This window comes from Periplaneta americana, chromosome 1, assembly GCF_040183065.1.
Source record: "Periplaneta americana isolate PAMFEO1 chromosome 1, P.americana_PAMFEO1_priV1, whole genome shotgun sequence".
NCBI lineage: Eukaryota > Metazoa > Arthropoda > Insecta > Blattodea > Blattidae > Periplaneta > Periplaneta americana.
Window position 1 is genome coordinate 211579761 of NC_091117.1, and position 60948 is coordinate 211640708.

At 34.9% G+C, this 60948-nt stretch overlaps 3 protein-coding genes and 1 long non-coding RNA gene across 8 annotated transcripts; 3 read left to right on the forward strand and 1 right to left on the reverse strand.

Moving 5' to 3' along the window:
• The first annotated feature begins 13989 nt into the window (after positions 1 to 13989).
• On the forward strand, positions 13990 to 27072 carry LOC138707662 (uncharacterized). The gene is made up of 6 exons (XM_069837396.1): positions 13990 to 14210; positions 17570 to 18226; positions 21339 to 21461; positions 24987 to 25123; positions 25410 to 25458; positions 26764 to 27072. Exons 1-6 carry the CDS (start codon positions 14178 to 14180, stop codon positions 26914 to 26916), a joined length of 1152 nt encoding a protein of 383 aa, XP_069693497.1. The 5' UTR covers positions 13990 to 14177; the 3' UTR covers positions 26917 to 27072.
• Positions 27073 to 30373: 3301 nt separating this feature from the next.
• Positions 30374 to 54724, forward strand: LOC138707646 (transmembrane 6 superfamily member 1-like). 5 transcript variants are annotated; one of them, XM_069837381.1, is made up of 7 exons: positions 32016 to 32151; positions 36939 to 37140; positions 38776 to 38893; positions 40240 to 40441; positions 44353 to 44626; positions 49833 to 50054; positions 52890 to 54724. In XM_069837381.1, exons 3-7 carry the CDS (start codon positions 38833 to 38835, stop codon positions 53151 to 53153), a joined length of 1023 nt encoding a protein of 340 aa, XP_069693482.1. In that variant the 5' UTR covers positions 32016 to 32151; positions 36939 to 37140; positions 38776 to 38832; the 3' UTR covers positions 53154 to 54724. The 5 variants fall into 5 exon arrangements, with proteins under 5 accessions (XP_069693446.1, XP_069693464.1, XP_069693472.1 ...); XM_069837345.1 differs by lacking the exons at positions 32016 to 32151; positions 38776 to 38893 and adding an exon at positions 30374 to 31175; XM_069837363.1 differs by lacking the exons at positions 32016 to 32151; positions 38776 to 38893 and adding an exon at positions 30377 to 30627.
• On the reverse strand, positions 38900 to 44293 carry LOC138707668 (uncharacterized). The gene is made up of 3 exons (XR_011334310.1): positions 44200 to 44293; positions 39766 to 39932; positions 38900 to 39088 (listed from the first exon to the last, which is right to left on the reverse strand). It is a non-coding gene; the product is annotated as an uncharacterized lncRNA (long non-coding RNA).
• Positions 54725 to 55889: 1165 nt separating the features above from the next.
• Mcm5 (Minichromosome maintenance 5) lies at positions 55890 to 60069 on the forward strand. Its single transcript, XM_069837331.1, has 2 exons — positions 55890 to 58417; positions 59300 to 60069. The coding sequence occupies exon 1, from the start codon at positions 56206 to 56208 to the stop codon at positions 58402 to 58404; it is 2199 nt and encodes a 732-aa protein (XP_069693432.1). The 5' UTR covers positions 55890 to 56205; the 3' UTR covers positions 58405 to 58417; positions 59300 to 60069.
• Positions 60070 to 60948: the final 879 nt, after the last annotated feature.

Genomic DNA, 60948 nt, shown 5'->3' on the forward strand with positions numbered 1-60948 from the left:
CAGTACTTCCAGCTCATAGCTGTTCAAAACGAAAAATAGGGCTACATTTTGTTTCAAACCTATTATTTTTAAAAACATCCACTGAAAGGGAAAGAACCGCAAATGAAGGTGTAGGCCTACATAAAAAATAAAGAACTTGCTTAAATATGAAGACGTGGTGGAAAAATAAATCGGACGTCGTTTAGGTTTCGGCAAAGAAGAAGAAATGACACGAAATTTAGTGCACAAAAAATATAAGTAATATTGATAATATTAATTTCATAATAATTGAATTAGAATTTTAAAAATATGTTCAATGAAGTGTATTAATATAAAATTAAAAGTCATTTTTATTCTAAGAAAAAAAAATCATAATCCACTGTAGATAATATTTTACAAATTCTACTATGTTATACAAATATTTACAGGTTAGCTATTTTAAAAAATCATATCTTTCTTCTTCTTTAATTTTCATGTGGAAACAATAATATGAGAAGCTTAACATATTCTTTATAGTTAGCCAATATGTCTTCGGAATAAACTAGAGATAAGATTGAGGTTATGATAACATGAACATAACTTGAGAATAAAGGAGCAAATAATATGTCACAGAACGCATAGTTCATGAATTCTTGGAAACTGCCATCTTCTAAACGTAACTTTATCGTAGTACACAATTGTGTCATTAGTTATTGTTCAGACAAATTATGGCGCTAAGTGGGGTATAAGTACAGTCTAGGTCACGAAGCTCAATACGTAGGAAATATGCATCCATAGATAGTTGCTAACTACTAGGATCGCTACTATCGCCTCATCACAGTACCGGCACAGTCAATTGTTCCTAGTACCCTCATAACTCAAGCTTCGTTACTGTATATACTAGACTGTGGTATAAGGTTGGTCTTCACGTATCTTAAATCTTACTAGCTTTTGACTAAGTTACGACTAAAGTATAAGTTAAGTTGTGATTCTGAATACAAATTCTGCGTTTTCTACACACTTAAATTGAATGTAAGTGAAAGTGAAGTTCAAGTGATGTTCCTGAATATGGTCCATAGACACTGGATATGAACGAACGCCTTCCATTAATGTAGGCAAAATTGCTATACACAGACGTGCATAATCCACTTCTCGATATCAAGAGCGAAAGAGGAAAATATTTACGAAAAGTTCTCAAAATAAATGTTTCACTAGACGCTGCTTCATCTTTGAATTTCATATAATAACAGATTTAAAAAATACTATTCAGGATATACAGTATACTGTTATATTTATTCCATGGAGAACTACATGGAGACCTTACCAATACGAACTGGTGTGAACCATCTGCGATACACATCAGAGTCACACTGTCTCCTTGAAGCCTAATTGCCTAACTTATATACTTCACTTCAGAAGGGATGTTGGTGTCACGTGATATACGGAAGAGGCCTTTAATGTCCACCTCTACTGAAATCTAAAAGCTATATTTGCCTACGACATTGGGACCTAACAGCTGTGAGACTAGGTTTAATGTATAAACATCATAAAAATCTGCTAAAATAAAATTATTTTATTACAGTTACCTAACCGCCTTCAGATCTAGGTTAATCACATTATGGTTGCCGCGGACTAATATTCCACACATGTTTTTGCGGCCAAATGTGTGTATTTTTACTGTTTTTACCAATGAACTGAAACGTGCAGCTGGGAGAAACATTATAGGCTATTACTAAACTAACAGAAAATAAAGATACAGTATCCGTAGTTTTCTTTAAATGTACAGAGTAGCCATCTCGAACTTCTGCGGTTTTTATTGTCTATGAAAGGAACACCAAAGGCGCGGAACTTTTTTTATCGTTTTTACTGGGAAGTCCAGCTTAAATATTTTCGTTAGTGAAGTGGATGGCACTGGTGACTGTTGTCTTTGGGTGCGAAAATTATGCAACTTAAGGCCGGCTTACCGCTATAAGGTGGAAATTGTTCAATAAATCAAGTCAACAGACACACCTCAACGACAGAAATTTGCATTTATTGAGATCCTAGAACCCATTAACAAAAACCAAGATTTTTTGAATCGTGTTAGGTTTTCTGACAAGGCAACTCTCCATCTGTCTGTCCGAATGTGGGGCTTTCAAACCCCCGTGTGGTCATAGCCTAATAATGCTTACTCGAGACAGCATTAAACTAAATATAAATATGATGTGGTCTTCTGCAGGATGTGATAATTGGACCTTCCTTTTTCATTCAACCTATCGTCACACTAGAAGAATAAGTATTTCCACATACAGCACAAAAACAGCACGACATAATCTTATAAGAAGGAGCGCAGCCTCACTGGAGCATCATTGTGCGTACAACACTGAACAACTTTCCCGAATCATTGGATCGGATGCGACAATACAGTAGCACGACCTTCTCGTTCTCCTGACATTATTCCTTTAGATTTTTTTTTCACAGTGTCTCTGGATATTGCTCGCGCTACAAAAGAGGTTCACGTAGAAATCCAATACTGATTAAGGCTGATTCACAATAAACCGGAAACGAGAATCGGAACGAAAACGGTAAAATTTTTAAAATGTGTACATTTAAATGTGAGCATTCACAATTAACGAAAAGCTTGCCGGAGTCCGGGATTGGGAACGGTGAGTTGGCCAAGTTTCAACTTTGGCGTTCACGTTTCCGATCACAGCCCACTAGATCCATTCTATTGCCATCTAAAAGCTATTTTGTCGTCGTATATTTTGCAGCAAGAAGACCGTGACATAACCTATGCATTATTTTGTTCTGTGCTATGCATCATGGAGCAAGTTTTATTTGATGAGATTTTAATATTGGGTGTTAAGGAAAATCCTCACGTTTACGATAAGCGGCGCGCCTCGTATAAAGATGAGAAAATGAAGGAGAATACGTGGCTTTCAATAGCTGCATCTTTGAAGACCGATCGGAAGCGAATCATATTTTATTACTGTATTGGTTGTATTACACACTACATATTCACGCTTCAATTCAATAACTACTGTTGTGTTCATTTTTGTTCTATTACAAATGTTTCTTCTCTAATTATTTTACGTTATGGTAGACTTAAAATAGGTTGCGATAATAAAGATGCATGGACATATTTATAGTACCGTACCTAATGAAATGTTTCAGTTGAAATTTCGAAGTTGGTTAACCTGTGTTTATGTTGGCTGCCTTGTACTCATGAGAGAACGCCATTGGTCAATTATACACAAATAACATCAGAATGCGTAATATCGACTTTACATATCGTTACTGACATACATATCGATATGCATAGTCGTCTACGTTCTCGGTTTATTGTGAAACAAAAATTTTCATATTCACGTCCTCTGCTTCTCGTTTTCATTCTGGTTCTCGTTCCCGGTTTATTGTGAACCAGCCTTTATTTTCGTGAAAATGTTTGAGTTGTAATTCCTAATAAAGGTGACAAGAGAAACTTATTTTTATGGCCCTCGTAATTGCGCTCGAGTGGCCACAATTTGTATAAGCACTTGTTTTGACATTATTAAACTTTTTTATCTGCCCCCATGAGAATGTTTACTTGTAAGTGATCTTCATCTTTTCCTACATCTGAATCGTATTTTTCCAGGGTATCATCTAATGTCGCTTCAATTTCTTTGTCACTTTTGGAAGGCTGTGACGAATCCTGTCCTTCTGCAAAGTTGTCTTTGACAAAATTCCCTCCCCTTTTAGGCATATTTACTAGACTTTACATGGAACGCAGTAGACTAATCATTTTTCATCAATACTAGGACTGCGAAACCGTTGAAAGTGAATAAAATTATGTTTTTTGCAACAATGCAATTGTTAGTCCATGTTGAATCTTTCGTACACTACTTTAACACTTGAATATAGCCTAAATAATTGATTAAATGGCGATCTTACTCGTGTTAATTGTGTAAGCATGTGCGGCTTACAGCTGTTTCGGTGTTTCTTCACACCATCCTCAGAGCCTACTAGATCGCGGCGTCAACTCGAACTTCACTGCCTGTTGTGTGGGTGCGTTCGATTGTCGAAAAGTGGTGTCAAATAGTGTGTGTGTTCTGAAATTTACATAGCATAAGAAAATGGTTACAACCGAAACATAATAGACAACATCATAAGGAAGACAAAACAAAAACTCAACAAACACAAAAACACACAAAACACAACACAAACATAAGAACACAAGAAATACATTACACTAACATACGAAAACAAAAACACACACAAGATCGCATCCTCATTCAGAAAACAGAAATACAACATAGCATACAGAACAGAAAACACACTACAAAGACATCTCAACACAAACAATACAAACAAATAAATACAACCACACAGGCGTATACAAACTCACATGTAATAGTTGCGACAATTTCTACATTGGACAGACAGGCAGATCATTCCAAACTCGATACAAAGAACACATTAAAGCAATAACCAGAGGACACAATGCATCTACATACGCCGAACACATAACTAATGCTAACCACACATACAATAACATAAATGCAGACATGGAAATCGTACACATACGACCCAAAAACCAAAAACTCAAGACACTAGAACAATATGAAATATACAGACACACTAAAACACACCCCGATCAAATTCTCAACACACAGATCAATTTCAGAACACACACACACACTATTTGACACCACATTTCAACACTTTTCAACAATCGAACGTACCCACACAACAGGCAGCGAAGTTCGAGATGACGCCGCGATCTAGTAGGCTCTGAGGATGGTGTGAAGAAACACCGAAACAGCTGTAAGCCGCACATGCTTACACAATTAACACGAGTAATATCGCCATTTAATCAATTATTTATGCAATTGTTAGCTTGAAGTTCAGAATAAGCTATGTTCGATTTTCCTGTCTTCCGTGGGACGGGACGGCGAACCCTGAGGCATCAATCAACAGGCTTGGAATTCACATGAATATTCCAATCAATCCCTAGTCACTTGCAGAAACACATGAAATTGCACATATCTTCCAGATTTTGTCTCTCCCAATTTCTTCTCCTGTCAATTCCAATAAGCTGTGAATGTACATAAGATTTAGTGTACGCCATATTTTATTACATTATAATTAAGAGGAAACGAGACCGTATAAACGACACCTATGAATGTGAAGCATGGCTGTCATTTTTGTAATTTGAGAAATCATAAATCGACTACGAGGCCAGTAGGTAACATTTTTGGTATCGCAATCCATCATACTCCTCAAATGAATGCACAAACAGGTGTGTTTATGGCTTTATCATCTTTCACTTTTAATTCAGCGGCACTAAATTTAAGAAACATGTCCTTGAAGCACCTGTCTGTGGAGTGTAATGAATGCTGTCACATGTGCTTCAACGCCCACACAGTATACGGAATGGAAACCATGTAATCTTTAACATCTTGTCTGGAAGTTAACATCAACTCTAGATTCCAAAAGCAAAACTGCCAGGTTCGTTTTGAAGCAGATATTATGCTTTTAAAATCTTGTCCTCGTCGTAATATAAATGTTTGAGCCCATAAAACTTAATAAAAAGCATGTATCTAATATACATGTAACCGCACAAAATAAAAATATACAAGGAAAGAGGAGAAATGTGCATACAGAATTTTTAGTTAAAAATAGAAACCACTAAAAATAATGTGTACACAGGAAGTTAGTAAATATATCTGAAGACCAGATGGATTTAGAGTGGACGGAGGAAGAAGCTACAAAGCTGGAGGATGCTAGCCGGGATATAAAATAACTATTTATAACTCGCACACGGTATAGTGTAGTCGAATACTTATACGCAATTATATGGAACAGAGACTGACTGTCAAACGGAGACATGATTGGTGATTAAGATTTGAAGACAAGAATGTATACAGATCTAACCACTCTTCCGAAGTTTACGAGAAGTGCCTCTTACTTCTTCTACATCAGAATTCAAATCTCGCCAATTAAGATGTTTTTAATAGAACAACAATTTCATAAACTACTTAAAATTTATCGAAAAAAATTATATTTGTTGTTTACAAGAACATAGGCCTAATTCAGCAATAGACGATATAGTGGGCTGAACATCAGCGCCAATGTTGCTAGATTTATGGCCGGTTTTTCCAAGTATTGTTAGAAAAATTATTGACTTTTAAACTCTAAACAGTTTGTTAATTAATAAAATTGTATGTTTTCAACACCAGTTTGGTTTAACAGATTGTTAACAGTTTGTTAATTTTAAATGTAGGATTGCGGGCAGTTAACTCGTTTAACAGTTAGTTAAATATGGCCGATGTCTCCACAGCTGTTCGAACAGAAGTTGCGAAATTAATATTTTGTGACTCTCTGTAGGGAATGTTTAGCATATGACTGGTAATATAACATTTAAAAAATACTTTGGACTGTTTAAATACATCAGTGTTATTTTATTTCTTTCGTATTTCGTATCCATAATAGCAATGAGGAAATATAACCTTACTTTGTAATTATTATTCAGCACGTCACCTACAACTTTCATTTGTCAACTGTTTGTTTATGGAGCGTGGCCTACTATAACAGGTTGTCATTTTATGCAAGTTTCATGGCTCACTCTATAATATAGAATTTAAAGATTAATTTTAGCCAATCAAAAATTGTCTTACATGTGTAGAATCATTACCAACTGCTGTTGAGTAGTTAAAATAGTGCTAACAGACGTTATAGTTAAGTGTTGGTTATCTTAAACAAAATTATGTTGAACAAATGGAAAATACATTAACAAAGCGTTAAAAATAAACAGACTGTTAATTTAACATTCGTTAAGCAAAATTAAACATTACTTGGACAAACTGGCCATTAGTATAATTACAATCGATTTAGCATATATAATCTCGATATTAGCATAATGGGAAAAACTAACCTAATTTCATTATCATCAGATTCAAAAAAATTCTCATGTTGTCCACAAATCCTTTCATTCTGAAAAATAATGGACCTTCCACGGTGAGCGGTATGTTTTGAGATCTACAAAATGTATTATACAGGTCGTGGATTCGTAGTTAAAGGATTATTTTCTCTCGTAGTTAATATTTTGTACTTTTCCAATAATTCCACAAGACTTGCTAAGACTGACGGTCTAGTCTAGACCACTAAGCCACTGCAGGGAGAATTAACGTTAAAAAACTCCAAAATGTAATTTAAAAACCTGATATATGCCTCATAAGAAACTGCCTTTATTTTTTATTTTGTAAAAGCTGACGGTTGGTTTATTTATTTATTTATTTATTTATTTATTTATTTATTTATTTATTTATTTATTTATTTATTTATTTATTTATTTATTTATTTATTTATTTATTTATTTATTTATTTATTTATTTGTTTATTTATTTATTTACTTATTTATTTATTTACTTATTTACATATTTATTTATTTATTCATTCATTGTTTATTTATTTATTTATCTATTTATTTATTTGTTTATTTATTTATTTATTTATTCATTCATTTATTTATTTATTTATTTATCCTGATAGAGATAAAACCATCAGGTCTTCTCTTCCTCTCTACCAGGGGATTACAACATACTGTAGTATTAAGAATGCAATTACAATTAATATTAAATTTACAAATACAATAAAAATCAAAGTACTAAAAAGATTAACTGATTAATAAATACTAGACAGTTTATTGTAGATTGTACATTTTACATATAAAAGTGTAAAAACATTCGTGTTTGTCCTCATTGAAGTGAGTTATTTTCTATCTAAAAAACATAGGCTATGATAATCTCATGGACGATTAACAACAGTCACAGCTATAAAATTACTTACTGCCGTTGCTAAAGTCTTCATGTCATGCAGAGTTGTGAATGAAGCGGCACTGGTGCCTTTGCCAACAAAATAATAGCTCAGAAGACACAGAGCTATAAATCTTACCGCTGCTGTTCCATTAGGTTGGTTGGCAATATGCGCAGAGAAGAGGAGCGCTTACATAATGATGCCAAGGTAAAGAAGGGGACGGAAAATGAATAGCCAGATATTGATGAAGGCAACTTGTTTTTATGCAACTTCCTACATGACAGTACAGAAAATAATTCTTCAGGAGGAAGAACAAATTAAATAAATATCAATAGGCCTACAGTGATCCTCGATGGTGTCATTTATGTTCATATTATTACCAACGTTTTCTACCGAAGTATTTCATATGTTTATGTAAGTCCATTGATTTTTAATTACTTTTTTCTTCCTCTTGAAAATTTATTTTCTGTGCTGTCGTATAACAGGTTTCATAAAAACAACGGCGATATTAATTTCAACATAAAAGAAAAGGTATCCTCATCTCATATTAGTGCGAAAGATTTGCTAACTGTAGAAACTTGAACGAAAATATATGATAATAATTAGGGCTAGGATTTTGATGACATATAAATCATGAAAAATGTCCTAAAAACAATGCATTTATGACCTAAAAATCTTTCAAAAATGCCCTTAAAATGCCCTAAAAATTGATCTTACATAATTGGCTTAGTAGGAAAAGAGGTTTCGTACTACTTCATATTTAGACTAGTAATTACATTAATTCTACGAGTAGTACCAACATTTAAGTTTATTTAATTTATGATAATTTTTTCTAAGTAGTACACTTTAATTAATTATTTTACCTGATGTACTTTCCATGTAGTCCACCACAAGGCCACTCTTATCAGGAATTAGCAGGTATAATGGAGTATATATTGAAGAGGTGGTTGGAGTGTACTACGTTATAATGGCAATATTTGTGTAGAAAAACGATTAAAATATTATTCAAAATAATGGGTATTAGCCACCGGCGTAACTTTGTCGGTTAAGGAGCTTGCCTGCCGATCCGAAGTTGCGCTCGGTCGCGGATTCGATTCCCGCTTGGGCTGATTATCTGGTTGGGTTTTTTCCGAGGTTTTTCTCAACAGTAAGACAAATGTCAGGTAATCTATGGCGAATCCTCGGCCTCATCTCGCCAAATATATCGCTATCACCAATTCCATCGACTCTAACCTCATAGTTGATACAGCGTCGTTAAATAGCCAAGTAAAAAAATAATTGGTATTAATGGACAAAATATGTAGACAAAATGTCATAGGAAATAAACATTATTTTATATTAATAATGGGGATTTATGGCCAAAATTAAATGAAAATGTCCCAAAAAACAAAAGATGCTCTTATGAGTTGAAACAGGCAAAAAATGCAAAAAAATATTCTAACAAATAAGTTATGTCTTAAAACATTCAGTTTATCATATAACATATAAATACTAAAGCAACAATGTTTCTGGCTTACTAGAAAAAAGAATCACCCTGTATTTTAATTCAGAAGATCGAAATAATACGAACTGATGGCAAAGTGTTATTGATTCCTAAGGCTTGTAATGTTAATAATGTAAAAGTTATTAATTATTACCGTTATTGTAATTTCCTGTCTAGATAAATTTAGTAGACCTTAGCAAAAGTTTCACTCCGACAGTAGGCCTAGGGTTCTGTTCGACATAAAGCTCTGTGATAAATATTGCTCCCCCAACACGTAGTGAACTGACATCTTAACAGTCTCCCTTGCTGGTTGAGTTTGCCGAAATATTCTGCGTCTAAAATGAACTACATAAATTTGCCGAGACAGGTGTACCGGCCTACTTCGGCATGTAAAGTTCCTTTCGGATGTTCGGGCACAAGTGACATATAGCACTCCACGCTACTTGCTGTCAGCAGTCATTAAGAATCTGAGAGAAATAAATAGAATTGTTGACTGTGTTGTTACGAATGGTAGGAGTTAATAAATCCTACTTTTATTCATTCATATAATTTGATCAACATCATTAACGCGGCAAAAAAACGTTAATGAATAATGACTGCAGAATAAACACTTTTGACAATCTAGGTTAAAATATTATTCTGCTGTTGACAACCTACGTTAAAATATTATTCCACTTTTGACAATCTATGTTAAAATATTATTCTGCTGTTGACAACCTACGTTAAAATATTATTCCGCTTTTGACAGTCTACGTTAAAATATTATTCTGCTTTTGACAATCTACGTTAAAATATTATTCCGCTTTTGACAATCTATGTTAAAATATTATTCTGCTTTTAACAACCTACGTTAAAATATTATTCCGCTTTTGACGACCTACGTTAAAATATTATTCTCCTTTTGACAATCTACGTTAAAATATTATTCTCCTTTTGACAATCTACGTTAAAATATTATTCCGCTTTTGACAATCTACGTTAAAATATTATTCCACTTTTGACAATTTATGTTAAAATATTATTCTGCTTTTAACAACCTACATTAAAATATTATTCTGCTTTTGACAACCTACGTTAAAATATTATTCTGCTTTTAACAACCTACGTTAAAATATTATTCTGCTTTTGACAACCTACGTTAAAATATTATTCTGCTTTTAACAACCTACGTTAAAATATTATTCTGCTTTTAACAACCTACGTTAAAACATTATTCTGCTTTTGACAATCTATGTTAAAATATTATTCTGCTTTTGACAATCTATGTTAAAATATTATTCTGCTTTTGACAACCTACGTTAAAATATTATTCTGCTTTTGACAACCTACGTTAAAATATTATTCTTCTTTTGACAATCTATGTTAAAATATTATTCTGCTTTTGACAACCTACGTTAAAATATTATTCTGTTTTTAACAACCTACGTTAAAATATTATTCTGCTTTTGACAATCTATGTTAAAATATTATTCTGCTTTTGACAAACTACGTTAAAATATTATTCTTCTTTTGACAATCTATGTTAAAATATTATTCTGCTTTTAACAACCTACGTTAAAATATTATTCTGCTTTTAACAACCTACGTTAAAATTTATTCTGCTTTTGACGACCTACGTTAAAATATTATTCTGCTTTTAACAACCTACGTTAAAATATTATTCTGCTTTTAACAACCTACGTTAAAATATTATTCTGCTTTTGACGACCTACGTTAAAATATTATTCTGCTTTTAACAACCTACGTTAAAATATTATTCTGCTTTTAACAACCTACGTTAAAATATTATTCTGCTTTTGACAATCTACGTTTCAATATTATTCCACTTTTGACAGTCTATGTTAAAATATGATTCTGCTTTTAACAACCTACGTTAAAATATTATTCCACTTTTGACAATCTATGTTAAAATATTATTCTGCTTTTAAAACCTACGTTAAAATATTATTCCACTTTTGACAATCTGTGTTAAAATATTATTCTGCTTTTGACAACCTACGTTAAAATATTATTCCGCTTTTGACAATCTACTTAAAAATATTGCGATTTCTTAAGATCGAATATAAATAATGCAACATTTTGAATTGACTCTACCAGATTACTGAAATCATTTACTCGGTAGGCCTGCCGCCTGTCCGTTGAAGTATCGCACCGGCAAAATGTGGTCTCTGTGGATATGATGGTGAACCGCGTCAATATGGAGAAAGCCGAAGAAAAGAGAGACTGTGATCCATAATCTGATTTCTGTATATAGCTAAACCTTAATGGCAATGGAATGTTACTAATCGATTTAGGAAAACAGTGACACAATGAAACTGCATTTCTTTATAGACACACAATATTGTTCGAGAACACTACAGTCTAGGAAATATTAGTTTCGACACCTTCATAATAAATTACATCCATGGTAACTGGATGCTTCCTATAAAGTCTTAAATTCAAGTTGTGCTAGTGAATAATTTTAAACTGATATGAGTGAAATTAAGCAGATATTACAACTCTTATTCTTATAAATGCACAAATAGATGTAATAGGTATATGAACAAATTAATAAATTAAGAAATACATAAATGAATCAGTCAAGAAATTAACTAAAAATAAAACAAACGTAGGCCTATATGTAACTTACTGTTCAAAATCTTTACTTAATGAATGAATGAATGAATGAATGAATAAATAAATACATAAATAAATAAATAAGTAAAGAAATAAATAAATAAACAAATAAATAAGTAAGTAAATAAATAAATAAATAATATATTTCCCATTTTACAATGTTACTACATTTTTTCGAAGCCCATGATTACAATAATTACAATTATTTTGAGTTCTTTAATAATTCTCCACCATTCTTGTCTCTCAGACAATAAATTTTCATCAAAATCCCCCCCCCCCATTGTTGTAAGTATTCTTTTTATCCAAATGTCCGCCTGATCTTCCCTTTTTTTCTTTGTCCTTCTGGTATCCATTCCACAACTCTCTGTGGCAACCGTTCTTCTCCCATTCTTTTTACATATCCGAATAATGAACAAAGAAATAAAATAGCGGAATAAAGAAATGAAAGATAAATCAATAAAACATTAATAAATTCATTAAAATGAAGAAGAAAATTGAATGAGCGTATGCAAATAGGTTGAAGAATGAAAACAATAAAAAATGAAAAAATTAATATCTATAATCAGTATAAGGTCATAAATAAATAATAATCGTTAAAATACTATAAGAGAATTCCTCACTCTACTAAATAATACTCATATAACAGTAGATCTCTCCAAATATTTATAAAAAATAAGAAAATGAAATGTGTACTTACTTATTATTTATCATATATAAACAGTAGATCTAATAGAAAGGCACCCAAGATAAAACAAATTATACCTGAGATAGTATTTATTAGTAGACGCCCACTTACCGGAACGGATCCGTACGGCCCGTTCCGGTTTTTATTCTTTGGATTATTTTAAATGTAGCATCGCCCACTTGCTCATATCACCTTTGTCCGCATGACCGGATTCCGATCTGGTAAGAGAATTTTAAATCGATTTCCGTACGATCCAAGATCAAAATAAAGAATGTAATGCCAAATATTCGATTACAAGGTCTCCAATCGCGGTATATACTGTATAATTATTACGGTATTATTATTGTTGTTGTTATTGTTATTATTATTATTATTATTATTATTATTATTATTATTATTATTATTATACTTACTGGCTTTTAAGGAACCCGGAGGTTCATTGCCGCCCTCATGTAAGCCCGCCATTGGTCCCTATCCTGAGCAAGATTAATCCAGTCTCTATCATCATATTCCACCTCTCTCAAATCCATTTTAATATTATCTTCCCATCTACGTCTCGGCCTCCCCAAAGGTCTTTTGCCCTCCGTCCTCCCAACTAACACTCTATATGCATTTCTGGATTCGCCCATACGTGCTACATGCCCTGCCCATCTCAAACGTCTGGATTTTATGGTCCTAATTACGAGTATGTCAGGTGAAGTATACAATGCGTGCAGTTCTGTGTTGTGTAACTTTCTCCAATCTCCTGTAACTTCATCCCTCTTAGCCCCAAATATTTTCCTAAGAACCTTATTCTCAAACACCCTTAATCTCTGTTCCTCTCTCAAAGTGAGAGTCCAAGTTTCACAGCCATACAGAACAACCGGTAATATAACTGTTTTATAAATTCTAACTTTCAGATTTTTTGACAGAAGACTAGATGACAAAAGCTTCTCAACCGAATAATAACAGGCATTTCCTTAATTTCCTCCCGAGTGTCATTTATGTTTGTTACTGTTGCTCCAAGATATTTGAATTTTTCCACCTCTTCGAAGGATAAATCTCCAATTTTTATAGTTCCATTTCGTACTATATTCTGGTCACGAGACATAATCATGTACTTAGTCTTTTCGGGATTTACTATTATTATTATTATTATTATTAGTATTATCATTTTAGTACTACTATTACTCATTGCTACTCTTGTTTCTATAATTATATTTAATCACACTATAATAAAATTGATTAATTCTCGTATAAATAGTAGGGTAACAGTTTTTAATGTCATTTGTGTTTCGCAAAGTACAGCTAACATAGAGGGGTTAATGCATAGTGAAGGACTACGTGTTTTTCTGTTTCAGATTCTGCCAAATTCACTCAACTTTTCGAAGGAAGCATTTTTATATATGTTGAAAGATGACACATACAACATTTATGTTTGGAAGACACGTTATGAAAGAGTAAGATGGAGGTATGGAGTGGGAGATTCAATGACACGACCAGTGGAGGGGTGAGAGAGGAAAAAGATGAAAACCACACCGTTTCCCCCAAAACTCTTGATTCCAGTATCATACCACATTACAGCCTCACTGCCTCACTAGGATCATGTCCAGCGCAGGCGTTTGAAGCCAGGATTCCAGTTGTGCAACTAATACATAATATACAGTTTTATTGTACATAGAAATGGCTGATCCTGCTCAACCACCCAAAGAGAAGGTAAGGGGCAGTCAGATACATTAGGCCTATTTGTTATTAATGTGTTAAATACAAGAACCGTCTCAATTAGAATCGACTGAAGTTAGATTAAATCGAACTTTGTCTCTTCTCTTAATTACTTAAAGTGTTGTAAACATAAACCACAAAACATTCTATTCTGGTCCTTTGTCGTTCTATTAAAATTTGATTTCCTCTTGATTAAAATTCCAGATCAGACTTAGTAACTATAAATATGTTTTTTTTTTTTTTTTTTTGTTTTACAAATAGGCTAATTGTCAAAGTCTGCTAATTTCTGAACATAGCTCGCTGATTAAGTCACTTCTCCATTGTTTTATGCATAGTTTTCTTATGAAATGTTAAATCCCTTCGTCCTACATCCAGAAAAACTCACAGTTTATTTATCCATCACATCGTAATGAAATAACCCATTGCTATGGTGATAGTATTTAGTATTTATTTATTTAACCTGGTAGAGATAAGGCCATCAGGCCTTCTCTGCCCCTCTACCAGGGGATTACAACTATAATATGAACAATAAAATTACAATTAATATTACATTTACAATTACAATAAAAATTAAAGTACGATAAGATTACCTGATTAATGAAAGCTAGACAATTTATCATAGAAGTTAAGAACAAAGAATATTTTTGTATTTACTGAATTACAAATTAAACCTAGAATAACAAAATTCTATAGTGATGAAATTACCATATACTGAGATATTTTGTGATTAAGGGAACTATTTACAAGAAACCATGTCTGTACGAGTCTCAATTACTGACCAACTGCCTAGTAAGTTTGCGTTTGAACTCAGTTTTATTTCGACAGTCCCTGATGCTAGCAGGTAACGAACTCCAGAGTCTTGGCAGGGCTATTGTGAAAGAGGATGAGTATGAGGAGGTGCGATGGGATGGTATTGTTAGTATTATTTCATGGCGAGAGCGTGTGTTCAGATTGCGGTGGGAAGAAAGGTAAGTGAAGCGAGACGACAGGTACGAAGGAATAGAAGAGTTCAAGATTTCGAAGAGAAGGAGAAGTGAATGTAAATTTCTCTTCTTATCTAGTTTAAGCCAACCTATTGTTTCCAGGGATGGAGTAATATGATCATATTTACGAACATTGCTTACAAAACGTACACACAAATTATGAGCACGTTGACGTTTCGTTTTGTTGTCGCTGGAAAGATCAGTCAGTAAAATGTCAGCATAGTCAAAATAGGGAAATACAAGAGTCTGCACAAGGGACTTTTTTAAGCAAGAGGGAGGATGAACATTTACCCTTTTTAGCATATGGATAATAGAATATATTTATTTATTGCATAAAGCTGTCATAGGTAATACTAGGAGAGGATAAGAGATAACTGATCAATTCTCGAACTACGTAGTATAGTGAATGAGTTTATCTAGGAAGCTCATTTTAGGACTGTTTTCCGAATGCGATAGGAACACTAGAATCTAGGTAAAATTCATAAAATGCTCATCTTAATGAAAATACTTACATTTTCTTATATTATGTAATTAAAATTCTAATTCTGTCTCACTATAGACTGGATAATAACACAATAATGACATTTGTTTTAGAACCAGTTTCGGCAACTTCTGAAAACTAAAAACTTTCAACGTTCGGATATGGTGACGATCGACACATTGTTACATAACTTTACATAACTATTCCAGCGAAGCAACGTGAAAAAAAAAATATCTGAAGAACCGCAGGAGTGTTTTAATCACACATAGGCTACTGTATCTATCATTGACTGATATTCACTTAACTTTATTGCTACAACTCTGACCTTTCTTTTTTGACGAATCTTCTGCATTTGTTTCCTTTTGGAGCCTCTTTCAGCTCTAGCACATTAAAATTATTGAACAACAAAGGGGTTGAAGTTCGTTGATATTCCTTAAAATATTTCTATTGCGTTATTTTTGCAGTCACATTTCACAAGGCTTTTACAACGTACTCTTTATATTCATCAACATTTGATTTTCTCATGTTAACATTCCAATCTTTTAAAATATTTTCAATCATTGAGTTGGGCTTTCTCTTTCAATTCGTAACCATGTACTTCACAGAACTGTTGGAACTGGTACCATACATATTTTCTATTTTTTCCCTGTGTTTTGGCTATGCATTCTGTAATTACTGAATCATTTCGTCAATTGACACTTGGCCAGAACGATTTGTAATGCCCGCCATTTTCACCATGTCTGTTCAATGCACAGGCAAATGTGGAGCTACTAGAGTCCAAAACGATAAACGTGAACCTGAGGTTTCGATATTGTTTTGAAGAATCATGGCTGTGATTGGTTCATATCTGAAGGAAACCGTCATCACTAGAAAGTATGATTACGTATTCAATGTATTCATGGTTTTTTTTTTTTTTTTTTTTTTTTTTTTTTTTTTTTTTTTTTTTTTACTTGGATGAAAAGTAGTAATGATTTTGAATAGGAACTACTTTTAAAATTAATTTTCATTCTTCCTAAACATTTCTCTCGCTTTGACCCCCATCTAAAGTGAAAAATGAAAAAGTTTCCCACTTCCCAACTTTTGAGGGTGTCAATATCTATTTTGAATAGGTCACTTTGAAGTTAGTATTCTTCTTCTCACTTTCGAAAAAATATTTTGATTTCGAATTTTTTCTATGCTTTACTTAGACATTTTTCTATGAATCGTAAAAATTACAGCACGATTGAGTTACAGCACTATCATAAGAGCTACGACATGATAATATTTAATAGTGTGGAAAATAGCGTCCTATACCTGGTAAGGTTTATCTTGTCTCAGTAGCAATAAAACCAAGTCCTTTCAAATGAGGGTGGAGATTATAGGAGCGTTGTAAATTTTCAGGATTCCTTTCAAAATCTTGTTATTGTACAGGCTGCCGGAACTCAATTTCTTGAAAGACAAGCTCAGTGACTGAACTGCACAGTACGAAGAGAGATATTTTGTTATTTTATTTTGCGCTACAGAATGTATCAATTAGTCCCTTCCGCCACTGGATGGATGGACGGCACCGCGCCACTCCCCCATCCCCATAACAACATAGACGAAGTAAGACATATCTCGTTTCTCTCTCTTTTCACAGTGAGACAAGATACATCACACAGCCTTTAGTCTATAGCTATTGATCGCCCGCACAACTACGGCTGCTTTCTTCCTCTCCCTTCTGCATAATTATTCCGATACATCCCTTACCTGATACTCATTTCAGCGAGTGCTGACGATCACTGGTCTATATCATCCATGTAGCTGTTGTTTTCATAAGCAAAGTAAATAATAAATCTCGCAATTGTATAATACAAAAATAAATAAAAATGTGATATTTAAATAAAATGCCATTTTCTTCATCTTTGCAGAAAAAGAGGAAAAGTGAAGTAAAGAAATCAGATCTACCTGGAGGTAAAAAGGCAACCGAATCAAACTCACTAGAAGCCAAAGAAAAAGCTGCCAGTCGGAAAGCGTCAGCCACTGCTGAAACAGCACCTGGACCAAAACCTGTAGTGAAGGCAGAAGTTGAGTCTGTGGAAGAAGTAAAACCAAAAGAAAAGAAGCCTAAACCGATCCTAAAACCGGTAGCTACTGTTGAAGTGGAATCTAGTCCGACACCACCGCCTACCTTGAAGCCAGTAGCCACGGTAGAAGTTAACGAAGAACCAACAGCGAAGCCATCACTCAAACCTGTCGCCACTGCGGAAGTTGAGGTTGAGGAGACCATTGCACTCGGGAAACCTAAGCCAAACTTGAAACCAGTTGCTACTGTTGAGGTTACAGAAGAAGAACCCGCGAAGAAGCCAGTTCTGAAACCTGTTGCCACAGTTGAAGTAGAAGACGACGAAGGCAATACACCACCAGCTAAACAGCCTCTGACGCCTGTTGTGTCAGTTGAAGTAGATGATGATGGATTGCCGTTTAAAAGTAGGAAAGCCAGTTATGTTCCACCTAAGGCTGCTACTAGGAGGGATATAGATTTACTTTATGACCTGGAGAATGAGAAGATAGCTGAACTCAGAGAGGTAAGGACAATTTAAATAGTTTCTGACATTTCTAAATTTGGTAATTTCCTGGAATGAGTCACTCCTATGTGCCGTTTTTACAATACAATTGAAATTTATTCGCTCGTTTTCATACTCTCTCTCGCTATCATAATATTAATACTCGATCACAACGCGATAACACGATAGAAATTCCACTTCACACATCATCTCTATATTCATCATCTTTCACTGTTGCTACCTCTCGTCACTGGAACTCTCTGCCGCCTGAAGTCAAGGGCTGCCGAACATTGAAATCTTTCAAATCCAAGTTAGAAAATTATCTTATGACGAGTTGCCAAACTAACTTACTATTATGACAAGTGTTGTATTCATGTTTCCACGTATTCAATTTTTATGTTCTAGTGATATTTAACTTATTTTATATTTTTGTTTTCATATTTTCCGATAATGGTATATCTCTAATGTGATAAGTTGAGCTATATATAATCATAATTTTCCTTACTGTGTGTACTTAAAAGTATTGTATTCATTGTATGCTTTGTACTGCAATATTTTATTACTACTATTAGTATTATTATTATTTATTATTATTATTATTATTATTATTATTATTGTCTTATTTTTTATACTTTGTATGTCTCATTTATTTTGGCCTGCTGTTCACATTTTATTATGCTTTTTTCTTTCTTTCTGTATGTTATATATTATGTCTGATTTCTACTTACTTGTTGTTTACATTTTATTATTATTATCTTATTCAGTTTTGTGTGTAAAATTGTAGTGTACTTTGTAAATTTGTAGTGTTTTTGTAACGTAGTTTTACTCCTGGTTGAGTGTTAGAGAAGGCCGTATGGCCTTAACTCTGCCAAGTTAAATAAATTATTATTATTATTATTATTATTATTATTATTATTATTATTATTATTATTATTATTATTATTATAATTTGTTGACAATATAGTGGCCGTAAGCATTGAAACTATTATTGCGGTGTTTATTCTATATTATGATTCACTACACCGTCAACATATCCTTCAGAAATACTAGAGAACTGTAACACTTATTTCCACTAACAAGTGAAGAGTTATTACTTAAGGGGTTAGGTACAGCTTACAGCAGTAAAATTTTTGGAAATATTCAACTTTCTTTTTAATCCTCGAAGTCTGTGACTAGTATTAGTATTTATTTATTTATTTAACCTGGTAGAGATAAAAAAAATTTCCTAGAATCAAGCCTACTTTCCCCATTTCCCTATATTGCGAATGTTTTCCCTAAATGTAGGGAAATTTCTCTAGGGTTGGCAACACTGAGTTAGTTTGATGTATAAGTGCAAGCGAGTTATTCTTATGACGCAAATGTAAGCAGTAACAAACTTCTGAACTGAGTATACTTTCTATGATTAGAATCAACTACTAAAATCATTCTGTTTGTGAGTCACACTTCGAGATGTTTATATTGTATAAGTGCATCTGTTAATCCATCCTTTCTGCACCCGCAACATTCGTGCAGCGTATATAAACCTATATAAACACAACACCAGCGTCAGAAGAACTCAGGTAATGGTCGACTTATATAAAGTGATATAATATTAAACCTTTAGGCCTACCATTTTAGCCACTTATAGCTTCCAAACAAAAACATCAAACTCATGAATTCACTTATAAATCATACAGTAATTATGAAGAATCGAGCCTATTTTGCTTCATGTCACAGCAAATATTGAAAGTGTCCTCCATTTTCATCTAAAGAGAATAATTGGATACTTTAAAGTAGAAGGATGCAAAGTGCCAAAATGAAACATTGGAGATAAGATAAAAAAATGTAGCTATAAGAATAATTATACACATATTTGTGTCATGTTTTTTTTACTGATAGAAAACAGCAATAGTACAGTGTTTACTCATTAATAATAGTGGTATGTAAAGGCATTATTTCTCCATATTTAATTATGTAACACAAATTGTGAAAAGGGTTAAGTAATGGGTACAGTTGCAGTAGAATGGTGCAAAGTCCAATACCTATTTTTTCCTATTCTGGAGCAATTTTTACTCACAGATCTGCCTGTAGAACTGCCTATGCTCCTCATTTGGAAGATAGGAAGTCATTGCTAGTAGATCCCCCCTTCTTTTCTTCAGTAATTTCCCTATTTTATGCTTTAACTTGAAACAATGTGACTGCACATCTTTCATGTTTTTTTTAAGCACTTTAATGGTATGTACTGTTTCACAGAAACACTACCTGCTTTACTAACATCATACTGAATGCAACATGCCTTAGAAATATTCAAGTTCTTGATGGAAATTAGTTGATCAGCAACATCTTGCATAATAAGGAAATATGACTCTAGCATTGAAACGGTTTGAAATGGTTTTACAACTTTAGAAGGCTTTTGTCACTTTCTGTCGTTTTTCAATCAAAGCGAAATCAGAATCGTATTGCAAGAAACTGTGGCCACTGAGAAGGAAACGTTGTTCTATGTGCTCAAATAAACCAATGGCAACTAAAAAGAGACACATGAAAACCATTACACGATTTTTGTTTTCAGCTGCACAGTTATCAGATTCTTCTTGTATGTTATGTCCATATTCATCAGTTTTAGTACACACGAGGCAATCTCATTGGCACCTCTACTCGCGATGCTTTCAGCCCACATACACATGTAAGACTGCATTGTATCACATACACAAACTCCAAAGTTATAACGTGAAAGCTGACTTCTGTAAAACATTTCGCTGTGTGTAAGTTTGGGCACAAACATGACCTGTTGAAGATCCATTGCATTCTATGATGCAGCTCAATAGGGCGCTTACCGTCTGAAACTGCATGGTGCTGGCAACGTAACATCTAAATATCTCTCTTAAGAAACACAAGTGGATGTAGCCTCTTTCATACATCATCCTCCTAGGCACATTGCACTTTTCTGCATAATAATTTCGTTTTCTATGATTTTGGCACTTTGCACCTTTCTACTTTAAAGTATCCAATTGCACTCTTCGCTTTTCAGGCATTTCACTTATTTGAGGCTACACTAAACTTCCTGTTTCAGGAATTTCACTTATGTGAGGCTACACTAAACTTCCTGTTTCAGGCATTTCACTTATTTGAGGCTACACTAAATTTCCTGTTTCAGGCATTTCACTTATTTGACCTTAACAATGATGGTTATATTGATAAAGAGGACTTGAAGAATACATACGTCACATTGGGAAAACCTGACATTCGTGATGATGAAATTCAACAAATGCTGTCTGAGGTAAAGTAAGAATTTCCTAGCATCTTTTCTGTAAAATAAATCTAGTGCATTATATCTGGAATATAAGTATTCAATTTCTCTCTTTCACTCAGGTAATTCTGAATTTGGAACATCACTTCATATGACAGGTGTGACCAGTTAATATTACAATTTTTAATCTGAAATTCTTTTGCAATATACTGAATGTGGCATAAGTCAGATAACCACTGCAAATTATTGTTGATGGTCGCATTTAAGCTAATTAAGTAATGATACAATCTGTGCTCTGTGAAATTTGTTTGGAGTAGTGGCAAGACTGACTTGTTTGTAATAAATGAAAAGCTGGTTTTCGGCTTCCGATTCCATTTATGTATTCACTGTTAGAGTGAGAAACTTTCATTACGAATACAAAATTGTCCACAGACCAGCGCGTGTTTGTTTTACAAAAGTGGTGGCAATTTGATCGAAATTATGAAGATGTAAGTCTGAAGTTACTGTTTGGGAAGGTATATGCAGCGGAGGAGTGATAGGTCCTTAATTTTTTCAACGAAACCGTGACTGCGAATAAGTACCATCATTTCCCATAACTATGGTCCTGGAATACAACTTTACTATGGTCCACGATACAACTATTCGAAGAACATTGTGGAAGTGACATAGACTGTTCGTAGATAGCTGCAATGACTTGACTTCAAACTACAGTACAGCAAAAATATAGATAAACGAGGTATTACGTTATGGAGTACAAAATTTGAATGGACTATAGTTATGTTCCAGAACCATAGTTATAGGAAATGACGGTACTTTCGAATGTTTAGAGAAGTTATGATAGAACTAGACAATAGACCAGTATTTGCAGCAGTGCGAAACAATCTTATTTGGCAGCAATATGGTGCTCCACCTCACTAAGGATTACAGGTCCGTGACTTTTTGAATGAACATTTTGAAGAGCGGATAGGAAGGCGAGAGAAAACTGATTGGCTACTGAGATCACCGGACTTCACGCCATGTGATTTGTAATGTGGGGGATATTGAAGGACAATGTTTATGCCTCACAGCCATTAAACTACAGCATTTAAAGGATTTGATTGAACAAGAATTTGAAAACATTGGTGAAAATGGGGACTTGTGTAACAAGATATGTATGTAAATCAATGTTTGAATGATCTCTTCAATGTTTAGATAACAATGGAGGCCACTTTGAACAATTTCTGTAGAACAACAACTGTTCTTGTATAGGTATTAATCAGTGGCGGCTCCTGCATATTTCTTAAGAGGAGGAAAGAAGTTAACAGCACGAAATGACACCTTCTTGAATGAAACATGCTACAAATTAGCCTACATGCATACATGTAAGACCACGTAGTGTTGGGGTTGGCCTTCCCTTCTGTATAGCAATAATCTGTTCTTGTAAACTGAGTTTCCTAAATTGTCCAAAATATATTATGTTTTCACTTCCATTCATTGTTGAATAATTGCACAAATTAACAATTACAAGGAAATTCACAACCTAGTAGCATTTTTCGAGCACACTACAGCATCACACGCGTTGGAAGAGACTAGCTACTAACTCGTAACCGGAACCGTTTTACGGAAATGGAAATGGGAATGGGAATGGGAAATAATCTGAGGAAAGCGAGAACACTGCACCCATCCACGTGGTCTGTGTTGCCACATGTACATTTTACAAGTTCAGTATCACATGCTTTTGAAGAATGTCAGTTCTTGTAAAGTCATACTATCATTATTGTTCAAAGTTGCCGGTGGCCGATTAATTTTTTATGTTAAAAATGATGTAGTTTGGAATACCTACTTTCAGTTTCAAATATATTTGTACAAAACTGACAACTTGGCTGTTGCCCTGTCTAGTAAACAATGAATAGAAGTGAATTTTAGGGGCCAACTACGTAGAACTACTTCCTATTTGTTTTACATAAATCCGACTTCAACTTTCAAATATCCACGAAAGTTTCAAACCATGAATAGTAGCCTAGCCTATATAAAGTGCAATAAATAATATTTTTGATTTATAATTTAAAAAAGTTTACATGGTGTCTTTCATAGCGTTGCGTTAAAACTGTTTTTGTTGTGTCTCCTCCTAGATGTGTTATACAGTAGTCCGGTTGAATGCAGCATCGTTAGATGGCAGCGGTAGCGAGCTTGCTGCACGACCAGTCGGTTTCTATATTTCCCGCCCATGCGCTGATTCAGAGGAGGATCTCCTCCCTCTCCGTTTATTTACTTGCTTTAAAACTCTGCTTCTTTCTCTGGCCGCTAGTGCGCTGTTGTCTATGTGTGTTAACTGCAGTAAAGGAGGAATGGAGTGCCTTTCCTCCACACAGACAATCTCGCATCTTTCTCACAGTTTTCTACAGCACATGAGCGCGCGTCGTTTCAAACTCGATCAACCGAGTTTTTCTTATAGCTGTGAACTTAAAAATTATCGAATCTTCCTCGAATTTCAAGGCACATATTTCATTTGGTATTTACTTTCAAAAGAAGAAAATGTGAGGAGGACGTTCCTCCCTTCTCTCCCCCGAGGAACTGCCACTGGTATTAATAATATATTAATATTACACTATCTATTTTCGGTTAACTGATTTATGCCCCATTCTGTATATAAATAGCTCCTACAGTTTAAAAGAATGCATATATCACTGGATGTCGTGCAGTAGTGTGTAGAATATAGAAAAATGGCGTCTTCCAAGACGTCGGTGAGGAGAATTTAGTTTATAAGAAACTCTGTAGTGATACCTATGGTGCGCGGTAAAACGGACTAAGTCAGAAATTGATGGTTTTGAATTATGATCTCCATATGAATACAAAAAATGTAATTCTTCAGATAGTATAAAGGGCATGTGTCTATCTTCTTTCATAATGACGTACAATGTCAGATTTCCAACCCATCACAATCCTATTGGCCCTTATTTCAAACTTTGCTTTTGCTCTACTGAAAATTTTTTTCAATTTATGAGATGTCTTTTTTACCCCTCACAATAGAAAGATATATAAACATTTTAATATGATGCAGTAGGCCTAGAATACTCCTTAGAATACTCCTTAGAATTCTCTCTCTAACAAGGACCAAACCAGAGAGCACCATAGATAAAATTTATCGACAATTTCTCGTCCACGTCATCTTCAATTTTTAATCGGTTGTTTAATGAACCTCTATCAACTACGTGGTTATCTATCATCCTTGCGATTTATGAGAACAAAATTACATTTTTAGAGATGAGCCAGAGGATTCTCCATGGGATTACCTGAGGTTCGCCTTACAGTTCGGGTAAACTTCGGAAAAAACTGTAATCAGCCCGAGTGTGACGCCAAGACTACGTCAGTGGCTGTCATTTTGTTAATGAATAATCATTTTACCGCCTCTCATCATTCTGTCTTCAAAGTAATTTCACTTTACTCAAGTCTTCTCATCAAAACTGAAAGGTCTTAGTTGACCATATACAGAGACCAAGCAACAATAGTACTAAAGCTAATGATGGTGGTGGTAATTGTGTTGGCAGTGCTGACGATGTTGATGTTCTATTTCAGGCTATGAATCCTCTAGATTTTGACGCATTTGTAATTTTACTCGGATACAAATCAATAGAATTAGATCCAGAAGAAGTTCTGCTGGAAGCTCTATCTCAGTGGGATTATGACAACTCAGGTTTGATCTCAGAAGACAGGTGAGTACATAAACAGTTTTGTTGGATAATTTAAGCGTTAATGAAATAATTATTCATATTCTCCAAGTATTCATATATTGAAGATTGTCATCTATCTTACTTAAAAACATTACATCACAAGCGATACTTTGAAACTTCGACGCCATTTCATATCCAATCAACAATTTTATTTCAATTAGAACATATTAATAAAGAACCAAATAAAGTACAGTATTTAATATGATGCGACGAAAATGAATATGCATGTACGTATTATGAATTCATATTTCAAATTTTTCTTTCTTAGAATCAAACACGACCTGACGATGTGGGGTGATAGATTTACACAAGATGAGGTAAGAATGAAGTTATTGTCTCGCATATACAGGGTGAACCGTGAATAATGTCATTAATTTCAGGGAGTTATTCTTTGAGATATTTCAAACAAAAAGTTTAATACCATTTTGCTCGTTTTTGTTACCTTTTCGGGATAAAAATGGTTTTATATGAAACATTTCATAGCGTGTTTTGTGAAAGCCATTGATTTAATTCCCAATATTCGCAGTCAATTTAAGAGAGCTGTGTATTATGATAATAAATGATTGAAGCAATTTTAGTTTTGTCCTTTAAATATGCAGAAATGTTGTCCGAACAAATGTAACTTATTTTACTTTCTTTTGTGCGAGATCGTGCGTATTTGCTTGGTTTCCGCACAAAACCAATCCGCGGAAAGTCTAAAATTCCACATTCAGTATTCCCAACCTAACACACATAACAATTTCCCTCTTCTTACCGCTTAAGTGACATATTGATTTTATTGCTTTATGCTTTTAACATATTATTTTTAGAGACGTTCAATATAGTAATAATTATAAATTGGAAACTTACCTCTGCAATTTCACCTAAATTGCACTGTTAATTATTGTTTTTAAATATTTGCAAAAATTAAGTAAACTCTAAATCATTACATAACCTTACCGTTTGTTTTAAGTTCGCATTTATAGACTGGGGAAAAAAAAGACAGACGTATATGACGGCCTGCTGGAGTATAGTAAACACAGAAAACATTTTAAAGCAACAATATTGAAGATAGATATTTTTGTTTTGCAAATTTGCCGTCATTGAACAGAAACCAAGATGGAGATTTCATTGCAACTAATTAGAAATTCCTCTTTCAGGTATGTAATAAACGATCTTCGCACAAAATAATGTACGATACACGAGCGGTAGCCTATGTTTTCTTTCAATTCTCGGAAATTTTTCCTCGAACATGAAAACTTCAACATACCGCTCTTGTAACGCATATTACTATTTCAGAACAAGAAGTTGCATTTGTTCAGATCAAATTTCTGCACATTTATGGACAAAACTAAAATTCATTGAATCATTTATTATCGTTACACATTGTTATTTTAAATTGACTGAGAATATTGGGAATTAATTCAGTAGCTTTCTCAAAATACGCTATTAAATGTTTCATATAAAATAATTTCTTTCTCGAAAAGGAATAAAAACAAGCAAAATTGTTGTTTGAAATATCTCACAGAATAACCCCTTGAAATTAATTAAATTTCTTACGGTTAACTCTGTGTAGTATAATAGCCTAGTAAATCTTTGAAATTATATTATGTTGTCAGTGACTCAAACGCTACATTCCACAGGTTGAAGTGGCATTAGAAGACGCACCAGTCTTTTATCGACAAGATACTGGACAGACCATGATTGATTATGTTCAGTTCTGCAAGATACTTTGTGGACTACGTAAGAAACCTAAAATGCCACAACCTGGTGACTTTGTGCCTCCAAAATGCTGAGAAATACATGTGAAAGGAATGATGGCTATATTTGTAATGTTTAACAACTTGCATATACTTAGTATAATTAAAATAACTGTTTATATGTACTGAAATCCAATAGTTTCTTTGTATTCGTATTGAATTTAATACAATATTGTATGTCTACACAAACAATTTCTTATTATAATTATCCCTGGGAATTGACAAAGAAAAAATATTTTGAGCGGCGATATAGGCTATGCAATGGAGGGGGAAAGGAACTAGCCACCCTACCCCATTACTTCCTGGCTTAGTTATCTCATGAGGTCCACACCTGTGGAGTAACGGTCAGAGCGTCTGGCCGCGAAACTAGGTGGCCCGGGTTCGAATCCCGGTCGGGGAAAGTTACCTGGTTGAGGTTTTTTCCGGGGTTTTCCCTCAACCCAGTACGAATAAATACTGGGTAACTTTCGGTGCTGGACCCCGGAATCATTTCACCGGCATTATCACCTTCATTTCATTCAGACGCTAAATAACGTAGATGTTGATACAGCGTCGTAAAATAACCCAATAAAAAAAATCTCATGAGTGATGCCTTAGTGATATCACAAGGTTCAAACCTGTCTTCGAACAGTTGATTAAACAACAATCAGTTTAAAAAAACTCGTAACCACATTCTAATTGAAGGGTTTTTTTAAAACAACCGTAGTCCAAAACCATAAATTATCAGGAGAAACAAAAAACTATCTGGCATGGATGTTGTTGGCACTTCAAGTATGAAATTCATCATGCCATTTCTTAAAGTGTTGTAGAAACTTGGGAAAGCTGAAGTATATAACTTAAATTACTCATAGAAATACATGTGTAAATGTAGCTAACTGTGGACAATGGTTGTTTTAAGAAAAAATTCTCAATTGTCTGAAGCCTACAGCTTGGCCCTCCGAAGTGGTGTACAAAATTGAAAAGGGTCATAGTTCTGCCATCTATCCGCAATATGCGGAACCCGAATCACGCAAGTGATGACGCATATTTTGGTGGTTTTCTGGTTATTTTTGTTCTATTACTTGGTGACATTTGATCTGACGAGTCAGCGACTCTGCACATTGTCATTCTCTGCCAGGTTTGCCATACGTACGACTATAGTCGTAAGCATATGACTTATTCGTACACATGATTATTTTGACTAATTGAAGGGTTCAGAACCATAGTGGGCCAAGCGCCATTTATTAAAAAACGGAGAAAGCAAGGGTTAAAGTTAAGTGAATATCATAGTTTAATGAAGATTGACATATTTAGTTTGAATGTGTATACTTTATATTACTTGCTATGTTTCCATTGAATTATGGTGATAACTTCATTTTAACCCTTGTTTTCTACAGTTTTAGTAAATGGAGCTTAGCCCACTATGGTTCTCAACCCTTCAATTGCACGAGGTATGACCGAACTCTATGTTGTACGCAATTTTGTACGACTATTTTATTGAAGGAACAAAATTATTTAAAGGGATGAAAGGTGCTTTGAAAATCAATATGGTGACTACGCTTGCCATGCGAGTCATAATTTGTCATCTTCAGCTCTAGGTTTCATGAATACTGCGCGGTTATATCAAAGTAATATGAGTTCAGAGATCTGCTAACTTCCTTGTACATTCGACAATGGAAGTCTTTTATCAATGAAATAGTATCGCGGTAAGATTAAGAATTCTAAACGCGCCAATATCACAGCGGTGTCGGATTTGAGTGGACTGCAGGTGGATTAATTTGAAGTAATTATCAGCTGAAGCACTGATTAATTTTAAATATCTGCCATCGTTAGGGTGCGAATTAAGATTTCTGATGGGGGGGGGGGGTATAGACTCCTAGACAGAAATACCATAGGCCTACGTAAAATTATTATTATTATTATTATTATTATTATTATTATTATTATTGCTGTTGTTGACATTACTGTGATGAAATGTAAATATTGGAAGTTAGAACAATAAAGTAATGAATAAACTCATTTCTGTATCACGACTGTATCACACTTTTACGACTCAACGCTTGGTTGCACTGAGTTGCTTGTCTTGCATCTTGATCATAATTTATTATTATATCCATGAGCAGGCTTAAGATAAGAATGATGTGTAATTCCTGTAAGTTATTGATTCTTGTCACCTTGTCGGTGATGAAAATACATCAATATTATTTTCTTTACTTATTTAATACTTTATAAAGTAGGCCTATACTCGTAATAAAACAAATATTTTTGTAAGGGGAATAAAAGTTATCCCTGGCAGGGATGTTAATATGAATTTATGAGAGGGGGATAACTTCCCAACAGGGGGAAATCCACTCATCCCCACGTTAATTCGCACCCTGGCCGTCACGCTGGTGAAAGATGAAGTTTCTGCTGACTTTCAGTATAATGTTTCTAACCAAGCGTCATCGTTTCTGGAGTTGACAGTGTTGATGAAAAAATGGTGATTTGTTTGAATGTTAAATGTAGTTGTGGATGTGAACTGTAATTAATAACATTCTTAATTTGAACTAAAATTTACTGGTAGAATTATAAATAGGCATATGAACCACTTTTTTAGTGTTATGTGAAATATTTTTGTACACATTATCTATAAAAATAGCAAGGTGAGAAATGTACGACAGTTTTATGCTGAAGTACGAAGGTTGTGTTTCCCATATCTGGTAACCCTGTTCTGTGCATAATAATATGAAGGGTCCAGGGGAAAAACGAGCTAAGTCCAATTTCATCAATTTTTTGTTTTGGATGCCATGTAATACCTCAGGCAATTGAGGTTTCAGTGATTTAATTGTGCAGAGTAAAAACTTGATTAAGACAGAAATATTTGAAAAATGATAACTCAGAGACAATAGAATGTAATGGACCTTGAAACTTTAAACTTGCTCTCCTGTAAAAACAGTAAAATGTGACTTAGCATGTTCTTCCCCTGGACCCTTCATATGTTCTGTAAACATATGATGTCCGTGCGGTTTTTTAAGCGAAGCGTTGCAACAAGACCGTTCTTTTATTACATTGGGTTTACCTTCTCTGCATGTGGACGTGAGGCCAGCAGCCGGCTGGTCGGTCTTGGCCCTTCATGGGCTGTAGCACTATGAATTTTTTTACCTCCGCTGCAGCAAGCGTGCAGCAAATCCAAACACCGCTTTACAGTTTTCTGCACGATCCATCATGGCGGAATGCGTGTTTTCGTCTTTTGCAACGTTTATTATTATTATTAAACGTCTATATAATAATAATAATAATAATAATAATAATAATAATAATAATAATAATAATAATAATAATAATAATTCTATGTCAATATTATGGAAGTCGAAACTATTTAACATGTTCGGTTCTTTTAAGGTTAAATTTATTACTGCAGTAATAGAAGTCAATATTTAATTGTCCACCATTTTGCAGTTTTCGACCATTTTTTGCTGGAGCAAAGGCATGAAGCGCTTTTAAAAAAAAAAGTCGGCAGTGAGAAGACGCACGTCTCTAGCACTGAAGTTGGTACCATTGGTACTTACTACTTCTCATGACCAAGACCTATATTTTTGCACAACGAGGAAGATTTGGTCGACACTGCAATTTGTCCTACCCATAATATATCTGGCAGTCATTATTAAAAATATCTTCGTTATGGTTTATAGTAGTGAGGATAATATTGGTGCCCAACATAATGATTTGTGGGTTAGGACTTTTGTGATCTGTGGTTAGGACGAAGCAAAGCCAAAAATAATATAAACAGTAGCCTATGTAGTCGTAACACACACTTCATTACTTTGAATTGTTTAACATAGATACGCCAAGGATTCAAGATAATGTTGTTACTAGTATCTCTTTAGATCCATACACACTTCTCTGTTCTCAATTCTGAATTCGTTTCAACTTGCTAACTTTATCTTGTTATTGAGTGTCACGGACCGATAAAGAAAATACGTAAGCAATACTGATAAGAGTTAAAATAATTTGACAAAACATAACTTAAAATGTTTTAAAGATGCTTATTCGATTACCAAAACATAATCAATTAAAATAGTAATGATTTAAATAATTTCTAATGTAACCCTGCTAGATCAAATTCCAGCATTATTACCGTATATCTTTATTTAGGCTTGGTTATTTTAACTTATTTGTTAATGATTACGTCAAAATGAATCACACTTGTGATAAAAGAGTGGAAAGGTTTTGTAATGGCAATGTTGTACAAACTGACGCCCACCGCACCTAGTTGGATAGATAGTGGTAGTGATCCACCCAGCTGATCCAGCACGCTGAAGTTCGTAATGTTAGAGGTTAGTATATTAATAGGCATATGTAATAGGTGGTGAGGGGCGATATTGAAGATTGGCCGAAAATAATTACATAAAGTATGTCACAGAAATAGTCGGAATAGGGATTATACAATTTATTAATATATTTATACATTTCCTTCAGGTTGTTTCAAATAAAGAGCAATTAATGTGTCTGAGAAAGATCTGCCTGTTGTTATTTAAGTCAACTGTCCGAAGATAGGTTTGAACCTCATAAGTGACACCAATAAGGCATTACTCGTGAGGCAACTAAGCCAGGAGATAATGAGGTAGGGTGGCCAATTCCTTCCTCCCTCCATTACATACATCGCTTACTAGTAGCATAGGCCTATTACACTAATCAGACTTCAGATGCATACAAACAATTGTTCTTCTGACATCGTCAAGTGAGATGTAACTTACTGCCTGATAATAGATGTACTAGATATCAGCCAGAACTTCAGTCAGAAGTAATCTGGCTATTATTCTCTCATTAACATTATGTAGCAATATCGAAATGAATGAAGGCTTTTTCAAACTGATATAATTTTCTGTAATTTCTAAACATATAGGCCTAGCCTATTTTACTGTTTTCATTATGGTAATAAGCATTTGAAGTAATTTCCGCTAGCCTATTCTTCAGTGAGCCACAGTTGAAGAATATTTTCCCTGGACCAAAAATAGAGTACAGATGAAGTAAACCAGACTGTTTAAGTAGCCCCTACACATTACTATTGTGGGTCACTTAAGCTGTTCCGGAATGTAGGCCTACTTAGCTTGTATTGGTAGTGTTGGAAATGGAGAGATATTGGCATAAAACAATATAACATTGATACACTACAGTATTACGAAATCAGGTAAAATCTTAGAGAAAGTGAACCACCATAAGCCGCATCCCTGATCTCACTAATGGACTGCATGCGATGGAAGGAAGCCAGCAAGGAGGAGAGTCATCTACGAGGAAAGGGAAGAACTAGAAGTAAGATGAAAAATTTGTTATTCCACTGTAACAGACGGAACAGTTAGAGGGCTCTCTTCAGTACAAAGTAGCAATTTTGTAATAACTTCTTCAAAACTAAATTGTAGGCCCTACAATTCAGTAGACAGGTCTATTCCTTCCTTCTGTTACAAGTGGAGCAGTAGGTTTGTTTCTGCAGCGAGTTTAACCCGTGATTACTCGAACTTTATTGTGTAAGCAGTCACTTGCGTTGTTAGGTAGTACCTAACATCTGATAATTTTCTTATAAATCACAAAATTCATAATGTTTTTTTTATTATTTTAATTGTGTGATATTATTAATATTCTTTAGTTTATTGAATATACAAGTATACGCTACGAGTATCATAACTTTGCACTTAAAATTGTTATTTATAAAACATCATTATTATCTAATAAACAAAACATAGGCTTAGTACGAGTATAACTAATGCCATTACTGTTCTTGGCCTTCCAGCTCCAACATTATCTTTAGACATTTGAGTATCACTTTTGGTCAATGTAGAGTATCCACCGCCCACTGAACGAATATTGGTTAAACGAGCGTTGAGCGACTTCCGCCGATTTTGGAATAGACACCGACGCACTTAGGTTAGGTTAGGTTAGTTTAGGCTTTTATTATCCCGTCAAGATGAAGGTGAAAGCAATTGAGTGTGATTTTTTTGTTTTCTATGTTGGCAGTTCAAGTGCGTCGGTGTCTATTCCAAAATCGGCGGAAGTCGCTCAACGCTCGTTTCACTCAAATATTTCACACTTTTATCACTGCCAATGTTGCGCTATAAACCAATTTTCGCAAATCTAATGTAAAAGACTGCCTACACAAGCAACAAGTTATACTAAATGTTTAGGATTAGTGTAAAACTGGCCTATGTCTCCTATAGTGGGCGAGACATAAGTAACATTCACCTCACTTTTATCTGACTGTTATGAAGCCATGTCGTGTTTGCTGTATTCTGTATCTCCATCTGACATGAGTCAGAAACTGGAGCTGGTCATCGTCCGATTCCTCTTCTAACCAACTAATGATTTTCATTTGACTCATGATGTCCAGAATAACAATGAGACTCAATTAAATTAAACCATAACGTTAAATTCACACTCGTCTTGTGTTGTAATGTCACACGTGTGATCACTCGCGCAGTTAGATTTCTCCTCACAGTAGACACCACCCAACCGCTTGCGCTGTGAGACAGGAACTAACACACCTTGTCACCTGTTGCTTCCCCCACTCCTTTCTCCCCTTCCAAACATCGCACACCACAGCAAGGCCAGATAATTTAACTAGGCATTTTTAAAAGGACAACAATTCAAATTTAAAAACAAAGAAATTATAGCAAAAAGTATAAAAATGTTAGATTGAACCTCATAGCGCGAGTGATCGCAGGTTAAAAACTTTTCCAACCTCAGGACTTTCTATCAATCCCAGCAAAACAATTGCTGTTCCATTCACCAACAGGAGGAATCTAAAAGGACTAGGAAAACTGAAAACTAGGCAATTCAATCCTGCAATATTCCGAGTCAGTTAAATATCTAGGAATTACACTGGATAAGAAGCTGACTGGAATGCTCACATTGATAATACTCTCCTTAGAACCAGGTGGTCTCTTTTAACCATCAAGTTTACTATTGGAATAATCTGGGGCCTAAAACCACACATCAGCCATTGACTGTATGTTAGGTGGCAGATTTCTTATAGCGCCATCATCTATTATAGCAAGCAGCAAGCTTGCCTTCAAAAGTACTCCAACATTGCATTGGAGACTTTGTTAGGACTCCCACCCATGGACATCTATCTACAAGCGGAGGCTAGACTTACTGCCTGTTATTTAATTCATACAGGAAATTGGAGAAAAGCTGCTCAACAACTGGACATACCTCCATTTTAAATTTCCTGGATATCCCAGTACTGAGTATGAGGTCTGACTTAATGAATACCCAATACTGTTTCTTCCATCCATTCCAGGCAACACTCGGATCTCGAGAAGACTAGACTGGAGGAATTGAGGACCGATTTTTCAAAATTTGCTAACTGCAAAATTTGCAAAATTGAGATTTTGGTGGATTCGTTAACATAAGGCAAGCCTCTACACGATATTAGTAAAATTGAATTATTCTCTTCATTGTAGTGTGTCAAAGTGTGATCATTGCACCTATAACCTGCTTGTCTCCATTCAGTTTTTTATGTCTCCTGCAAAATTTAGTTTTTTCAGTTAGCAAGTTTTGCAAAAACGGTCCTCAATTACGCCTAACACAGTATGTGACCAACTTGTATGGTTCATGGACGGATCCCGCATAGGGACGAAGTTGGGCACAGGCATCTACAGCCAATCTTCTAGGACTAATATCACTATAAGCCCCAGGGAATATTGCACAGTTTTTCAGGCGGAAGTATTCACCATCCTAAACTGTGCACTTAAAGGACTTGAGAAGGGTTACCATGGTAAACGAATTCTCATCCTCACAGACAGTCACAGTGCTTTAAAAGCACTTTCTTCAGACCAGGTGAAATCAAAACTGGCATGGGATTGCCTGAATGCTCTGATAGCCCTGTCTCCAGAGGCAGAGAGAGAACCGTTGCCTTGGAGGGGCAAAGCAAAACCATAAAATCCCGATATAACGAGGTTACCATTTACTTACTCCCCTGTTATAGCTTGATCGTGGTACAGTATATCGGAATATGATCATTTAATAAAAGTATTTATGCTCGACCATGCCCAAATGTAGTAATTATACACCTGGTAGCAGTCCTTTAATGCATGTCATTAAAGTACACCTATTCATTAAAGTTCAAGTTTTCGATTATTCTCGGATATGCAATCGAAAGACAACGAGGGAAACGTCACGGAGGCTGGAAATCCAATACTTTCGCAGAAGGTTATGTTCTGTTACTATAATAATTAGCGTTAATTGTAAATAATATTTAAATAAATTCAATTTGTCATCTCGTTCTTCAATTCTAAATCAATTTCCAGGTTATATCAAAATTAAGTGTGCTTAAATGCGACAGGCTCATGTCAGTAGATTTACTGGCATGTAAAAGAACTCCTGCGGGACAAAATTCCGGCACATCCGGCGACGCTGATATAACCTCAGCAGTTGCGAGCGTCGTTAAATAAAACATATCGTTATATCAAAATTAGTTCATGTTATTCTCAGATTATATCAAGGTCAATGACATTATTGTTCCTCGGAAAAAATCAATACTTTCGCGTCTGCGCACATCTCACAATTTACGAGATATGCACAAGGTCACTTCCACTCTTCAGTTAGATACGAATAAAATGAATACTTCTGAATAATTTCAAGTTAGAAATATGGTCGAGCATAAAAAGTCGTATGAAATTGCCTATAATGGTAATTAGGACGTTCGTATGAAAATTATGAAACTCGCGCGTGTGCACACATCTCACAATTTACGAGCTATGCACAAGGTCATTTTCGCTCTTCAGTTAGATACGAATAAAATGAATACTTCTGAATAATTTCAAGTTAGAAATATGGTCGAGCATAAAAAGTCGTATGAAACTTGCCTATAATGGTAATTAAGACGCTCGTATGAAAATCATGAAACTCGCTTGCGCTCGTTTCATAAACAAACATACTCGCGTCTTAATTACTATCTTTATAGGCTCGTTGCATAATGTACTATTTTGGGGTGCATGTTTCTTATAGTGTTACATCCACGATGTTTCGGACCGAGTTGTATAGGGCTTCAACTGTAGGTCTACTACAAATTATAATAGGGCATAACCATAGGCAGAATTATAGGAGGGTATGTGGGAGCACTGCCCCCCCCCCCAAATTTGTCTGAACTCTTTTTTTTCTATTAACATTACAAAATATTGAATTCAAAAGACTTTTCTTGTTTTTGTTTGTTTGTTTGTTTGTGTGCGTGCGTGCGTGTGTGCGCGTGCGGGGGTTGGGGTGTGGATGGGTGTATGTGTGTGTTTTTTTTTTTCGTTTGTATTTTGTATTTGTATATAATGACGAACCCATAATCTGTAATAGATTGTGCAGGGAATAAATAAATACAATACAATACTACTGCATATTTAAGGTGAAATTTCTGTGATTTGGAGTTAGTGAATACAATATGAAGGGTATTGTTCTTTAGTCTGTTATTTGAACATACCTCAAACTTTAAATTAAAATATGCATATTTTCAGAATTTATTATTCTCTGTTACATAAGTGAGGGAGAATGAATGGGACAGTTTGGGTATTGAAGTGTCACGAATTAGATAATACCGGATCACTTAAATTTAACATTTTCTGTACTGTAGCAGTCTTTTTAGCAATATAACTTATAATTTTGCAAAGAAAATACTGAGCGCATTCCGCCAGGGTGTTTATATTGTCAGTAAAAGATAACGATCTTATTGCACAACAGACAAAGTTCAATTTGGCAGTAATATTCTGTGTGTGTTTTTTTTTTCAATCCAAGTGATCGTCCAACTCTAAACCAAGAAACTTTGTGCTGATAAATTCTTTGAGATCAGTTCCATTTAATCTAACATTGTAAGAAAACTAAGCATTATTACGTGAACTAAATTTGATTACATTGGTTTCATAATCATTAAGTGCTAGTTTATTTGCACTAAACCATTCAGTTTTCAGTTTGTATCAGAAAGACCTGAGGTAAAATGTCTCGTATTTAATCTAAATCTCTAATTCACTGTCTTGAAGATTGACAGTATTGTCTGGTTTTCATTATGTAAAGGTTGTTACATTTAGCAGGAACTAACATTTGTCTTTCCTTTTAATTTGTAGATGGATACTGCTACTTTTCTACCTACCCTAGTGGCACTGGCATTGGGGTTCCTGTCTATACCAATAAGTTATTACTATACATTAGCATGCAGGACTTTATCTCCATTTGCAATGCTGAGTATGGCTGGAGCAATCATGACAGGAATTCTGATCATCACTATTCTCATAACGAAGTCCATGGTTAAGAATAAAATGTATTATGGTAAGAAATTTATATTATTTACCTTATATAGAAGCACACAGTTGATTCCTGACAATTCACCTTGCGGGTAATTTGCTATCTTTTTTTGAGGAGAGGGAAAAGTAATGTTGTTTCAGTGTCTTATGATATTTTGTAAAATTCGTATTTCAGTCCTACTTTATTTTCATAAGCATATAGTTTTTATTTATAGACAATCATGGAATTAGAATATTGGGAATACTGCAGTAAATAGCTACTATTTTTCTATACCAGATTCATTTTTAATACTTACCGGTAGCAAGTATTAGACTGAGAGCAGACCAATATAGCAAAGCTGCTTTTGTCAAAGTGTTTCTGCTCAGAACTAAAGCATTTGTGCTTGTACCGAAAGCAGTGTGCATTTTCTTGCTTTGTCTAAAGATAAAAGCATTTCTGCTTGTACCTCAGTCATCGCTAGGATAAGGAAGATGCGGTGCTATTATTGTACTACCGGTATTTAGAAAAAAGATATATGGATGCAGGAGACAAGCATCTTCGGGTGGTGAAAAAGGAGAAAGGAAAAGATACTCTGTAGAATTTTCTCAAGGAATTACAATGTAATAAAAAGATTTTTCGAAATTTAACAAGATTATCTTTTGATACATTCGACTTCATTGTAAATCTGATCAATAACAAAACTAGAGAAAAGACACCATTTACAGAAAGAGCATCACACCAGAACAAAAACCGTAGGTATGTTACCTTAAGGCAGTGGTTCCCAAGTGGGGGTCAGGGTCGTGTAAAGAGTTAAGTGAGTTACAAGATGATTTACAAAAGAAAAAAAAATACATTTATGTCCTAATTAGGAATATAAACAACGTTCAAATTAAGTAAAATACATTTACAGTTATGCTATGAATGTGGCTGTTTTTAAGAAAGTAGTAGCTTCTCAAATTAGAACTCTAAATCCGATAAATACAGTGATATCATTTTCACTGTCAAGAGATTTCTAGCTTTTTTCTATTGGCAATCATAAACGAGAAATTTATTTTGCGTAAATACGAATTTGCAAATGCTTTAAACATATTTAAGACTTTCTTTTGCAAGCTCGAAATATTGTTGCATCTTTTGATCTAAAACTAGTCACGGCTCTGAAAAAAAAAATAGCCTTAACATTCCATCAGTAGGTCTTTCCTTAATATTTTCTGAAATTTCAGCCATTGAATGCAACTATCTAAAACAGATTCAGTATCCATCTGTGATTGTTGCAATTGTTTTGAGTTTCTTCAGGAAATACTCAAAAAGCTATGGGTTAAAATTGTTCAAACTTAATTGCATATTCGCAGTATCCGTTGTATCATAAGGTATGTAGCTAAATTTTCCATAAGTTCTTTAATACACTGGAATGAATGAAGTGATATCAGTCAGAAAACAAATTTCCTTATAAATCCGTCAATTTTTATCTCGGGATGTTATAGTGTTAACATCTTGGCTTTGCAAACTACTATTCAAAGTATTTAAATGTTCGAAAAATATATTAGCAAAGAAGTCAGAGATAATTTTATTGGAAAATGGGTTTGCATATTCCAATTTCTCATCTTGTAGGTACTGATACATTAGAAGTTGGATGGTATCCACTGATTTTGAGTAAAATTATCGTTGTTTTCTATTTTACAGAGTTTCATATTTTTCGAAAGGTGTTAGCACCAGTATGGTTGTGCAGGTCGCAAACAAATGTCACACTCAAAAGTGGGTTGCGCCTTCAAAAAGTTTGGGAACCCCTGCCTTAAGGCAAGTAAGTAGACAGTATGTTACTACTTCACTTTCAATCTTCTTAATGTATCCAACTGTTTGCTGACAACATAAAGTCCACTGTAGTCTAGTTAGTTGTTGTTTTTCATGAGAAATGAGGGGTATTTTGATCGGTGTTCATTATAGACGCCTGTTGCTAGTAGCCAGAGGTGGGATGTAGTCAATATATACTGCAGGGCTGTAATAGTCCTACTTCACTTTAATATTTTAACAAAATTATAAATACATCTTGATTACACAACTTTTAACACTGTATCACTTCGGAATATGTATGATAAGAACTTTCTTGTGTTAAATTTTAACGTAGCTTGTTAACATGTTTCGACCTATTTTCAGTCATCAACAACACCTCCACATATGCAGAACACATCACAAATGCCAATCACACCTACAGAGACATCAATACAGACATGGAAATACTGCACATCCAACCAAAAAGCCAGAAACTCAACACACTAGAACAATATGAAATATACAGACACACGAAAACACACCCTAACGATATTCTCAACACACAACTCAATTTCAAAACACATACACTCTTTGACTCTACACTACGAACGCACCCACACAGGAAACAAGAGGCGCCAAGACCAACAACGACCAGTTCCGAAGATGACCGAAAATAGGTCGAAACATGTTAACAAGGTACGTTAAAATTTAACACAAGAAAGTTCTTATCATACATATTCCGAAAATTATAAAATTGTACTTTTAAAGTCATGGAGATTATAATTTGAAAAATAATAAAATAGACCTATAATATAATTTAAAAAACCAATATATAATGTAAATTACAACATCCTGATATAATAAAATCACTAGAATGCCTTGGGTATGGCTACTTATACCTACCCCAAGAATTATTCCTGGTGTAGAAGTCTCCATAATCATCTGTCTCAATTTGGAAAGATTGCGTATATATTGTTGATGTAGCGGTGTATTGTTATTGTGTAGAATGCATATGGGAATCTAGCAGAGGCGTTGAAGTGTCCTCATCCTCACACAAGTCATGGAAAAACCTATAATAAGAACAAAAGTGTAGTACATACCTTTTAACAAATGTTCTGGGTTAATCAAAGGTTCAAGATATGGTGATTAATTCCTCAAACTGTTATTTATTGACTACTTGTCTTTGTAACCTACAATCGTAGAAATACATAATATCAGAGTTGTTACTTACAACTGTAACATAGAACATAATGTATTTGATATTCTGGTACTTAAAACAACCTGAAAAATGTTACCCATTTCTCCATTTTTTAAAATGATCTTTGAACCAAATCGAATAATAATCTAGTGGTCATTTTCTGTTGTTTTTTTTAACAGGTTTTGCTATGTTTGTGTTTTCTGGAGTAATAGATATTCTGTCTGGATTGGAGATGGATGACATTGTTCATGGGTTTATGACTCTCTACCTAAAGCATGGAGAACCTTATCTTATGTCTGCTTGGGGTGCTGTAGTTTCATATTGGGATGGTACAGTGCACCTCGCTTGCTACCTTGCTATGGCGTACCTCTCAAGTAATGGGTAAATATAATAATAATAATTTGCATTTATTTATAATAGACACAAGGTGCCATTAAAATTAATCAGTAAACACTCTTGAAATTTGAAGTTTTGCGAATTTCTAATAGAGCACTCTCAGCTGACTTGTTAGTGCATCAATATTAATAGCTACACAATGCAGATTGTAATCCAAAATCCAAACACAATCTGTGGTATATATTATTTTAATGTACCGAAGTACATATGATATTTCCATGCAGATATTCTGCGTCATCATACAATGAAAGAGTAATGGAACAGAGAAAAACTCTCTCCGGCGCCGGAATTTGAACCCGGGTGTTCAGCTCTACGTGCTGATGCTTTATCCACTAAGCTACACCAGATACCCACCCCGGCGTCGGACAGAATCGTCTCAATTTAAGTTCCAACTCTTGAGACAATTCTGTCCGATGCCAGGATGGGTATCCGGTGTGGCTTAGTGGATAAAGCATCAGCATGTAGAGCTGAAAACCCGGGTTCAAATCCCGGTGCCGGAGAGAGTTTTTCTCCGTTCCATTACTCTTTCATCGTACAATCTGTGGTGCTAGGTTGAAGGAGGGCTTTCTCGGAATACTTTCGTGCCCTATGCCATAATTTGCCAAATCTTCATTATTTCATGTTGGCTGCCACAGTGCAGAGAAGAGTCAACATCCTTACTATTTGGACAGAATACTTATTAAAAATGAATGTCGCGGTTTTTAAAGCAAACTAATCGTCTGTAACACAAAAACGCCCAATTCAACGTTTATAAATAGTTTTGGAGTTGTGAATTTTGTATTTTAAGATTTCGTGAGACATGCAATGGATGAAGCAGAAAGCAAAGTAGAAAATATGATGGCGGTTACATTGTCAGTAGCATAGCATGCAGTTCTTCAGAGAGTTGTTAGAAGATGGTGCACAAAAAAAAGAAAAAGAAACTTGTTTCACCTCACACATTGCATAAAGAGTTCATGTCATATTACATTTCTCAAATTTATAAACGAACTTCAGTTTAGTTGTAAAGTAAGTAATTTCAGTCACAGATATGGATACAATATAGTATTGAATAGCAGGGGCGAATGCTAGTCACGAAAGTTAGGCTTGCTCTTTTATTCATTGAGGAAGATGGGAGGATATAATAATTCATAACTAATAAAAATAATCAGAACCACATAAATAATTTATTTTATAATTATGAAATCATTATGAGTCATGGATCATATTCGCTTATCAGATGTAGAAGTTCGATATGATATAACAAACATGGCCAACAAAACAGTTTATTTAGTTTTTTCGACCCTGCCAACCAATGCATATTGTTGTATTGAGCAGGGGCGGCTCGCCCATAAGAGCTGTGGAGCTGCAGCACTCCCTGCTTTGTCAAGAAAATAAAAATAATTTTAATTTTAATTTGTAGAATAATTTTTTATAGCTTTTCTTAAGTAAATTGCTTTATATTTCATCTGGCCGGGAATATAGGCCTATACTATTATCTGATACATAATATTTTTGCGCATCGACTGTATTGGAATTGACACTGCATTCAAAGTCGTCCTGCGATCTGCAGGGTGGGACAGCTCACAGAGAGTGTGTCTTGATGGTCAGGGGGGTAGAGAGGTGAAGGGAAGCAGAGGGAAACTGCCACTGTTTGAAACCCATATTTCTCTGCAGTGGCTTGCAGAGCCAGGCTACAAGGGAAGATCTTTCCTCCCCTCCCACACAGCTATTGTAATGCTGCGTCAAATGGATTCTCTATTCCCTTGAAACTTAATGACAAAATTTTTATTTTCTCTTCAGATACTTATTGTTGTAGAATCTTATCGAGGTAATATAACGAAATTAATGTCCTCTTTTACCTCATTATTATATATCCAGCCTCCTTAACTCAAAATGTTTGCGCGAGTAGAATCCTTTTGATATAGCATGTAAAATACGAAAGAGATCTCTTTCCAGTTTTAGAAAATTGTTGACCACCAGTATATCCGAGTGTTGCTTTGGTGTGACATCTTAGTACCGTAACTTAACCAGTGCAAATGTGCAAGCATGAGTGTGTGTGAATTACAGAATATTAATTTGTCTCAACTTTCCCTTGCGGAGAAGATTGAAGTGAAATTTGTATATATTAAAATCTACTGCAGCACCCCGAATCCACAAGTTCACGAGCCGCCACTGGTATTGAGCTGCACTAAACGAACGCACATATTCTCTATAATGTCTGTCTTCTCTTGAATAGTCCTTCGGGAAAATGGATTTAATAATGGGGTTTCAATAACACACAATTCCGAACTCATTGGAATACTTCAAATTAATGTTTAAGAATTAATAATACATGCAGCACCTAACACATGCATTCCGCTCATACAATTACATTGCACTCGCAAATCACAGCACATTCCCGCTGTCAATACTGCTTTGTGTAACGTTAAATAGTCGTTGGTGTAACTCTCGGACCAGAGCTTCAAACAACACATAACAGAAGCATGTGCGCCTAGGACGGACTAGGAAGAAGGCACTTGCGTGCGCATCATATTCTCGCTATTTCTACGTTTTTCCTGTAGTTCCGAAAAACGAGCAAGCGTTGCGATGTGCAACCTGTGGATGGTATTACGCCTATACATATTCCAAAAATCAAAATAAATTTTAATGTACGTAACGCCATTTTGAGAAATACACATGCTCTGGAAATATTGGGCTTGCGCAGCAAGCATAGCATGCCCGGAGAAATCGCCCCTGTTGAACAGCAAATGTTTATGTACAGTCTACAAGAATAATTGGGTACTACATGGTATTTTATAAGTATCTCTTAGAAGGTATGTTATGAAGAGAATTTAAGTATGGAAAATAGTGTAATTGCGCATCTTTTAATTGTTCCAACCAGAGAAGAAGTTTGCTTATGACTGCCTGAATTGTACCATACATTTTGACAGTATTTTGCTGGCGGCCATGCAGTCTGGTTTAAAATATGCTAAAAATATCACACAGAAAAGCAGTCCATGAAATTAAACAAAACACTATGACTAACCAAACTTTATCACAGATGCTCATTGTGAGAACATTCACAGCCAAACAACATTCAGTTTATCAAGAAAATAGTGCATTGTCTTCCTCACAATTATAAGACTGATTTGTTCCATGTCATACCTACAATGGATTACTCAACATGATTTTAGATATTTATTTGTCTCAAGTTTAAAATCCACGAAATAAGTTTAATAAGTGGTTAAGAGACATGAAACTGATGAATGGGTAAAATTTCCACACATTCAAAATTTAATGGAGATTTGGAATATGTAAGTTTTAATATAGGGTGCCATTTAAAGAAATAAAGTTTACTGTTACACCCTGTATACCTGAATAACTAACTTTTTTGGACCAATGGTATGATATTGTGTGGTTAATCTCCAATAGCGTCCACGCCTGCAGAGTAATGGTTAGCACGTCTAGCCACGAAACCAGGTGGCCCGGGTTCGATTCCCGGTCGGGACAAGTTACCTGGTTGAGGTTTTTTCTGGAGTTTTCCCTCAACGCAATACGAGCAAATGCTGGGTAACTTACGGTGTTGGACCCCAGACTCATTTCACCAGCATTATCACCTTCATCTCATTCAGATGCTAAATAACCAAAGCTGTTGATAAAGTGTCATAAAATAACAAACTAAAATTTTAAAAAATCTCCAATAGCTTTTGTATAAAACTTTTTTTTTTTTTTTGTAAAATTAAAATTTAAGAAGTTATTGGCAATATTCCATACTTTTTGTTCACCTTGAGTATAAAACTCTGACAGTTTTATTCCATTTAAAGAATATTTCAAAATATCTTCTCTTGAACTTTGAAATTTCTTGCTATTAAAATATTAAATTTCAACATTGCAATTTTTGGTAATGTTATTGTTTCTCATTTAAATTTGGAATCTAGGAGGAGCTATCGTACAATAGGACTCCATTGGTCATCAAGTATTCTCAATAGTATGGTGGTGCTTCTTCTGGGAGCGTGTCTCAGCCAATCAGGACTGGGTTGGTGCACGGTTCTAAACATACCTTACGTGCTGTTCCCTTTGGCAGTAGCAATGCAATGCCTCACCGAACCACCTTCTTTCAAACTGCAAACAAATGGCAAATCTTCGTGGCTTGATAAAGCCCTAGTTATTCTTCTCATCGAGACAGCTTTTGCTGCTCTGTTGAAAGGCCTGGTGAGTTTTTATTATAATTTACATTTTATGTAATCTTCTTCTGCCACAATATGTTGAATGTTAGATATTAAATATGAGTGCTGCTAATTATAATTTATGCAACAGCTAAGGTGAACAGCTTTAATGCCATGTCATGAGTTCGAGTTTTTTAGAGGTCATTGGATATTCTCTGTTGCCAGTGTGATGTCTCTATTGTGCTAGGTGGAAGCTTGTGTTATGTACATGTCATTGTGCAGTGTATGTAGAAATGCTCAAAATATGGAGTATAAGATAAATCCGTTAGGTCTGGATAGATATGAGTGCAATATACTAAATATTATTCCATTTTGAATCTTGCATACACTACTTTTAACACTTGAATATAATTAATTGATTAACTAGCAGACTTACTCGTGTTAATTATGTAAGATTTGTGCGGCTTACAGCGGTTTCAGTGCTTCACGCACCATCCTCAGAGCCTACTAGATCACGGCGTCATCTCGAACTTCGAGCAAAAACACGCAAAGTTCGAACAAAAACACGCAAAACACAACACAAACACAAGAAATACATCACACTAACATATGAAAACAAAAGCACACATAAGATCGCATCTTCATTCAGAAAGCAGAAATACAATATAGCATACAGAACAGAAAACACACTAAAAAGACATCTCAACACACAAAAAACACAAACAAATAAATACGACCACACAGGTGTATACAAACTCACATGTAATAGTTGCGATAAGTTCTACATATGACAGACAGGCAGATCATTCCAAACACGCTACAGAGAACACATTAAAGCAATAACCAGAGGACACAATACATCTACATACGCCAATCACATAACCAATGCTAACCATACATACAATAACATAAATACGGACATGGAAATCCTACACATACAATCCAAGAACCAAAAACTCAACACACTAGAACAATACGAAATATACAGACACACTAAAACACACCCCGTTCAAATTCTCAACACACAGATCAATTTCAGTACACACACACTATTTGACTCCACCCTTCAACACCTTTCAACAATCAAACACTCCCACATAACAGGCAGAGAAGTTCGAGATGACGCTGTGATCTAGTAGGCTCTGAGGATGGTGCGTGAAGCACTGAAACAGCTGTAAGCTGCACAAATATTACATAATTAACACGAGTAAGTCCACTAGTTAATCAATTAATTAAATATTATTATTGCTACTGCTGTTGTTCTGTCCTTCCTGTCATAGAATAGGCCTTATGACTTCATCTTTTTCTTGAACAGCTAAAATCTTTTAAGATTGCTGCTAATTTTGCTGTGCTTGCTGTGGTATTCATTCTACTGTATCCTGTAAATAGGTTTTTCCTACTTATCTATATCTACAGTCCTCAGATTTTATTAACCAAAAAGTGGGATACTTTAAAAACTGTTGTCTAATGGCACTGGGATTGTTGATTTACATCATCTTCTTTCTTGCTTCCCAATAGAGTCCTGCTGTTGTATTACTATGTATGAGTAGTTTATTACAGGTTTGTAAATGGTCTTTATTAAGAACTGCTTCTTGGTCTTCGCAGATCAATTTATTCTGTATAGGTGTTCAGTAACACAGTCTTGTCTTGTCTCAATTCTGAATAACACATTTGTTTTTCTTGGCTTGTACATTGTTCATTTCTCCTCCTCATGTCCCTGTATCTCTTATTAGTTAGTTGCTATATTCTATTTCGTTGTGTTCGTTTTTTAAATAATTTTTGATGTTACGTATTTGTTTGTGGATTTCTGTTTTGGTTTGTATTATAGTATTACCACAATCAGGGCTGGGCAAAATACTGACATCCAAGTATTTGAAATACAAATACAAAATACTTAAAAAAATTGTATTTGAAATACAAATACAAAATACTTTTAAAAAATTAACCAAAATACATTTGTATTTCAAATACTCAAAATACATTTGTATTTGAAATACTCGATACAATATATAGGCCTAAAGAAATAAGAATACTACTGAAAATCTAAAATATTATATTAACATTAAAAGTATTTTTACCTCGAAATGTTATATAAACACTGTAACTGAACATTCTTCCTTTTCGCAGTCAGCAATGAAATTATGCTACATATGAATAAATACTGCTCCTTTAAAAAAAAACCAGTTTCTCAAGAAGTTTATCAGATAAGGATCCCCTTGCTTGTGAATGAAAAAATCCTGCAAAACAGAACAGTCCTTCTACAGGTGCAGAGGTACACAAACTTGTATTATACTTTATAAAAGCTTGTTTCACTGTTGGGTAATTCTCTAGAGTGCACAGGGTTGTCCCTTTGCCATTGAGATGAGATGGCTCTCTGACACTGCCTCACCAAATGATAAGAAGAGGACACAGAATATGTGTGTGAAACCAGCTGAGCAGTTCTCTGTTACACCTGTTTATATCATGTTTGAATTGCAATATTTGAGAGACTGAGTCATGAAGAGAATTCCATCGAGTTGGGCAAGGAAACTTTGATGAATATTTCAAGACATCTGATATAATTTCTGAGGATTTGGGTCTTCTAGACGCATTCTATAATGCTGACCATTTAGCAAGTGTTGGGTAATGGATCCTTGATGTTGTTTTAGATTTCTTTATTCATTAAGGGAATCAGTTGTGGCAAGAAAACTAGCAGATCTGAAATGGACAGGCAAATAAGACAAAAGTTCATTCTTCAAATCCAAATCCAAAACTTGAAGGACAAGAAGAAAAAAAAAAGTATTTTAAGTATTTGAAATACAAAATACATCAATTTTATGTATTTAAATACAAAATACTTTCGAAAATCCTTACAAATTACAAAAATACAAATGTATTTCAAATACTGCCCAGCCCTGACCACAATCCAGTATATACAGTCACGAAGCTCAGTACGTAGTAAATGGATCCATAGATAGTTGCTAACCACAAGGATCGCTAATATCGCCTCATTACAGACAAATACGAAATAGTACCAAGCACAGTGTATTGTTTCTAGCACCCTCACAACTCAAGCTTTGTTACTGTATATACTAGACTGTGGCATTACTTTTTTTTTTTTTTTAGCAAGTTGTTCTGCTTGTTCATATTCTAAAATACCAATTTGTTCAGGTATCTGTTGTTGTAGAGGAGACTAGGAATGTTTGATACACTTTTTATTAATTTAAAAATAAGTTTATTGCTATTACCCAAGCTTGCATCAAAATTACCAATTTTCTTGATTAACAGCGATATTTTAGATTGATTAAAAGAACACACTGTGATATTTCCGGTTCGGAAGGAAAGGATATGGATTAAGTTGGCCTACCATTAGATTCAAGCTAGAAAGGTGCTATATGGGCACAGGTCAATACTACTAGGAACAGCAAATAACAGACTAATTTTCCTTAAAGACCCAACCAGATAAAAGAAGACTAGCAAGTAAAGTGTCTGTAGTTTGTTTTGAAAAGACAGTTGATGGTGTACGAAGAATTATAAAGCATAAATTGACTATTACCTTGCGTGCAAAACAAGATATACTCACTGGTATCTAAGATGTGGTTGCTTTGGCAAAAGAAAATTCAGTGAAGATCGTAGTAAAATTCATTTGAAGCTATGAAATTAAAAAAGAACAGAATTACTAGATTGCTGCTTCTCTCATGTCATAGCTTCATGATCTACATTTCGTAAAGCCAGTCAGCAGATGCATAGTACAGTAAAAAAAAATATTTTGTCCAGGAAACCAGCATGAACCATTCTCTGCATCTTGACAGCCCCTGTATAATTCCAGAACACACCAATGAACAATCCTTCCAAGTTGGTGAGGGAAAACTGGAGAACCTCGAGAGCATGCTTCATGAAATTGATACTAAAAATTTGTTTTGTACTAGTACACTGTATTGTAAACCTCTTCTGTATATATTTCTATTAGAGTGTGACTATAAATTAAGACTTTATAGTAGTCAGGGCTGGGCAAAATACTGACATCCAAGTATTTCAAATACAAATACAAAATACTTCAAAGAATAGTATTTGAAATACAAATACAAAATACTTTTTAAAAATTAACCAAAATACATTTGTATTTCAAATACTCGATACAATATCCTAGGCCTAAAGAAATAAGAATATTACTGAAAATCTAAAATATTGTATTAACATTAAAAGTGTTTTTACCTCAGAGTTTTATATAAACACTGTAACTGAACATTCTTCCTTTTCCCAACCAGCAATGAAATTATGCTACATATGAATAATTACTGCTCCCTTTGAAAACAACCAGTTCCTCAAATGTTCATAAGATAAGGATCCCCTTGCTTGTGAATGAATAAATTCTGCAAAACAGAACAGTCTTTCTACAGGCGCAGAGGAACACAAACTTGTATTATAATCTTACTTCATAAAAGCTTGTTTCACTGTTGGGTAATTCTCTAGAGTGCACAGGGTTGTCCCTTTGCCATTGAAGAATTGTATGAGCTCATACTTCGCAGTAGACAAGTTCTTTTCTTTTTGCTTTTTAAAGTCTGTTTTACTTGAGTTGAAAACATAAGAATTGTTTTCATCGTCTTCATCATCTGAAATGACCAGGTGTAGCAGAGAACTGCTCAGCTGATTTCACACACATATTCTGTGTCCTCTTCTTATCATTTGGTGAGGCAGTGCCAGGTAGCCATCTCATCTTAAATGACTGGTGGAAGCAAGCTGCCAAAATAGCTCAATTTGCTTCTGGGGTCAGAGCAAACATCGCTTTAAATCTGGATGAAAGCAAGTTTATTAGGATTGGAGTTACTTGGAATAGATGGCGTAGATTATAACAGAATATGTAATTTGTTTTTGAGGGAAATTAATTTGGACAAAAGTTGGCTCTAATAGCACGTCTTCTCATTTTGCATTAAATCAAGGGCTACGGCAATGGTTTCAGAAGAAGAAGAAGAAGAAGAAGAAGAAGAAGGTATTTTCAGTATTTGAAATACAAAATACATCAATTTTATGTATTTAAATACAAAATGCTTTCGAAAATCCTTACAAATTACAAAATACAAATGTATTTGAAATATGTATTTAAAATACTGCCCAGCCCTGATAGTGGTATTAAGTTTTTTTACTTGTTCCGTATTCTAGCTGTGAAGCAATGTACAAATACCATGGAATGTTAATAAATACAATACAATATCGCATCTAGAAGTAAATGTCTGAATGTAAGAAATGTGACAGAAATGTTTTCTTATCTACAGGCAGCAGTGGGCAGCCAACAATACATTCCCAGTTGGTATCGAAACTTGTCTGAACCTATTCTTCAACAAGAAGAACCAGCTCCTTTTGCTGCTATCCAAGGTCTGATTACTCTTTTCTACTTTCTCCCTGGATCGTTAATCGTAGCTTGGGGTCTGTTTGTCAATCCAGCCCAAACTTGGCTAAAGGATTTAGCTGTAATTTTAGCAGGAGCTACTCTTCACGTAAGTATCAGAGTAATATACATATTGTTGTTGTTGTTTTCTAATGCCAGGCGTTTGACAATAAAGTCATTTGACCTCTTGCACTCCAATATTTTTCAAAGATATTATCATGACCAGCCACTGAAGCTCAGATTTTGAGGTGTTCCGAATCCATTTCTTGGTTTGAGTTGCACAATGGACAGTTAGGGGACTGATATATTCCAATTCAATGCAGGTGTTTGGCCAAACAATCATGGCCTGTTGCCAATCTAAATGCAGCTGCAGACGATTTTCGTGGTAAATCGGGAATTAACTGTGGATTTTGATGCAGAGAGTTCCATTTTTTCCCTTGAGATTGTGTTATCAAATTTTGTTTGTTGAAGTCTAAGTATGTAGATTTAATAAATCTTTTCACAGAGTAATATGTAGATTTAGTAACAGGTCTGTAAGTAGCAGTGCTGCCCTTCTTTGCTAAAGCATCAGCATTCTCGTTTCCCAGGATTCCACAGTGGGATGGTATCCATTGGAATACAGTTCTTTTATTGAGTGATATTAATTGAGAGAGCATTTTAGTTATTTCTGCTGTTTGAGATGAAGGTGTGTGTTTAGAGACTATTGATAGAATAGCTGCTTTGCAGTCTGACAATATAACTGCATTCTTAAATTTATTGATGTGGCATAGAAGATTCTTGAGACTTTCACTTATTGCAATGATTTCACCATCAAAACTTGTTGTTCCATATCCAAGAGATCTATAAAGTGAGAAGAGTAACATCTGCACTGGCACCTTGTTCTCTGGAGATCAAGGATCCGTTGGTGTATAAATGAAGCCAGTTTTGTGGAGGGTACCTAAAGACAATTGTTTCAGTATTTCAGTGTTTACTTCTGATTTCAGTATTTCTTCTGTTAAATATAGATTATATTCTATATTTAATAGAGTTAAAGGGTTTCGTTTAATTTGTAAGTTTTCTTTTAAATTCGGGATATTGATTTTCTGTTTTAATTCTTGAACAATGGATATGAAACTTTTTTGAGTTTTCAACCTACAGAGAGGACTGTATGAATGCCAATTGTTTCCTGGTAATCTGATAAGTTTTTCATATTGAATCAGTGCTTTTTCTTCTATTGTCATTTTGATGCTGTTGATATAAGTAATATACATATTACCAAGGCATTTAAAATTAATGGCAATTTTCTTTTTTCGTAACATGAATGAAATAGACTGATTTTACTCAATTCGCATGTGCCGAACATGCAAATGATGGTGAAAAGTTCGTAAGACGTCATGAATAGATATGTGGCCTTTAGTTTAAAATCCCAGTCTTTTTTACAAATTATATTGGTCTCATTTCTTGAGTAAAGCCCCAAAGGCAGCTGTACTATGAAGAAAACTGTTAAATTAATAACAAATCAGCTATTAAACTTTTAAATGTGAAAATAAGTTAACTTCAAAGCTCCTCAAATGCTTAATAAAATAAAGAAAGGTTAAGATCTTATATACTTTTTCGTCTTATGAGAACTGGAATCTTCCCTTTTTAATCAGTAATCGCCCATCATTGTTGGACCCCATCTTGCTTGATATCTTCACTCCATTATAGTGATATCTTGATGAAATCACTGCCCCTGCACCCAAGTTGTTTGGAAAGAAGTCCAGATTCAAATGTAAGCAGTGGATCTTCAGCAACATACGTGCAACATAATATTATTACAGCAGCTTACAATGTGATTTCTTCCTAAAGACTACATAATGTGCAACAATCCGTGCATCAAAGACTGGAAACTTGTGTTGCAGCGAATGGTCACCATTTCACACATTTGTGAGCCTGTCACATTTCCTAAACTTATGCTAACAGGTTAGGATAGCTATCCAGCAAGGTCCAGCACTGAAAGTTACCCAGCATTTTCTTTTAAATCCCGGAAAAAAAACCTCAACCAGATAACTTGTCCCATCCGGAATTTGAAGCCAGACCCACTATTTCACGGTCAGACATGCTGTTACTCCACAGTAGTGGACAATTAAAAGTTTTATGAAAGATGGAATACACAGGAAGGTAGATTATCTTTAATTAGTAGAAGATAATATAAAAATTCAGAAAGACAGAGATAGAAATAAGGCAGAGACGAACAGTAAAGAAAGGTCAGAACCTGCGACAGCTGAGGATATAGCAGAGATATTAGATATGTTTAAGATATGTGGGGATGTGATCAAAAAGTGCAAGTAAAGTGGATCTGTAAAAGAAGGAGAGAGAGAAAGTGTATAAGCAGATGTGTAGAATATAAGTATTTATAGGAAGTGAGAATAGTGACAATGGATTAAGTGTAAGCAGAATAGTGAGAAAGTGAAAGTGAGCGCAAATAGGAATGAGAGAAACTAGTGAGAAAGGGTTAAGAGAAGTGAACAAGTGATAGCATAAAATTAGTACTAATATTTAAACGTTGGGACAGTAAATGAATATAAGAAAAAGATAGGAGAAAAGGTCAAAGAACAAATAGGACAAATAATTCAATATGATAATTTATAGAGAAAAGGTGAAATTGAGATTTTAGTGAATAGTAGTTAGAGGATAAAGGGGGTGTGAAAGTAGTATGGAATATTAGATATATTAGAATTAATAAAGAAATAGAGAATAGCAAATGAAATGTAGCAGAAATACTGAAGGGGAGTTTGACCAAATAACAAAAAAAGGTACATAGTGTAATTGAGAGTATTTGTGTAGACGTGTACTGCAAATAATGTGTTATTGTAATAATATGTTAATGGTTGCACCGGATACAGAAATGTGAGGTACACCATCACATATAAAGAAGTGCTGTGACGAAATATATATCATATAAAAATTCAATCTCTATCCACAGGCTGGCGGATCAATCATAGGAATGGTATACCACCATCTGACGAAGGTTGAGCATCGAATACCATCAACTGTTAATCATTCTGCATGCTTGGCTTTCTGGGCTGTGAATTTACTTCTAGCTATTGTACCTCAGATAGTGGCTGTCAGATTAATATGGCTGCCAGTGCAAACCAAGCCTCAGGTTGAACAAGAAATACATAAAGGAAGCAATAAAAGTCACCAGAAGCAGAAGAAGAAGACTACAAAAAAGCTGAAAGAAAACTGAGTGTGTTACCACTACATTTTGTCATACTAATATTAATTACAGTAAAACCTCGATAAGACGCGCCCGCTTATTACGCTATCCCGTGTAATACGCTTTTTTTGTCCGATCCCTGCACATTTCATATATAACGCCTTTATAAAATACCCCGTTTGTTGCACTCAAGTCCCACATAATACGCTGTTTTTGTGGAATATTTTCGATGTAATTTTCAGCAATGTACTGTAACAGCAATGAAACATCTTGGTCACTGAACTCACTGGTGCCATTAACCTGAAAAGTATTGGTATTCGACCCTTTACCTGCGCATTTAAACCTTCATACTTCATACCTTAGTATACCCCACCCTCTTGTTACGCTCTTTTATTCGACTCCTTACCTGCGCGCTTAAAGCCTACATACAGTTACAATACCTCACCCTCTTGCTAACCCTCTCTCTCAAACAGCATTCCTCACTTGGCCGTAATAAAATTCTGGAAATTTTTGCTGGGCAGTTTGTTGTCCTTTAGTGTATTGAAGTGCCTGTGAATGTGATTACAATGAGTGTTAAACAAAAAGCGCTTTCTGTATCGAAAAAATTAGAAATCTTACGAAAGTATGATGAGAACAATACTCTTACTCAGAAACAACTCTCTGACTCATTAGGAATCCCATCATCGATATTAAGAATGATAATAAAAAATCGCGACTCAATCACTACAGCTGCGACATCGTCGGGAAGATATAATCACAGGAAACTGAAGTGTGGTAAACATGAGGGCTTGGAGAACACGCACACGGCAAACAACTATAAATGACTTTTTTTCCGAAAGAATTAAGTACAGTACATATTGTAAATGTGTTTGACATACAGATCAGTAATTACATAATGGAGTAATACTACATTACCTTTCATGAATCATGTATTTTAATAAAGAAAAATGCTAATAGATACTGTATATAAGTCAAAATTAGTATACTCGCCTAATACGCTGTCCCGGTTAATACGCGGTTTACACTTGGTCCCTTGAACAGCGTCTTATCGGGGTTTTACTGTATGTGATTGTCATTTTTAATGCATTTAATGTTATTAAATGGTATAATATCATAACAAATCGAAACGTAAAATTTAGTTTATCAGTGTCATAATAGTTATTTATGCAACAAATGTATAATCTTGATTATTATGGTATGAGTGAATGTTTGTCGTACAAATGATAGTCAGTACGACAATTTTCACGAGTGTCATAATAAGATTATCCACGAGTTGGATACAACACTTTATGGCAGCTTAGCATTATAAATTGTAGAAAATAAATGATGAAATAATTCGGCATCCAAAGCTGACAAAGTCTTCATATGTTCGTATCAATTAGTTGTGCCTGGCATTGGCATTGAATAAAGAGAAATGGATGACCTTGCAGGTATTACAAACTCTAATTATTATACCTTAGGTATCAAGTGTTATGTTACATTTGTTCCTTTATTTTGTTAATATAGTTTCTCTGATCCACAGAACTGTTGTATTTGATATTACAAAAGTGATACAAAATTGTTAAAGATTGGAAATAAATTATATGTTACCTTTTACCTTCTCTCCTGCATTTCATTTCTTGTTACATGGCACATAGAAGCGGTACCGGTAAGCAAGATAGTCAGACAAGTTGCATGCATTCCCACCCGAGCGTTATGGTATTACCTCATAGCAAATACGTCATTACTATTATTGGCACGCATGCCATAATAAGATGATTATGCACGATATTGGATGTAGTAACAATCTGTTTGTAATGCTAGGATGGCATAAAAAGTCTTTAATAGTTTATCTTTTTAATTACCTGTTCCAAATTGTTGGTGTTGTTTAGTTAACTGTTCAAAGACAGGTTTGAATCTCATAGGTGACACCAATAAGGCACCACTTATGAGGCAACTAAGCCAGGAAATAATTGAGTAGGGTGGCCAGTTCCTTCCCCCCCCCCCATTGCATACATGTAGCGTCAGATTTCTATACAACATGGAATGAAGACAATCATTCAACCACACGGCTCATAATCTCTCCCACCCCAATCACAGTGCAATGGAAAACATTACTATGAATATAGAAAAATCTAAATTGGGATAAATCATGACTTTTTGCCAAAATCCGGGACAAATTGGAGCCCCAAAATGTCTTGGAAAAAATTTGAGTGTGTCCAGGAAAAATCAGGCTTCCAGAAAAAGCTGTAAACTGCATACTCAATATTGCAAAATTAATAAAAACAATTCTCACGATACACAAATGAAACAAATCATTTTATAGAACTGTGAGGCGAACCTAGCGGCAGAAATTGTAATAACTTATCGCGTTCTAGTTGTACTCCGTACAAAGATACCTCCTCCTAATTGATAGTGATTAACAACTTGTTCGTGTAAGTGTGACTTCCTAATGAATAGATAGCGAAGATAGTAATCAGTGTCGCCAATAGTACATAATTATCCCCGCATTATAAAATTAAAAATTTCATCTCCGCTAAAAATTGTAAAAAAAAAACCTCTAGATTTAGCACAAAACCGCTGATACCGTCAATTATGAGAATAATTTATACTTAATCTAGGTACATCAACATTTTCGCAAATACTTCTTTTACCTAGCGATCTAATCAACTCAGAACTATAAACTACAGTCGATTTCAACTATTACGCGAGACAAAATCAGTCTTAAAATACTCTAAATTCAAGTCTAGCTGCCAAAGTGTAGGATAAAGTTATTTTTTTAGCAACAGAACTGGATGATTTGTCCATTTTCTATGTGAAATTTTGTCTCCCGTATTTTCTTCAAAGTTGGCAACCCTACTCCATGCTGATAATAAATTGGATACACTTATGTTTGTGAAGCGTAAATATGTCTACAGAATTTCTTTAACCTTTGCTTAAATAGTAGGATTTTTATTGATTGCATTTCTGAGATTCTGTTATTTGACAAAAAGAGGGAATTTTTACCCTCAATTTGAGATCGTAAGTGGGATAATTATGTATGCAATATTGCTAACTTGGACTTTCGCGCCAAATTCTTCTTGTAATTGTGAAACTTGTTGAAATGGAGGGTTTTGACGATCCCGGCGTGTTTTTCTCTGATAATTTCGGAGCAGAGGAACATGATACTAATCAACTTAATCTCCAGGCGACAAAACGAAAGTTTAAAGATTTTCTGAGGAAATTTCACGAGGGAAATTTTAGTTACAAATACAGAAATGAACTCAAACGACAATACAATCTGAAGCAGTACTGGTTGGAGGTGAACATTGAAGATTTGGCAAGTTTTGACGAAACATTAGCAGATAAATTGTATAAACAACCAACAGAACATCTCCCTGTGTTTGAAGAGGCAGCAAAAGAAGTTGCAGATGAAGTTACAGCACCAAGACCGGAAGGCGAGGAAGATGTGGAAGATATACAAGTATTCTTGTCTTCTGACGCCAATCCAGCCTCCTTGAGAGATATGAAGTCTGAGGTAGTATCTAGGTTAGTGAAGATACCGGGAATTGTTGTTGCAGCTTCAGGGATAAGAGCTAAAGCAACCAAAATTAGTATTCAGTGTCGTTCATGCCGAAACATGATACCGAATCTTCCAGTGAAGCCGGGGTTAGAAGGTTATGTTCTTCCCAGAAAGTGCACTACAGAACAGGCTGGTAGGCCAAAATGTCCATTGGATCCATTTTTCATCGTTCCAGACAAATGCCACTGTGTAGACTTCCAGGTACTAAAATTGCAAGAGCTGCCAGATTCTATTCCACAGGGAGAAATGCCACGCCATTTACAATTATATTGTGATAGATATCTCTGTGAACGTGTCGTTCCTGGAAACAGAGTTATTATTTTGGGTATATATTCAATTAAGAAGATAGCCAAACCGTCTAGACGTGGTGGTCGTGAAAAAGCTATTGTTGGAGTAAGAGCGCCATATCTTCGTGTGGTTGGAATTCAAGTGGATGCACATGGTACAGGTTTCACCAGTGCATTGCCAGTTACATCTGAGGAGGAAGAACTGTTCCGTCGCATGGCGTCAAGTTCCAATCTTTATGAAAGGATTGCTACTAGCATCGCTCCCAGTATATTTGGAGCTACAGATATAAAGAAGGCTATAGCGTGTCTCTTGTTTGGAGGTTCACGTAAGCGCCTTCCAGATGGTCTTACAAGAAGAGGTGATATTAACATTCTTCTGTTGGGTGATCCTGGTACAGCTAAGTCACAACTTCTTAAATTTGTTGAAAAAGTGTCTCCCATCGGAGTTTATACATCAGGCAAAGGATCGTCAGCAGCAGGGCTCACGGCATCTGTAAGTCGCGATCCCGCGACTCGCAACTTTGTGATGGAAGGTGGAGCTATGGTGCTTGCTGACGGAGGCGTGGTCTGCATAGACGAGTTCGATAAGATGAGAGAAGACGACAGAGTTGCTATTCACGAGGCCATGGAACAACAGACGATATCTATTGCTAAGGCGGGAATTACAACAACGTTAAACTCTCGTTGTTCCGTACTGGCTGCAGCAAATTCAATCTTTGGGCGCTGGGATGACACAAAAGGAGAAGAAAACATCGACTTCATGCCAGCTATTTTGTCTCGTTTTGATATGATCTTCATAGTAAAAGATGAGCACGATGAGAACAGAGACAAAACCCTCGCTAAACACATCATGAATGTTCACATGAATGCTGGACAGATGGCGGAAGACGTTGCTAAAGATGGAGAACTCTCTCTTATGTTGATAAAGAAATACATCAACTACTGCAGGCTACATTGTGGTCCGCGACTGTCCGAAGCTGCAGGTGAAAAATTGAAAAATCAATATGTGTTGATGCGTAGCGGTACCAGAGAACATGAATTGGAGACAGAGAAGAGGTTATCCATCCCAATCACTGTTAGACAACTGGAAGCCGTCATTCGTATTGCGGAGTCGCTGGCAAAGATGCAGTTGCAGCCGTTTGCTACAGAATCTCACGTGAATGAGGCTTTGAGGTTGTTCCAGGTATCAACTTTAGATGCTGCGATGTCTGGCAGTTTGGCTGGTGCAGAGGGATTCACAACTGAGGAAGACCATGAAATGCTTACGAGGATCGAGAAACAGCTGAAGAGAAGATTTGCCATTGGTTCTCAGGTCTCTGAACATAACATTGTTCAAGACTTCCTCAGGCAGAAATATCCAGAGCGGGCAATATATAAGGTCATTCACACCATGATCCGCAGAGGGGAATTGCAGCACAGGATGCAGCGAAAGATGCTCTTCCGCCTGGCGTAGACACACTAAGTTGGTAAGTACACTCGTATAAAACTTTCTGCTTGGAACAAATAATGTGAAAATCAGAGCTTTTATTGATGACTTTGTGAAGAATATTACTTTATCTAGTACTAGCTGTACCGGTGCGCTCCGCTGCACTTGTTAGAAATAAATATAAAGTAATTATCTGGTCCAGGGAACATTCGTGTTTGATAGGATAAATCGTTTAATTGTCACTTAATTTAAATTGTACTTAAATAATTAAAATGCGATCATTTTGGTCCAGAGACCACTCATTTAGTGCAGTGATAATTCCTTTAACATATTTCTTAGTTGTTATTACATGCAAATAATTATGATCATTTGGTTCAGAGAACATCCATTTTTGGTGCAATTTGGTCTCATCAAAATTTTGCTTGGAATGAAACGTATCAGAAATCATTTTAAAGAAACTTTTGTTATGTAACAGTTTTTACAAAAATCAATAATAAGCGAGATATTTCGATTTATTTAATTCAAGCTCCCTTATAAATAAAGTATTTTGAATGCCATATAGCCTAAAATCTAAGTTACAATGAACTTAATTTATATTTCAATTTGCATATAAATCGGTTCAGCCATTATCACGTGAAAAGGTAAGAAACATCCAGACCAATAGGCAGACAGACATAGAAACACAAATTTCAAAAAAGCGATTTTCGGTTTCAGGATGGTTAATTATACATGTTAACACCAATTATTTTTGGAAAATCGAAAATTACCAGAAAAATTTTGGCTACAGATTTATTATTAGTATAGATGTAGCAATTTTAGGAATAGGTCTATATCATAAAAGAAGTGTAGTTTTCTTATGTTACTGATATTCATTTTTTTCTCCAGAAGCTAAGCCAAATTGTCTTGTGTTCTTCTCGTTCAGGTTCTGGGAGTGAGGCCAGTCAGAGCTGTTCTCAGGTGGAAGAAGCCATAGTTTACAAATCTTGCAGTTACAGCACACGTGTGACGGTGGCAGTAATGACATACCTTTCTCATTCATAAGATGAAGGTAGCAAAAGGAGAAGACGAAGAGAATTAGCCATGGTAATGTGTACTTATTTGGTCCGGGATAAATATGGCCTGTTTGTCTTTTCAATGAAGACACACTTGTTTAATTCACTGATTTATAGGACTGCTGTGGACTACTTTATTAATACGAGTAACTTAGCCTAGCTGCCATGTTTGGCTTTGTGTTTTCGAAAGACTGATAGAATCTCTTAAAATGTGCGGTTACTTACAGTTGTCAAACCATTACAAACTCGCTGCAAAAACAAACCTAATGTAGTAGGAACCTGTATTATTTCTTTCTTTTGGGCTATGATGTAACTATTTATTATGAGTCAACTTTACATTATTACAGTAATGAAATAATAGAAAGTGATTAAAGCAGTAACAAAATGTATTCATTTACTTTGACATACTAACAGTCTCTGAGGACATCTTCATAAAGTTCTATAATATTTTGAGTTAGCTTTATATTTACATTAAGGGGAAGGACCTACAGAAAATCTATTATCTCATATTATTTTAAGTATTGCCTCTATTTCCCTAACATAGTTTCACATCAATGTATGAAGCCTTTTAAATACAAAAATTTTCACTTTTGCTCTTTATGGTACAGTCACAGACATTAAAAATGCAAAAAAAGAAAAATGCTGTATAAAGGTAAGCGTTCACTACATCGTATCGCACGGATCGGAAAAACACTATCTTTGCTGTAATTGTTATGTAACCGCGTTCACTACATCGTATCGGACGCATCGCCTCTCGGCAAATCCGTCCACATTTCTCGGATGGGCAACTTTTCCGATGCGTGCGATCATGGCCTTCTTTAATAAATCAATATTTTAATTGGTCAACTGTTACTATTATGTTGTGCCATGTTCAGTGTCGCGCCAAAATGGCAGACGGAAAACTTATTTCACGTGTAGAAAATTGCGAAGAATTATATAAATTGAGGCGTTCCCATTACAGTAATCAAGTCGTTTCTTGCAAATATATTATGTAACCAATATTTTTTTCGTTTCTTCCTCTTCAATTAAGACGCATGAAGCAATTACAAATTCATATTCGCTAACAGAAGTAATTAATAGACCTAACCTCAACTCCTCTGCTTTCAGTAATGTCAATATCGTACGACGTCATGTTTTAAACAGCTGATAGGGGAATCTGATGAGGCGATGAAGTGAAGCCATTACAGTGAACGCACTGCACTTAAAATATCTGTTGCGTGCGATTCGTACGAGCAGTACGATACGATGTAGTGAACGCTTACCTTTATAAAGAGTATCACAGAATCACAAATCTTGTCTTAAATGGAAGCTAAAAGACTGCTAATTATTTTGTTTGATGATTTTTAGAAATATTAATTTTTATGTTTTTATTTTGCAGTTTTATGAACAGAAAGAAAAATTACACATCTATTTTTAACTTATTCTTTAATTTGCAATTTGACAATTTTCTCTTACAGAATTATTCACGTATAATGTGAGAATATGCCCTGAAAATTTTATTCAATTATCTCTAAGTCTG

What these genes read in the sequence shown, in the direction of transcription:
- LOC138707662 (XM_069837396.1), top strand. Translation starts at nt 14,178, where the DNA reads ATGGCTGATCCTGCTCAACCACCCAAAGAGAAG. An exon ending in AGATAGCTGAACTCAGAGAG is followed by an intron (nt 18,227 to 21,338) that starts GTAAGGACAATT and finishes TTCCTGTTTCAG; the next exon opens with GCATTTCACTTATTTGACCT. An exon ending in TTCAACAAATGCTGTCTGAG is followed by an intron (nt 21,462 to 24,986) that starts GTAAAGTAAGAA and finishes GTTCTATTTCAG; the next exon opens with GCTATGAATCCTCTAGATTT.
- LOC138707646 (XM_069837345.1), top strand. An exon ending in GCGTACCTCTCAAGTAATGG is followed by an intron (nt 40,442 to 44,352) that starts GTAAATATAATA and finishes TTTGGAATCTAG; the next exon opens with GAGGAGCTATCGTACAATAG. An exon ending in CTGCTCTGTTGAAAGGCCTG is followed by an intron (nt 44,627 to 49,832) that starts GTGAGTTTTTAT and finishes TCTTATCTACAG; the next exon opens with GCAGCAGTGGGCAGCCAACA.
- Mcm5 (XM_069837331.1), top strand. Translation starts at nt 56,206, where the DNA reads ATGGAGGGTTTTGACGATCCCGGCGTGTTTTTCTCTGATAATTTCGGA.